Source organism: Populus alba, chromosome 10 (assembly GCF_005239225.2).
Source record: "Populus alba chromosome 10, ASM523922v2, whole genome shotgun sequence".
NCBI lineage: Eukaryota > Viridiplantae > Streptophyta > Magnoliopsida > Malpighiales > Salicaceae > Populus > Populus alba.
The window spans coordinates 18,181,073-18,233,986 of NC_133293.1; the positions used below are offsets into that span (position 1 = coordinate 18,181,073).

General features: G+C 35.8%; 8 protein-coding genes across 10 annotated transcripts; 2 read left to right on the forward strand and 6 right to left on the reverse strand.

Moving 5' to 3' along the window:
- The first annotated feature begins 2,309 nt into the window (after positions 1-2,309).
- LOC118059627 (coronatine-insensitive protein 1) lies at positions 2,310-6,737 on the forward strand. Its single transcript, XM_035072534.2, has 3 exons — positions 2,310-3,560; positions 4,381-4,861; positions 5,589-6,737. Exons 1-3 carry the CDS (start codon positions 3,046-3,048, stop codon positions 6,408-6,410), a joined length of 1,818 nt encoding a protein of 605 aa, XP_034928425.1. The 5' UTR covers positions 2,310-3,045; the 3' UTR covers positions 6,411-6,737.
- Positions 6,738-20,147: 13,410 nt separating this feature from the next.
- Positions 20,148-22,504, reverse strand: LOC118059628 (transcription factor DIVARICATA). The gene is made up of 2 exons (XM_035072535.2): positions 21,319-22,504; positions 20,148-20,787 (listed from the first exon to the last, which is right to left on the reverse strand). Exons 1-2 carry the CDS (start codon positions 21,699-21,701, stop codon positions 20,289-20,291), a joined length of 882 nt encoding a protein of 293 aa, XP_034928426.1. The 5' UTR covers positions 21,702-22,504; the 3' UTR covers positions 20,148-20,288.
- A 1,484-nt stretch (positions 22,505-23,988) lies between these two features.
- Positions 23,989-27,682, reverse strand: LOC118059629 (laccase-4). The gene is made up of 6 exons (XM_035072536.2): positions 27,524-27,682; positions 26,653-26,804; positions 26,322-26,566; positions 26,049-26,177; positions 24,963-25,883; positions 23,989-24,502 (listed from the first exon to the last, which is right to left on the reverse strand). The coding sequence occupies exons 1-6, from the start codon at positions 27,611-27,613 to the stop codon at positions 24,372-24,374; spliced, it is 1,668 nt and encodes a 555-aa protein (XP_034928427.1). The 5' UTR covers positions 27,614-27,682; the 3' UTR covers positions 23,989-24,371.
- Positions 27,683-29,873: 2,191 nt separating this feature from the next.
- Positions 29,874-30,245, reverse strand: LOC118059632 (lachrymatory-factor synthase). The gene has a single exon (XM_035072539.2). It carries the CDS (start codon positions 30,243-30,245, stop codon positions 29,874-29,876), a length of 372 nt encoding a protein of 123 aa, XP_034928430.2.
- Positions 30,246-30,943: 698 nt separating this feature from the next.
- On the reverse strand, positions 30,944-34,461 carry LOC118059631 (sedoheptulose-1,7-bisphosphatase, chloroplastic). Its single transcript, XM_035072538.2, has 8 exons — positions 33,370-34,461; positions 33,062-33,181; positions 32,784-32,969; positions 32,352-32,433; positions 32,011-32,232; positions 31,696-31,796; positions 31,510-31,581; positions 30,944-31,411 (listed from the first exon to the last, which is right to left on the reverse strand). The coding sequence occupies exons 1-8, from the start codon at positions 33,478-33,480 to the stop codon at positions 31,127-31,129; spliced, it is 1,179 nt and encodes a 392-aa protein (XP_034928429.1). The 5' UTR covers positions 33,481-34,461; the 3' UTR covers positions 30,944-31,126.
- A 114-nt stretch (positions 34,462-34,575) lies between these two features.
- On the reverse strand, positions 34,576-38,468 carry LOC118059630 (uncharacterized). The gene is made up of 10 exons (XM_035072537.2): positions 38,116-38,468; positions 37,865-38,008; positions 37,524-37,739; positions 37,242-37,424; positions 36,858-37,079; positions 36,141-36,257; positions 35,907-36,050; positions 35,461-35,562; positions 35,161-35,229; positions 34,576-34,963 (listed from the first exon to the last, which is right to left on the reverse strand). Exons 1-10 carry the CDS (start codon positions 38,332-38,334, stop codon positions 34,730-34,732), a joined length of 1,650 nt encoding a protein of 549 aa, XP_034928428.1. The 5' UTR covers positions 38,335-38,468; the 3' UTR covers positions 34,576-34,729.
- Positions 38,469-43,159: 4,691 nt separating this feature from the next.
- On the forward strand, positions 43,160-47,211 carry LOC118059634 (uncharacterized protein At2g39920). Of its 3 annotated transcripts, none has more exons than XM_035072540.2 (5): positions 43,160-43,451; positions 44,132-44,288; positions 45,246-45,693; positions 45,997-46,197; positions 46,823-47,211. In XM_035072540.2, exons 2-5 carry the CDS (start codon positions 44,219-44,221, stop codon positions 47,031-47,033), a joined length of 930 nt encoding a protein of 309 aa, XP_034928431.1. In that variant the 5' UTR covers positions 43,160-43,451; positions 44,132-44,218; the 3' UTR covers positions 47,034-47,211. The 3 variants fall into 3 exon arrangements, with proteins under 3 accessions (XP_034928431.1, XP_034928432.1, XP_034928433.1); XM_035072541.2 differs by lacking the exon at positions 43,160-43,451 and adding an exon at positions 43,459-44,004; XM_035072542.2 differs by lacking the exon at positions 43,160-43,451 and adding an exon at positions 43,459-43,713.
- A 2,569-nt stretch (positions 47,212-49,780) lies between these two features.
- LOC118059635 (glucan endo-1,3-beta-glucosidase) lies at positions 49,781-51,368 on the reverse strand. The gene has a single exon (XM_035072543.2). It carries the CDS (start codon positions 51,184-51,186, stop codon positions 50,011-50,013), a length of 1,176 nt encoding a protein of 391 aa, XP_034928434.1. The 5' UTR covers positions 51,187-51,368; the 3' UTR covers positions 49,781-50,010.
- Between the last annotated feature and the right edge of the window lie 1,546 nt (positions 51,369-52,914).

Below are 52,914 nucleotides of genomic sequence, written 5' to 3' on the forward strand. Positions count from 1 at the left end.
ATAAAAAAAATCTAATAATCAAAGAAATCAAGTTAACTTTTAAATTATATGATTTTACAAGTTAATATATATTTAACATATAAAAATTACATTAAAAATTCAAGAACAAGCAAGATTAGACTCAATTCATGTAGAATTGATAAAATCGGTCAATATATGCAAAATCATGATTTTTTTACTAATTTAACGATTTTAATTGAATCATAAATATTCCCCTAGTCAACTCATTTTTCTCCCAAATTAAAACAAAAAAACCCTAGCCCACTGCTCTCTCTCTCACATCACCCAGCACTACAATATCTCTCTCTCAAAACACCTTTTTAATTATTTACTTTACTTTCTCTCCTTCACGTTCCTCCTTGTTTCTTGCTTATTGGAATATATAGTTGTTAAATTGCACTTCCAAGTGAATCAACAATCACAACATCACAACGAAACTAACTCTCAGCCACAAGTAATTACCCTTTTTCCCCTCCTGAATACTGGTTGCAACCCGCCCTCTCCTGACCAGCTCAAGGGAGTGGAAAGAAAGGTACATGATATGAATAATTGTGCACCTAATTTATTTTTCTTTATTATAATTAGTCACTTTATTATTCGATAATTCACATATTTGAAAACCCATGTATGGGTACTAATTTCATTATATACATATACATATACATATACATATATAGTACTAGTTATCATGTAATTTTTTAAAAGTCACTAATAATTCATAATGATTCTAATTATTCTCAATTATTGTCATGTTGCTTTCCTTTCCTTTCCCTTTTGTTCCTGTTTCTTTCCCTTTTTGTTCTTGTTTCTATCATATCAATATTTTCGTGTTGATCAATAACAATCATGAACGAAGCTAGTAGTATTTGATAGAAAAAATGAAAATTAATATAACAAGATATATTATTAAAAACTTTATTTATGTAAAATAAAAATATCATATTATTTTATATTTAAATATTAAAAATAAAATAAAATATTTTGCAGGGACTCAAGGCCCTGCCTGCCTCCCTTGGTCCCGCCCCTAATAGCAATGATATAAAATAGTCCCCAATTGGTGTAGCGTAATGGTAAAGGGCTTAAAATTTAAATAGCAGGTCTCGAGTTCGAGTCAGGACATGCATCTCTTGTAAGAGCCTCGAACAATCGAGGTTTTACTTGCTCATTTAGGCTTGTAAAGTGCACTTTTCAAGAGGCGAGATTTCTTCGAATAAAAAACAATAAAATGATATAGAATAATATTTGCTAAAGTTTGACAGTATATGATTGCTTAATTTCATTGTAATGTCTGTGTGTGTCCATCAACTGAACACTAAATAGAAAACATAAATTATATTTTACTTATAATTCTACAATTCAAGTTTATATTATATTCTTTCTCTCTCACGCGCGCGCGCGCGCACATATATATATTTCAACAACCATGATCACCACCATAACCCATAGTCTTCACAAGTCTAACTTAACACCTCCACAGCCACTGCTCACAATTCCAAGACCAACCTTGCTAAAATCACTAGCTATCGCCAAAAATCATGAACAAGGTCATCCTCAATTTTTATTTTAACCAAAATAAGATAAAAGAACCCATAAACTTCAAAGAAAAATCTAAAATAAAAAAAGTCACTACTGAAGATGGAATTAAATTAACCCTTGGATCACCATCTAACTATCAATTTAAGGATTCTAATTGAGTATGATTTATATTTATAAGGGTATAATTGGTTAATCTCGTGTGAAGCGAGGATGCAACCTTTAATAAATAGGAATTTGTTATATAAATGCTCTACCGTTCAAAATACACGGGATAATTTTAATAATCTATCAAAAAAAAAATTACTACCACTATGTCTTCGCCTTCCTCTTTCCATAGTTTCTCAATGGAGTAAATTAAATAATAATCACCATTCTTTCCCTAATCACTGCCACCATGTTTTTTTCATTTTTTGATATTTAAACCTCTCTGAAAATATAGTTATAATTATTTTTTTAAAATATTTTTTATTCTAAAATATATTAAAATAATATTTTTTTTTAATTTTTAAAAATCAATTCTATCATCAATATATCAAAATAATTTAAAAATATATATAAAAAATTAATTTGAAAAACTAAAATAAAAAGACTATCTGATTGCTTATAACACCACTGCAGCAGTATTTGTTTTGTCTTCTCCTCTTTAATCTTTTCCATCCATCCCTCCATCCATCCATCCATCCCTTTCACTCTATTACACGCATGCATGCGCACCCTTTCTCCTTTTGTTTGTTTTTTCGAGAGGCGTACAATCCTAATAATCAATACCAATAGACATAGAAGCACAGAGCCCCTTAATAAGCTGTATCTGATCTATAAACGCACAGATTTCAGTTTTTCCATTAAAAAACCGTCTCAACTGTCGCCGTGTGATTTCCTCTCTCTGTCGATCACCACCGTCTATTCTTTCCTCGATCTCTTTTTCTCCTTTTTAGCTTTCGTTCCCCTTTTCTTTGCTCTTGCTACCTCTAACTCCACCTCACTCACTTACCATCAGTCTCGGTGCTCTATCGATCTGACGCAACTGTCATGATCCGATTGGCTCGATTCCCGTCCCAAAATCGCTTAAATCACCAGCTACTTTGCTCTGCATCCCGCTAATATCACCGCCGATCGATTTTAGTAACTTTGTCCTCCATGTCTCTCTGTTTTTTTTTTTTTTTAAAGTTAAGTGAGCTCAGCGGTTTTGATTTTTATGTAAGGTTTCAGTCATGCTTAGTTCTTCTTTCTTGAGTTCAAAATTGCAGGATTTGAATTATTTTTTTTTGGTTTTAGATCGGATAGTAAAAGTGTTAATCAATGAGTTTTAATAGAAAATTCTCAAATCTATGCGGTACTCTATAGTAACTTCAGATTTGTTTTCTTAATACCATTTTTGATTACTCAGTTTATTTTATATAGTATAAGCTTAAAATCTGTAAATTACGAATTCCCTTTAACAAATCAAGTCTCCTATCTTTTTGGCGTTCTGTTTTTTTCTTCTTTCTTCTTCTTCTTTTTTTAATTTCAATGGAAGAAATTCAGAACAGAAAAATGAATAACTTGAATTGTAGCGGAGGCGGGGTTGGAGGAGGGATGTCCGACGTCGTACTAGAGTGCGTGATGCCATACATACACGACCCGCGGGACCGTGACGCCGTTTCGTTAGTTTGCCGGAGATGGTACGAGCTAGATGCGCTAACACGAAAGCACGTGACAATAGCTTTATGTTACAGTACAAGTCCAGATCGATTACAACGTCGTTTTAAGCACCTCGAATCATTAAAGATGAAAGGGAAGCCACGGGCTGCTATGTTTTTTAATCTGATACCGGACGATTGGGGAGGGTTTGTGACTCCATGGGTTAATGAAATAGCGGAGAGTTTTAATTGCTTGAAATCGCTTCATTTTAGGAGGATGATTGTTAAAGATTCGGATCTAGAGCTGCTTGCTAGTTCTAGAGGGAAAGTTTTGCAGGTTTTGAAGCTTGACAAGTGCTCTGGGTTTTCCACTGATGGCCTTTCGCACATCGGTCGCTCTTGCAGGTAATTCTATTTTGGGCCTTTTCAGTATCGGGTTCATTAATTATTGATGGTATTAAGATTTTATGTGCGCCTAATACTGCAATTATATTTAATGTTACTGTTAATGAACAAGCTGTGACTGTTTTTCAAGAGTTGTGGTTTTTTTGCCCTTTGGTTTGGTTGGAACATTGAACAGCTATGCTCTGTTTAACAAACCATGAATGCGTGATTTTAAGGAAATTTATAAAATGCTTATATGAATTGGTTATTTGCGTGATGTGGAGAATTGAAGGTTTATATAACGAAATTCATCATGCTTGTAAACATGACTATCTGGGTAGTTTTGTTTTTGAACACGTTGAATGTTTACCTGATAACTGCAATCCATATAACATTGGCCAGAGTGAGTTTGTTCCAGATTCAATATCCTCATGCCCCTATTCCAACTTGCATGGCTTTGTTTTCTCAGGATTGTCAACGAAGTAGAATCAACAAGTCAATTGTTTATAATGGACTTTCTGATTTGTACAAGTTGTAATACTATGGGGTTGGCTGTGGCTATTGCCTACATTTCGTGATAAAAATAAAATAAAATACCAGAGCAATGGAGTAAGAGCTGGAGGATCTTTTAATGTTTCCTACATGGTCTGGATCCTGTTCTAGTGACACTAATGCTTTAAGTCCTCCAGGAGCATACTCTGCTTGTATTCTTGTTATTTGAGGCATTATTAATCATAATTCCAACCCGCCTCCCCCTCCCTTTTCCATTGCCTTTGGGTTCAGGGATCTTAACATATCGATTATGATGCATTTAATTTATTGTTATCACGTGTTTCTTCAGGCAATTGAGAACATTATTTTTGGAAGAGAGTGCAATAGCTTATGAGAAAGATGGTGACTGGCTCCATGAGCTCGCTACAAACAATACAGTTCTTGAGACCCTAAATTTTTACATGACGGATCTTACCAAAGTCAGATTGGAAGATCTTGAGCTTCTTGCCAAGAACTGTCGTTCATTAGTATCTGTGAAGATTAGTGACTGTGAAATCTTGGAACTTGTTGGTTTCTTTCGTGCTGCATCTGCTATAGAAGAATTTTGTGGAGGTTCCTTCAATGAGCCAGATCAACCAGGGAAGTACTCTGCTGTCGTATTCCCTCCAAAATTATGCCGTCTGGGTCTCAGCTATATGGAGAAGAATGTAATGTCAATAGTGTTCCCTTTTGCATCCCTGCTCAAAAAGTTGGATCTCCTCTATGTGTTGCTTGGCACGGAAGATCATTGTGTTTTAGTCCAAAGGTGCCCCAACCTAGAAGTTCTTGAGGTACAGTCATAGATGTGTTTCAACTCTTTGTTACCTTTAATTGCTGTCTTCATTCATAATTTGTCTGGAATCGTGTCTTCATTTTACCATCCCCTTTCTGCAATGGCTTTGTCCCTTAGAAAACAGCTTTCTCAATTAGCCTTCTGTTTCCTGTTGTTTGTATTCTTGATCCTCCAGAATCTGTTGTTTCTTATTTATTCATCAAATAAATGTGTGGATTAGGCTGGTCGCATTCTAGAAATAACATGACCACCTTATCTTAGTCTAATCAAACTACCACTCTTCAATTCATAAGTACGAGGAGAAAATAACTTAAGGAATTTTGATTTGTTTAGCAATATTATATCATAATTGCCCATGATAAAATTGTAGGTTGAAAGAAGCTAACTTGACATGTCATGTTATCTGTAACATAAAGTAGATCTTAACTCGATTCTATATTTTCTTATTGACATTTTTAATGTGGATTTTTTTTTTCCTGAAGAACATCTAATGCCAGAATTTTCCCTTTGTGCTTCTTGCATAATTTTGAACTTCTCTTTGGTTTGAAGGAATCCTGTGTTAATTGTGCAAGAAAGAGATTTGAAGTTCTTTTGAATGATGAGAATATACTAGATTTATTACTGAAAAAAGGGGATTCGTATACTCTGTTCCATGCTGAACTTTATTTGGGATTTGTGCATGTATTTTAAGTTTATACACTTAACCTTGCGTTTTAAATTGGCAGACAAGAAATGTTATTGGAGATAGAGGGCTGGAAGCTCTTGCCCGGAGTTGTAAGCGACTAAAGAGGCTTAGAATAGAGCGTGGTGCTGATGAGCAGGAAATGGAGGATGTGGATGGCCGGGTATCACAAAGAGGACTAATCGCCTTAGCTCAGGGCTGCCTAGAACTTGAGTACATAGCTGTTTATGTTTCTGATATTAGCAATGCAGCTCTGGAACATGTGGGTGCATACTCAAAGAACCTCAATGATTTTCGCCTGGTCTTACTTGAGCAAGAAGATAGGATTACAGATCTGCCACTTGACAATGGAGTCCGAGCTCTATTGAGGGGCTGTGAAAAGCTCCAAAGGTTCGGTCTGTATCTCCGATCAGGGGGTTTGACTGATGTAGGTCTTGGATATATTGGACAGTACAGCAGACATGTGAGATGGATGATTCTGGGTAGCGTTGGGGAATCTGATGAGGGGCTTTTGGCATTTTCTATGGGCTGTCCTAGTCTGCAAAAACTTGAAATGAGGGCATGTTGCTTCACCGAGCGTGCACTGGCTAGAGCTGCCTTGCAACTGACTTCTCTGAGGTACTTGTGGGTGCAAGGTTATAGAGAAACCCCTAATGGTCATCGTGATCTTTTAACAATGGTTCGCCCATTTTGGAACATTGAATTGATTCCTTCTAGAAGGGTCGCGACGGTTAATAACGCAGGAGAAAATATTGTGTCTGAGAATCCAGCCCACATACTTGCATATTACTCCCTTGCTGGACCAAGAACAGACTTTCCAGATACTGTGATACCACTGGATCCAGCGAGGGTAGGTTCTGCGTAGAGCTGTATATGAAGTCGATCTCCTTGTCATTTTACTGCCACGTGCTGTTCATAGATTTATCCTTCCGTTTGCCATTTGGGTAAAGAGTGTTCGAGTTTAATTTTAAATTTCTATTTTATCCGGACCCTTGTCCTGTAATAAGTTGCTTTCCCATCTGTAATTTAGCACTTCCACTCGTCTTTTTTCTGCCGCCTGGGGCAATTAGCTCAAGGTTTTACCTTTTGGTGACTTTGTATTTCACCTGCTTCAATGTTGGAAATATTGCTGTTACCGGGTAGAATTTTGGGATGTTTTCTGTTGACAAATACACGGAGATTTTCACTTGTATTATTGTTTCAAATTTCTGCTTGGCGTGCTTTGAGAAATGCTCTCCTTGAGCTAATCCCTGTAAAAGAATCACCACACCCACACAGGTTTGTCAGGTGTGTTGTATAAAAGAAGAATGAGTGGGCATTTGCTGTTCGTTCGTGACCATGCACGGGCAACATGGTTAGCTGGTGCTTTGGGATGTGTACTCCACAAATTTTGGCAGCTTCAAAGATTGGTGGCTTGAGATGGGGTATCTCAGACAGCAATGATACACTGGCAAATACGGAAGCTAGACGCCTGTGTGACAGAATGAACTCAAATTAATCCAAAACGAACAGTTGTCTTCTCTTTCCAGAAGAGTCGGAATCTATAGCGAGTGGCAGGGAGCGGAGCTAGATACGTCTCCGGGAAACAGCAGGTCACACCTTCAACAAATTTTAGGGCTTCTAACACAGATTAATAAATTTTTTGAGAAAATAACAGTTATTTAACTCAAAATTAATATAAAGATTCAATTACAACAAGATGTAATTTAAGATTTAATAACATGATTGAGAAGTTGATGTGGTATGAATGAGGAAGAGAGAAGAAAAAACAAAAAAGTCACCAGCAACATATCGTGACTTTGTTTTCATCACACTTAATATTATTATTCTTGATAAGACAATTATAACCATATATTAAAAGATCATCAAAAAAAATTATAATTGATTAAGGGTTTCGTTCAAGTTAATTTAGGGTTAATTACAACATTGTTTGATAGTCTTTCAATATATAGTTGGTTAAAATCTTATCAACAATAATAATTGTATCAAAAAGGAATCCTCGGTATGCCTCAGCGACCTATTCTTTCAATTTTTTTTCTTTTTCTTTTTCTATTTCTCTTTTATGTGTCACATTTTTTTTCTTGGATTTTAAATCTAATCTTTTAAACATTAAATATTTATAAAAAATTTTACAAAAAACATTCAATTAAAACATGATTTAACGACCGTTATTCCAAAATAGTCCAGCTGTCTGGACAGCCCTTGTGTCTCCAACCCTGAAGATCAACACGGATGCAGCCTGCAAAAATCGCATGACAAATGCTGGTATCGGGGCTATCTTCAGAGATGAGAGACTCGTCTATTGAAATGCAGATGCAATATGAATATAGTGTTCTCCAAGGTGAAACTTTGGCCTTTGGTTTTTTTGGTTGTTGAGTAAGCTTTGGCGTCAAGGGAAGCCGTGAGGTTAGCAATAGCCGGAAAGCGGGACAGGCCGTTGAGTCTACACCATGGATATATACAAAGTTATCAAATCTGGAGGTCTGCCAATGCGGTAGCTGATTGACTAGCCAAGGCTTCTTGTCATACAACTTGTGCTTTTATGCTGTGCGATGTGCTTAAACAAATTTATCGTTATTGATCTGATTAGGTGTTTTGTTTTCTACCCCTAAGGCTTAAGGATTTCCTTGCACGACGGAGGGGAATCTCCGCTCTCTAAGTCTCTTTCACCGTGCCAACACCCATCGGAAGTCTATTTATATATTTCCTCGTGCCACGCATCTGCCGTGACACAATAACACCCTCTTCCGACTAGCAACCGTTAAAATATTATTATGCTTTTTATCCGGTAATTTCACTTTCGTTCTTGGACTAGATACCATAACACAGATGAGTCCGTAAATCTCTCAGTTTCTCAATGTAATCCAAAAATCAAACCTAGAAATTAATTATCATAAAACCAATAATTTCCCTCGGGTCTAATTAAATTTCTCTGTGTCGTTGAAGATGATGCCGCGTGTTTATAATTAAACTTTCAAGACTTTTTCATACAAGTGCTCTCTCGTCAATAACTCTTTATAATTATTTTCTTGCTTAGCTTTATCTAGTTCTTTCTGTTAGGTGTGTTGCCATTTAATGTGCCTAACATTGACTTTAATCAGCAACCTTTGTTGAAGAAGATGGCAGCCACCTACTCCCATGTGCAGCTGCTGGAAAATGAAGAAGAGAAGCCACCATTCCTGCTATAAATAGGCACTAAGTGTAGAGAGCAAAATGAGAGAGTTGAGAGAAAGAAAGATGTGAGAAATGTAGGAGAGAGTGGGCAGCTGCCATTGCAGCACTGAGAAGAGAGAAATAGAGTGAGGTTGAGAGTTGCCAAAGAGGGGATGATTCCTCCTACTCTATTGTTGTAAATCTTGTTCTTTCCCTATATAATCAAATGACTTCTCCCGTGGATGTAGGCGATTTCCCGAACCACGTTAAATATTGTGTCAGTGTGCTTGCCCTCCGATGAGCAATTATCAGTACATCACCGATTGGAATTCCCTACAATTGGTATCAGAGCTAATGGTTTAAGTGGTGTTTGATTTTTTGCTCAAAAATGAAAGTTGTCAAAATTATGTTTTGACCATACCACTGTGTAGAGGAGGTCGAGACAAAGCCACTGGTGAAAACGGTGTCAAAATCGGACGTCGGACATGGCCGCACTCTCCATCACTCTCCGGTGAGGTGGCGGGCCACGCGCGCAGACGCGCCCCACGCGTCTTCTTCACCCAGATGAGTTGACCCGACCCATGTGAACAGTAGACATGAACAGTGACGGTATCATGAACAGTGCCATGCAAAGAATGACATCAACATACACAGTCAGCAAGCGATTGAATAGTCAACATCCATGTCAGCATATGAGGGACCCACCTGCCACGTCATCAGCTGCGAGCCGAGCCACGTCGAACCGAGTTGAGTTGGAGCTGAGCCGAGCCGTGAGCCGAGGGATAGGATCCAGTGTAGCTGATCCTACGTGCAACCGGATCTAAGATTGAATCTGAGCCGTTAATTAGGCCAGAATTGTTTTGATCAAATCGTAGTCGTCGGATGTGCGATTTGGACGATTCAAGACATGTTTCCAGCTAATTTGATCATTCCGGATGCAATGGTATGGTCCGATCGTTGAGATTTGAGACCAAAATGGCGGTGATGAATTATTAAAGAGAGATTGCCCGATTAGGAGGCATCTGAAGGTCATCATTGTGGTCAATGGAGATGAAGAAGAAGAAGGTACACACATTTGCCCAATTATGTGTGCTGAACTATTAAGTGGGAAAATTTAATTGCCTTGATGGAAGGCAAAATTGGGACACTCTGGACACCTGGTTATGTGGACAATTAGAGGTGGAGAGTGAAAACTGATGAAGACCAATCTTGACGAATCTAAGCACTGGTAGTCTCGCCAGATGTTGAGAAATCAGGTATAAAACTAGGATACCCCAGATCACTTGTAAAGGAAAGCCGCAACAAAGCTAGCAAATGGTTGTATATACAAAAAGGCAGTACGGTGGATATATACGTTCTAAGAAGTTCTGTCTAGGAGATTGGGTTTTAAGCGGGACCAGTGTGACCCCTCCAAATCTTTCCTGGGAACTTGCTTAGTTGAAGGATCATCCACACAGTACTATTTTTGTATATGTGACAGTTTGTTATGAAACTGTTGAAGACTAGCAGGATGACGGCACAAGGGGAACAATTGGGTTCCGTATGATCAAGGATCTGATGGAGTGGTGATTTCTCCAAAGAAGTTAGATTTGGTGACTGTGATTTCTTGAAGGGAGAATTGATTAAGACCCTGATAATGGAAGAGAAATACAGCAAGGGGATAAAGATTGACACCCTATTTTGACTTGGACAGATGTTGTGACGGGATGAGCTGCTGTCAAACATAAAAGCAAAGAATAGAGAGAAATCTGGAGAACTGAAATTGCACGAGAGCACACGGAGATTGTGCAGAAGTACCCGGAGGATCCAACGAGGTACTGTTATGAGACAATAGGTGCAAGGAGAAGAAGAGTTCCCAGATGAAGCTCAGAGTAGAGACTATGAGAAAAAGTTGTACAACAGGAAGTCTCTTGTGCTCTTGATAAAGGCAACAAGTGAGGACCTTTCCAATGCATGCAAGGATGAAAAGATGAGTTGTTGCAAAGGCACCTAATTGAGGGGGTGCAAACGCCTGTGACAAAAGGCGACCGCCTGTGATGAAAGGCGAAGACACCAAAGAGAGTTGGTGTGGGTGGAGCTATCAAACAAAAAGGCATAGAAGCTCCAAACATAGAAAATGAGATGGAAGATTGCGTAGAGTGCACCGCAACTCTCTCTTTCTATGTGATCAGTGGTAGTGATCTCTCCCAAGTCCACATGGTGGTAGAGAATCTTGGAGCCACTAGAGTCATCCCAGATGAAGGAGGATGAGACCGCTCCACGACGAGCGGAGACACCTCAGACGGAAGGTGTGAGGACCATGTTATGAGTCCATATTCAGACCGTCTCATGACGACAGACGAAGACACCTCAGACAGAAGGTGTGAGGACCATGATATGAGTCCATATTCAGACCGTCTCATGACGACAGACAAAGACACCTCAGACGGAAGGTGTGAGGACCATGTTATGAGTCCATATTCAGACCGTCTCATGACGACAGATGGAGACACCTCAGACAGAAGGTGCGAGGACCATGATATGAGTCCATATTCAGACCGTCTCATGACGACAGACGGAGACACCTCAGACAAAAGGTGTGAGGACCATGATATGAGTCCAAGATTAGGCCGTCTCATGACGACAGGCGGAGACACCTCAGACAAGAGGTGTGAGGACCTTGATATGAGTCCATGTTCAGGTCGTCTCATGATGACAGGCGGAGACACCTCAGACGGAAGGTGTGAGGACCATGATATGAGTCCAAGATCAGGCCATCTCATGACGACAGGTGGAGACACCTCAGATAGAAGGTGTGAGGACCATGATATGTGTCCATTTCAGACTGCCGCATGATGACGAGCAGAAACACCTCGGATAGAAGGTGTGAGGGCCGTGATAGGAGCCCCATTTCAGACCGCCGCATGACAACGGGCGAAGACACCTCAGAGGAAGGTGTGGGCCACTATGTGAGCCCAAATTCAAACCGCCGCATGACGACGAGCGGAGACACCTCAGAAGAAGGTGTGATGGCCATGATAGGAGCCCAAATTTAGACTGTTGCATGACGACGAGCGGAGACACCTCAGGAGAAGGTGTGAGGGCCGCAATATGAGCCCCAATTCAGAACGCCCCAGAGCCGATGTGATGGCTAGATATGAGTGGACAAATGTATAGCCAATGAAGTGGCTATGATGAGTATGAAGACAAATGCAAGATTGACTTTCATGGATATTGCCCTCATGCTAAAGATCAATGAGCTAGAAGACATTTGCCTTGAACAATAAGTGGGTGACTTGTGGAGCATTAAGACGCGACTGCTATGAATGAGCAGAGGGCATGCACAGGTTCCAGAAACAAGTTGACTCTTGTCAAGGTGGTGAGCTCGGAGATGACATTGTAATACTCAGAGTATGAAGATTGATATGGATCAACCTGTAATGGGCTGCCCCCATAAGTAAAGGTGGATAACTACCCGAACTCTTGAGACTAAGAGTGAGAGACTCATGGAGAAGTAAGGCGTGGTTCCTAAGGTGAAACAGAGGGCAGACGCAACTCCTGGATGAGTAGACTCTTGGAAGAGTGGGGAGCTCGTGATCACATTAAAATACTCAATGACTGTCGCACTTGGGAATATCAGTTTGAAGGGATGTTGTAAGCCTTAATGTAAGGCTTGATAAATCATTCCGAGCCAAGCATGGTTGATATGCTTGAAGGGGAATGTTGTTCCAGAGATAAGTGTTAAACACTCTTCAGATGAGATGTAACAAACCATCTGGTTGAAGTGATCCTTTGGAGTGAGCAAAGGGGTGCTTGGTTGACTCTGATGATTGAAAGGTTTGGCGAGTACCTGTAAACTTGGTCACGGACGCTCTCGGAATGGTAAGCTTGGAAGAGCTGCAGGATGCAAGATTGTGCTGAAGAAGCAAGAGGACAATTGGCCATATAAATGTCAAAGGGGGTGATTGTTAAGTGTGTTGCCATTTAATGTGCCTAACATTGACTCTAATCAGCAGCCTTTGTTGAAGAAGATGGCAACCACCTACTCCCATATGCAGCTGCTGGAAAATGAAGAAGAGAAGCCACCATTCCTGCTATAAATAGGCACTAAGTGTAGAGAGCAAAATGAGAGAGTTGAGAGAAAGAAAGATGTGAGAAATGTAGGAGAGAGTGGGCAGCTGCCATTGCAGCACTGAGAAGAGAGAAATAGAGTGAGGTTGAGAGTTGCCAAAGAGGGGATGATTCCTCCTACTCTATTGTTGTAAATCTTGTTCTTTCCCTATATAATCAAATGACTTCTCCCGTGGATGTAGGCAATTTGCCGAACCACGTTAAATATTGTGTCAGTGTGCTTGCCCTCCGATGAGCAATTATCAGTACATCACCGATCGGAATTCCCTACACTTTCGCCGTGAAATTCCAAGCTGTTTTTTTTAATTGATAACCTTTCCAACCTTCTTTCTTTCTTTAAGGGTATCAACCTATATAAATTTGTTGTTCGTATAAAATAAATATATACACAAAATACCCTAAAAATATTGAATCAAGTTATAATAGCCACCCATCTTGCCTTGTCTGCTGTGGTTTTTATCCAAGTGATCAATGAGTGGACAAATGATCCATTTCATCTTATTTGAGAAATTCATTTTTAAATATAAAATTATTAAGGATAACGATCTTTATTCTCACTATAGTAATAAGATTATTTTTCTCTCAATCTGCTACTATTTTCCTCCTAATGAAACCATCAAAAGATTTCCTGGTTTCTCTAATTGCAGATTTCGAGTTTTCCACTCCTTTTGCTTTCTTTTGTTAAAAAAGATTTTTAAATCTTTATATTTTGATCTAAGAATTTGGTTCTTGTTGTTTTATCCATTGGGCTTATCTTTTTTTTTTTTCGTCAGATTAATTAATTTTTTTAATGTCTATGAAAAGATGAACAACGAAATTATACATGCATTCATGAGCTTCATGTGGATAATTTTTAGATTCACTAACGCAACATGTGACATCTTTCATATTTTAAAGCTCGAAGGGCAAAATGGTAATAAAGGGCGAGTTTATTTTTGGTTGATTTGGGATCTAATCACACAATCATTAAATCTTGGGGATCAAGATCTAACCCACCCGGCTCAAGTGTGTAATTACTATGGAGCGGTGAAGGGCAAAATGGTAATAAAGGGCTGTAGCGGTCCACTTTGCTAATTACTATGGAGTTAATTCAAACTTAAAAGGTTGTAGTAACTAGAACCAAGGCTTATGGTTGGAGACTTGGAGGGTGTTTTTGTTTTTGTGTTTTGGGGGAAATTGCTGGGCCAATTTGGCAATGTTCCTTTTGGGCAAAAATATGAGACATGATGGGCCGAAACGAATAATTTCGGAGTAACAAAAGCTCCTCCATTAGGATTTGGATCCTTTTATGACAAATAAGATTATAGGATGTAGTAAGATTATCTATCTGTCCATCCATCGTGGTTTTAGGGGAGATGCTTCTCCAATCTCTCCCAATCAATCAGTGAACCCTCTTCTCATTTTCAATATGATGGGCTCGGGATTTATACCCCAGATCAGCTGGCCCATCTCACTGAACACAAGCCAATGTTCATGATAGATACAAGTTCAGAATCCTAATAGGTCGACAAGCTTTTCTGATCATCCAGGATCCAAGTACAAATCACCTTTTTTCTGGCACTGTTCATATTAAGTGGCTTCTTTTTGGATATGAGAAGGACGGCCCATTTCTCTAAAAACCCTAGTTAACCTAACGATTTGTTTTTAGACAGTGCTTAGAGCTTTCACACACGCTGTATAACATGAGTATATAGCTTAATTGGGTAGAATTTGTTTTTAAAATTTATTAGTTTAAGTATTAGTTAAAGATTTATATGATTGTTAATTTTCAATTTTTAAAAAATTAATCACTAGCTCAAACATTTATTATTATCAGAAAAACAAAAAAGATAAAACGCTATGTATAAAACTAACCATGATTTTTGGGAAAGCTCAAGCCTAAATTGACAAACACGCCTTAACGCCTATCATTCATCCTGAATAATACCTGAACTATTCCACCTACTCTCCATATAATTGACATCGAGCATCTCACATGTTCTTAGGTTGTAACTGAGTTTATAAAACAGTGTTATGATATGTTCAGGTGAATGATCCTTGTGACATCATCATTTATACTCAACAGTAGATTACAAGCTATTAATAATTATTATCCCAAACGACGGTCTCTGAAATAAGTATTGCAGTGTTTTCTCCCCCATGTTTCCATTCAAATTGGTGTGACTCGTGCCTATATTAATGTCTATGAACCATACGTAAAAAATTCAAACTTCCTAGCCCACTTCTCTTCTCCTTCAACATTTAATCATCTTTTTCCCGACGTCTTCGCATAAACACACGTACACTACAATTTTTAAAAATCTTATCTTCCATTACAATGCTAACTTAAGCACTGAAAAGTTCTTTAAACTAAACAAATGACTTGTTTGATAGGTGTGAGATTTTTCATAAGCCCCGTCACAATACCTTTACCTTTATGTTCTGTCTTGGCCCTTTCGAATGTGATATTTTGGAAGATTTAATGATGGAACCGTGTGTGCTATCTGGAAAAATAATGAGAAGCCATGTGCTGGTATTTTAACTAGAAAGTTCAATGAGTTCCAGAAACACCGAAAGATCATTATTGGACTCGAGCACTGTGGACTCTGGTCCAAGGCAAGGCCGAACTGTAGTTAGGAGAAAGGGACTGCTCATAATCAAAGAGATCATTGTGCGGTTAATATTGCAGGAAAAATAAAGGCGAAAAATTAACGAAGAAGACGAAGTGACAAGTGTTGACATTCAAGGAGCAACTGTTGGAAACCTTTGTCAATCACGAAGAAGATTGGTTTTAGAAGAGATCCAAGACAAGTCATGTGTGAAACTACAAGTGTTGCTATAACTAGTGAAATGAGTTACTATAACTAAAGTAACGGCATATCATCATTGGACTTTCCTTTTCCATGGAAAGTTGAAGTTACACTAGTGGGTGACTTTCATGGAGATGAAGTCAGAATTGATCAACACCAACAAAACTTGTCGGGTCACTTCAGTCTTCATACCATACTTCCATTTATTTTATCTCTTGTGCTGATCCCATCAAATGACCAACTCCACGATATGAGCTCAACCGGAGAGGAAAAAAAAATATTGCCCTCTGTGTTTACAGCTTGTACTGACCAGTAACATTATCTTTACCCTTGTTTATCCCGTTTGGAAGATCTTAGACCAAGGTTTTTAGAGAGAATCACCATTAAAATATTTCAGGCCAATATTGTGGTGGAACCTAAACCATGCCTTTTGCTAGATGCATGTCACGACAAACTGAATACAAACATGACCTATGCGTAGCTATTTCAAAATTTATTCGAAGAAAGAGTGACCGACAAATTATTAAAATTGTTTCTATCTTTATTAAAAAAAAAAAGGAAAGGTGACTTGGGGATCTAAACGAAGAATAAAAAACAAAACAACAAAAAAAATTTCGGCTTTTCTCTATTCTGATTTTGTAATTTAAATGGAAGAGTTAGATGAAGAGACAAAATGATTTCCTGTCAAAGAAAATCCATTTCTACATAAAACATTAAAATTTATAATTTAAAAATTCTTTCTTTCATCAATTAAATGTTTCCCAGTATATAGCTTTACTTAAAAATATTAATATTAAATATATTAAAATAAAAGTAAATTATTTTATAAAAAAATCATATCTATATCATTCAAAAAAACCATATTAACAATTTATTAGCTTTTATAAATGGTTTTTGCCTTACGGTTTTTATTTTTAACCCTGTTGAAGATAGAATTGAGGGGCTAGAGTGCTTTCTTATGCAACTTGCAGAGAAGATTATTATGAAAGTTGATTGCTTTGTCATTTACTGAGAAAGGTTAATAGAAATGACCGTACTGCTCGTGTTGCTTTGGAGCTTTTAATACCCATGATGTGGTTAATTAAGAAATCGATAAACATACACAGGTGGGCTTGCACTAGGCTTCTCTAATGATTGTTTCAGCAGCACAATGGTAGCAGAACCCACAATGGCAACATATACAAAACAAGCACAGTGACAGAATATTATATAACCTTGGATTAGACAAGCTTTGTGGGATAATGTTTATCAAGCAGTAACCTTTTCTGAAGGACCCAGTAAGAAGCTGGGGGGAGGGAGGTGGAGCTGCAATGATATGAAAAAGATCAATGATCTGAACTCTTTTCCATATCAGACCGCTACCATTATCCATTCCATAATACTGTTTCCTTTTTCTTTGTATGTTACATAAAGAGTTCGACTTCTACACAGCCAGCTGCTGTTACAGGAACATCGCATCTTCTTTGTTCGTAATCAGGAGGACAGGCACGTCAGAACAGGCCCTTAATCATCATATATACGACCCATCTTCCTGGCTCAATCCAGGATAATTTTTTGCATTTTAAAGATTAAAAGAAACAAGCTCCTCGTATATAAAAAGCCAATTCAGCAATATATATATAACTGGATCATTGAAAGAGATGTTCTCCGGAGAAACGCTGAGGACAGCAAAGTTTTAGAGATCACAGCTCCTGATTCTGGAAGAGGAATTCCTGAAGAATATCAGGAAAAACCAATATCTTACCCCTAAAGAGTCGAGGAACAGGTTAACGTCCAACCAGCCTTATTATAATGCTAGATTCTGTATTCCCACAGAAACCCGGTTAAAACTGTGCACAAAATCTAGCTAGACCCACTCACTATTCTTTCACGCGTTGTCAAGTTAAATAAAGAATCGCAAAAAGGCACTATGCCTACACAGCCTCTGTCTTTTTTTTTTATATATAAAAAAGGACAACATGTTTATAAATACTGCTGACAGCAAGACGTGGCAAGCCAATAAGAATTCAACCTGAGGAGACGGTGCAAACCACGCGTTACTGGGGAAATAAAGGTGGGGGGGTATGATTCTGACAAGGCTTACTTAAATCCAAAGGCTTATATTTAAAGTCTATATCCATCCCTTCACTTTTGATTTGACCTAATTTGAACCTCTTACTTGTTTTTGTATTAAAACCAACACTTTACTCCCATTTCTGTCATGAGTTCGTCCCTGCATCCATCCAACACACGGTAAAAGAAAACATAGGCTCTCAATCTTTTCCTGAGCCCTAGCTCAAACCAGTCTATTAATATTATAATCAAACTATCAAAATAATTAAAATAGAAAGGGTATAATTTAGATAATTTAAATTTTTATAATTTCACAATACCTTGACATGTAATTTACCATGATCTATTATGTCAAATAGACAAATATATATATTTTTTAAGAGGGGGAGGGGGAGGGGGAAATTTCTCCATAAATTAACTCCATGATGTTGATTGTGTATTGTCCTGGGATAAAAATAATTTATTAGTTTATTCTTCGAATATAGAGCAAATGAATTCAGTTGATATTTTTTAAGTTTCAGATAATTTATTAGTGGCTAAGAAGCCATCTGAACTAACTTTAAAGCTTATTTTGTAAATAAATAAATAGAGCTTGAGCTTGGATTAGCTCAACTAATTTAGGTTGATGAATTGACTCAGTGAGGCTAATGATTTAGCTTTCGAAATAATTTAAGTGTTTGCTTTATTACATGTACTTTCAAATTCTCTCACGCGCTTAATTGAATCGGCAAGAAGAGCACACGAGTGTTTGTTTTAGTTTATATAATTAAGGTTGTGGTTAAATATAATTTAATTATGCATAAAACTTAACTATAAAATTATTTTTTTTATTATTTTTTATAGTTTTTTTTAATGGGTTTCACATCCAAACTCAAACTTCACCTCTCATACAAACACACACTTCAAATTATCCTGCTAAGAGTTCGTTTATTTGCGTGGTTGCTTTCTGCGTTTGAAGCAACACATCAAACATAACGTTTGGTTAAGTTAGAAACGCAATTTAATTTCGGTAGGGTACCATATAAATTCATGTTCTGCAAGCGAATTTCACGCAGCAGTTCCTAGCTGTTTTTTGAAATTTAACATTTGCGTGCACAGTGCAATTCACTTGCACTGTTCGCACTGTTCACGTGAACAGTGCAATTCACTTGCACTGTTCGTGTGAACAGTTTTGTTTTTTTTTGTTTTTATTTTTTTATTTTTTGTATATATATTTTTATATATAAAAAAAAACTAGTTTAGAGTGAATTAAATTTACTCGCATTGTCGTAAACAATATTTTTTTTTCTCAAAAAACTAGTGTAGAGTGAATTAAATTCACTTGCTATGTAATATCAAATCAATTTTATTCCTGATAATATTTTATCTAATTTTTTTATATAAAATATTATTTATTTCATGAAGTAATAGCAATAGTTAAATCTACAACATTTAAATTAAAAACCATTAATATTAATATATATATTTCAAAAACATTCTTAACCAAACACATTAAATTACTTTTTATTCAACCTCAATTTCAACCACAGTTTTTTAACCCAAACACTTATTTTTTTCAAACCAACCTCAATTAAAAATACTTTTTATAAATTAAACAACCACAACAGCTACCGCAATGTCAAACACACTTTAAGTCAGCAAGTAGATGCTGTCAACCAACCACTGCAGTAAAAGAAGAAGTATGCTGATGAAACAGTGCTGCCACCATCGGCAATTGGGTTGGCGGAAAGACAAATATCATAGAAAAAGCATCTATATATATATATATATATATATAGGTTGAATAAAAGATGCTTAAACAAAATGTAAAAACTGTAGATCGGCATTCTTGCGTGGATCGTTCCATATTCTACGATAGATTGAAGCATGTGATGCTCAGCTAAGTGGAATGCAAACTCAGCTGCGACTAAAGTGATCATGGTGATCAAGCTTAGGTCAACTTGGCCATATTGGATCGCATAAAGCTAAGAATTGCTCAAAGGTTCTTTTGCGACGAGAAATAAATAAATAAATAAATAAAGAAAATAAAGCATGCAATCAGACACCGCGGAATTCCAAAAAAGAGTGCCTAGTGAGTCAGCTATAGCTTCGCCAAATCACCGAGTGACATGGCGGATCGTATGTCATAGTTACAAAAAATTGCAATGCATAAAGTGCTTTCACATCACCCTTTGAAAGCACGACAAAATTTTGTACCTAATTGATAGATTACTATACTGCTGATCTTGAGTTCAGCACATCGCCAACATAAATCCAAGTACGGATTTTACAATCATCGAGATTTAGTCTGCACTGAAGGGGAGACTTGGGAAGAAGGTTTCCATTGCTAGAAGAAAGCCCCCTGAATCTAGCTTTCCCTTCTTGAGCCCTGCCTTTCATTTTCACCAGCTAGAAGTTGGGATTTCAGGCATTATATAGAGTCCATTTTTCTTTTATGTTCAAGAACAAATTACCACAACTGTTCAGGGAAGAAAAAGGAAAAGAAACAAAGCAAGAAATTAAAGAAAATGTACTGGAACAGTCACTGATTAAACCGATCACACACATGACTAGGGCAGAAGGAAGCACTGCCATCCAGATTCGATTGAACCTAAACCAAATTCGCTTTTCCATCCGCCTATACAACAAAGAAAGGTGCCCTAATATTGAATTTGAAATCTTGGGGGTGGCAATTTAAAAACCATGTTATGGGGGTTGATACGAGCCCCGTGATGAGCACCGACACACAGATTTTGCCCCTGAAATTTTAGACCGTTCGAAGGTATCTCATATGGAGATGACTTAAACAAGTCTTCATGAGTTGAATCAAAGACCATAATCGATCCATCCTTTGCTTCGTCCCAGTCAATCAACACTTTCTGCATCCCTGCTGGCTTTTGCTGCGATGAAAGCAAATCAGATTGATCTAGCGAGGAGGGCTCGTCACCATCTGACGGAGTAGTAGCATCTGCGAGATTGACAGTTGTAATGTCATGGATGCTAGGTCTTCTCTTATCCTTCACTCCGGAAAGCTGCTGCCGTATGAAGTACTTCTGTGCATGGCTCGCCACTTGAGTTGGAGTCTTTGAAACTACAAAATTGCGAGAGATGTTCCTCCAGTCCCCTTTTCCATGCTTTAGAAGCCCCATAAGGAACCGCCTATTGATCATCATCAAAAGCAAGAACAAGTTCAAGGAGAAATAAACACAACTCGTAAGGAAATTGTTTCTGTCACCTTCATTGCAAAACAGAAAAAAGAATAAGAAGAAAAGCAGCCCCTGACAACTATAAAAAGAGTTCCAATCTTGACATTTCCAACTTCTAATCTCTCAGCTAGATAATCTTAGGCCTATTTCCAAAAATTTACAATGACAAGAGAAATGGATTTAAAATATAAAAGTTCCAATCCTGTAAATAACAAGTAACGAATTTGAACCATGGCTTGAGAGAAAATGTTCCATCATCTGAAAACCCATTTCTGCTGATAAATTAACCAGTTGAATTGAAAAGTGCATGATCAATGAAATAACAACTCTACTGAATCCCTTACAAATCATTTCACTGTGTTTAATTAATGATTTATTTTTGTTGTAAACTAATGACTAGATGCCTTGTCACTTCAAAATCTACTGTTTTACATAAGAAATCTTACAAGAGGGAAGTCATAACAAAAAATGGAAGGGGATTCACCTGTGCTCATCTTCTGTCCATGGCACGCCTTTCTTTCTCTGCTGATCAGCACTCTTGGCAGTCAAAGACCTCTTCCTATACGCATCAAAATTGCTATTGCCAACCAACTGGAAAGTGAAAGACGAGCTAAGGTAACCCGGAACCGGAACCCTCCCTGCTTCTATATCACTAACATCGTCTTCCAGCTCCTTGTATTGCTTGATCACATCATAAACTGTCTTTCCGGGTATCATAGCTGCCACCTTTAGCCACCTATCAGGCTCATGCTCATCAAATATCGCCAAAGCTATCTCAAACTCCTTGTTCTCCTCTCTAGTCCACTCTGTGGTTTGGGTAAACCAATTCGAATTCGACATGTATGAAGATGGATTCAGAGTTTCCATACCTATCAGCACTTAATATGCAGCGATTGCTTACAGTTTCATATTGAATTGAAAAGTGAAAATGATTGAAATCAAGAAATAAACAGCAGGGAAGAGAAGAAGAAGGAAACAGATAGTATATGGAAGATTAAGGGTTTTAAGCAAGTCTAGAAAGCATTTACAAAGAATCATATAGAGGGAATCAGGAATCTGCTTTCCTTAACAGCATACACTGAAGAATCTAAAAAAGACCCATCTTTCAAGAATCGAAGAGAATCCTGAAAAGACGAAAAAAACTTAAATCTTTTACCCAGGTATTGGCCCCTAGAGAGAAAAGCAAAAGCCCCGATGGAAAATTGAATTTGAAACAGAGAAGTTGACAGAAATTTTGAAGAAGTGAATCTCAAAAGATTGATTTCATACCACACGTATTGCTATTATTAGCACATAATTAAAGTGAAAGAAACGTTGAGACCAAAAAGGAAGAATCTAAGTGAACGATTATCGAATAAGTAAAGGTAAGAAAATGATGATCAAGTCGACCGAGTAAGCAAGAGAGTAAGAAAGAAGCCAAGGAATCTGCAAGAGAGAAAAAGCGGGAAAATTATTTTCTTTCTAAATTTCCTTGAAGAGAAGAAAAGGAAAGGGAAAGTTTATGTATGTATTTATAGTAAGAGTAGATTGCACAAAGGCGGCTGGTTGAGCAAGAGATAATCATAAGTGAGGAATCAAATTATCAAAACAAATTTCAGATATTTTTGCCTGATTGTTGATGCGAGAAGGAGACATGGAAAGTGGCAGTCCGGTATTGGAGTGTGGCATTTGGACCAGTGACAGCAGTTCCTCTTAATAATTATATACAGGGAAGATGATAAAAGATTTCGGCTTTTTTTTGGGCAAAATTAGAGCTCTAGTATGATCTCCAAGGGTGTCTAGCTTATGAAAATAAAACTTTTTCGTTGTAAATTGAAAGATTTTGGATACTCGTTTTTTTTTTCTTTTTCTAATTATGATTTTTGGTGCTGCAATTATAGGGTTTTTTTTTTTTTTTTTTGGACAAAAGGATAACCTTGATGCTATTATACTTCTCCTTTATGGATTTTTTTTTATATACTATTAGTATTAGAATGTGAAAAAGAAAAGCACCCACACACTTTATCATATCGAGTATTTTTTTCATTGCAATTCTTTTTATATAACATTATTCATTTAAATAGTATTTTTTTTAGTCTATGTTATTTTTTTTTAATTTCAAATTCATACTTTAATATTAGGTTTGTTAGGGATTATAATTTATAATTTTTTAATTAATTTTTTATGAAATTATCTCATACTCATGACCTCGACCATGAGTTTAAGTTTTTCTTTTATATTTAATTTTTTTTTTAATTTTATCTTTCAATATTAGATTAATTTAAAATTAAGTTTCATGATTTGTTTTGATCTGCTTTTTATAAGGTTATTTTTATCTCATAACCTAAGTCACAGGTTTGGTGTGTTAACCCTAATCAACTCGAGTTATTTTTTTGTGTTTTTTTTTTTAATTTATCTTTCAATACTTGGTTGATTGAAAATTGAGTTTTATAATTTATTTTAATTTAGTTTTTATTGGGTTATCTTGATTTCATGATTCAGGTCATGAGTTTAAAAATATTAACCTGAGTTAACTCGAGTTATTTTTTTTTTGTATTTTTTTAATTGATTTTTTTCTAGTTTCATCTTTTAACATTAATGAGTTTATTGGAAAATGATTTTCATAATATTATTTTGATTTTTTTTTATATGATTATCATGATCTCATGACTTGGTATGCAAATTGACAGGTAAACCTGAGTTGACCTGAGTTAATTCAATATGTTGTTGTCTCGGTGTTTATTAAATAAAGTTCATCTTAAATATTTGTTTTGACTCAAATTATATTTTTAATACTTATTTAAATTGTCTTTAAATTTTTTAAGATGATTAAGTCAATATAAAAAATAATTCTTACACAATTTCTTTTTTTATTTGAAAAAACATTAGCAACATCTATATATATTTTTTATATTAAAAATATTGATGATAATTGCAGCATTCGCATATACAATTATATATTTCTTTCTGCTCATTTTAAGGTGACGATTTTGAGTTCCAAAAGCTCATTTAGGTTATTGTACTTGTGAAATCCATTTGATTTACCCAACATGTCTTTCTCTCTTACATATCCATGGCCAAAAAAAAGAAAGAAAAAAGAAGACTTCTCTTTTCCGAGTAAAAGCTAATTATTAATGATATGACAATCTTTACAAAGAAAATATACAAATTAAAGTTTAAATTAACACCCCCAAGTTGGGATTGCCCGCTTTGAATTCTCTCCCAATTGTTAAAACAGCCACAAGCATTCATACAACTTCAAGTGGAATCAAAGTGTGTTTAACAAATTCCACCTGAGAATCAGAATAAAAATGATAAACATGACTAACTTTTACAGCTTTATTCACTCTTTCCGAGCAACTTCATTTTGCTACATATATGCAAAAAATAAAACGCAACCCATTTCTCTCCTGTTTATTAGCTTTTGTGATCAAATCTCTTTTTCCTTTTTTCTTTTTTTCCTGAGCACTTCACCCCCCAATTGTGAACTATACAATACTCCTCCCTCCCGCATCCCTAGTCTCAAATATGTGGTTTCAAAGCATCCTCATCAAGTTTCTAGCACGTTGGAAGGTCACTAGGAGGGGGTAGTATTGACTCGTTTGGGCCCTTACCATTGTCCACCACAAATGCCATCTTGAGTCCCCATGTCGTGTGTACTTCCAAATGGCAATGCAAAAACCAAACACCTGCATGACACCACCAGCTTATCAGAAAAATGGAACACACTTCGTCAATCAAATCAAGCATGAAACTGTGGTCACAAACAATTCGAAGAGATAACCATTCCCATCAGATGATTTATGCTTTATATGTAGTCCATTCCTTTTTCTGCCTCACAAAACTGAAAAGAAATTTAAAAGGAGAAGGAAGAAGCCATTCAAAGTTCAAATAGTAAGTACTGTTTAGGGAAGGATCTTCCCACTTTTATTTTCAAAGGAGAGAGAGAATTAATCTTGTCAAATACTATAACTTCATGCCAAGGCAACATGGACAGATTGAGGTACAAAATCATTGTCGGGAAAGTTACTACCATGACAAAAATCTCACATCCGCATTTTAGACAGCTACCTTTAACCTGATTAATTTGAAAAGTACTACGACAGAAAAAGAAGAAGAAAAAAGAAAAAGGATTCTAGATTTAATTACCTGGATTATCTGCCTTGAATCTGATTGCAATCCATCCGGCAGTAGGTACACTGACTGTGTTCCTTTCAACAGGATCGGCCAGATTAAATTTCTTTGGATCATTATCTGGATCAAAATTTCCCAGTCCCTTGCCAACAACAAAGAAATTAAATCCATGAAGATGGAATGGATGACTCTCAGGTGCTATTATAGTGGTTCCTTGCAACACCACTTGAACTGCTGAATTAAAAGCCAGCCTATAAGCTTTAGTCCCATTTGTGGTCTTTAGATTCATTGCCGTATTATTTCCCGTATAATTAAAAGCAATCGGTGGTTTTGCTGGGAAATCATCTGTGAAGACCCCGCTTATGTTATAGTAGTGTGCTTGAAGTAAAGCTGTAGTTGGCATTATAAAAGAAACATTATTTATATCTGCCACAGCCTTGCTACCATTAGTACATGTTGCACAAGGGTCAATCCCGACACCGATCGTGAAGTATAGATCATGGTCTACTGTTAATGGGACATTGGCTGGGTACTTCTTTGAATTCAGGCTTCGAAGTTTGTCCATGAAAGTTGAAGTTGCCGGAGTTGCGTTTATAGCAGGAGTGGTGGTTAGGACAGGTGGGGAGAATGCAAGGGTTCCCTTATAGCGCAAGAAAGCGATTGCAGTCACATTATCAACAGCAACTACAGTATCCATGAAGGGAGAGACAGCTATTAAATACTTGCCAATGCTTTTATCTGCAGTAAGCAGGGCATTTGTGGTTTGGCCTGGACCGATAAATATCGTGTCGGTGCTAAAGGGCTTAGTGTAAGTAGCATCCACCTCAACAACGGTAATATTATGCCCTGCAATCTTGAAGAAGAGTTCATCATTTAATGCTGCATTGATAATGCGTAGCAAATAGGTCTTGCCACTTTCAACATGTAACGTGAAACCTGCGCACAAAATAGAATGTCAAGGATCTATGTCAGTCATAAATTTTCATTAAAGTGGCAATAAAAGAATTTAGTAAGTAAAAGAGACTTTATTTTTTGCTTTAAAGTTGAAAATCCATTCACAATATGAATTTGTTATCAGAATCATTAAAAAGGGGTCATTACCCGGAGAAATGCAGCCAGGAACTGCCCCCGTCTGGCCATTAACGGTGTGCGCATCTGATATATTTGGAGGCAAGCCAGTCATTGTTGCTTGGTTGATCACAGCTTCAACATCAGCTTTCCACCATTCACCTACATAATTAACAAAACCAATCACCACCACTAGCTTAATCATCGATCTATGGGCTTTATAGGACAACCACAGAATGAGCCAATAAAATCATTATAATTGCAGTGAAATTGAAAGGAAAAAAAAAAACTCAGATCGGGACTCACTCAATATGATGATCTTTTCCTTGTCAGGTTTTGGAAATGGGTAAGGAACGCCTTTCTTAGGAAAGATGACAATGGCACCGTGTATCGTTGCCCTTAACCATGAAATATGTGCATGCCAGAGAAGAGTGCCTCTCTGGCCTGTAAGAGTGAAATTGTAGAGATAACTTTGCCCAGGCAGTATTGGACACTGTGTAATGTATGCTGGCCCATCGGCCCAGCCCGTACGCAACTGCCTCACTCCATGCCTGCCAAAACAAAAACAAGCTCCATAAATCAACAAGAACCTATTGTTTTCAAAAAACAGGCTTAAGATGCACTTAATGATTCTCACCAGTGGACGGTAACATTGTATTGGACCTGGTTAGTGAGCCTTATATTGACATTATCACCTTCCCTTGCATAAATGGTGGGTCCCGGAAACTTTCCATTGATGGTGGGGATGGACTTAGTTGAACAAAGCTTTGTTGTGTTCGTCAGGACTACCTGCTCGATCGCCGAGCAGCCAATATAATTAAACAGTGGTTTTCACAGTCAAGTTCTCGATTTCCTGTTCTAAGGAAGTTTGCAAACTTTTCATTGAAGGGGATAGAAGAGACAAGGAAAGGGGCATACTACCCTAAGAACTTGTATTTCGACCATGTCAAAATTACTTGCTAGAGAATGATTTTTAAATTTAGATTGGTGTGTGCATGTGTGAAAAATTCCTACATTGATTTAATTCGTATATATGAACCAAACTAATCACATTACAAGAATTCGTTTTAACAACCAATAATAATGTATGCGAAAGCTTATTACACCAATCAATAGAAAGTTTTCTTCTGCGTACGTAAATCTAATTTATTTAATATTTTTTTATGATTGCATAATGACACCAACAGGTAGAGATAAACTTGTGTCGGGCCGCAAGAGTCTCCTTTGATTAAATTTCATACATAAATTCTCACATTTGATCATGCATGCTGGTATATAGCAAAGTTTGTTTTGTTCGGGTTAATGCTTGATTTTTCTGAGGCACTTGGCCCTTTTGCATAAAAACAATTAAAAAAAAACAAAATTATCTTTTAATTTGTCGTCACAGCTAATGAAACATTAAGCATGACCCTCTCTTTTAATTTTAACAATCAAAATAAGAAATGGCAGCCCTCGCCCATCGCTAGAGGTGAACTCCTGCAAAAATGTAGCAGAGAAAGGAAACTTACCCTGAAATTATAAAGACGGACCTTGCACTCGACCAATGCCGGAAAAATGAAAATCACTAGCAGCATTGTCCGAGCCTGATAGTACTCCATCCTCTCTCACTCACTCTCTTTCTATCTTGTCTATGAATTGTGACTTGTTTTGAAACGCTAAGGTACGACTGACCACCTTAAGTTTTATAACAAGTGAACAAATCTTTGATGCAATGTCTTTCTACCTTAGTTAGGTGAATGAAAAAAGCCCGTCTGAATTTTTTCAGGTTTTCTTGCATGTTACACAATGCTGGCCCACACATTTGGAAGTAAGCTAGCAAGACCTTGTTGCCATTGATGTCAAGTGACTGAAACCCTATGTGTTTTGAAACATATAGCTCAACTGAACTATCTCTCTCGGGAAGATATACCTTGCATGTAAAGCCATTAATGTAGGCGTCCTCCCTTGTCAAATACATTGAAACCAAGAGATGTTTAATTATGACAAGTAATTAGTGATGCTTGTACCAATTGCGGGAGCTCTTTCACCTGCTTGCACTACGTACTCTTCCAGAAGAGTATAAAAGCACAGGAGACGACAATTGTGGTGGTGGGTAATGGTCCATGGAAAGAATGAAGATGTTAATAAAAATACATATTTTATAGCTGAGAAATGGCTTTCAAGAATCAAAATGTTTAAAGTACGCTTTAGATATGGGGTTTACAGTTCAACCTGCCTATCAATTTCCAAATCCCGCATCTGTTTCGCCTTTTAAAGCCACATTCTTTTTCTGTCATTTAATCAGGCCACCTCTTCATTTCCTTTTCACTTCTCGACTAGTTTTTTTACTTTGCAAGGAATATCTTAAAGCTCAAAAAAGGTAGAGATCGGACATCCAAATTACGAGCAAACCAGAAACTAGATAACTATGATGTGAAAATTTGTTGGTGTTAAGCCTTTCAGTTCACTTACTCCTCGTCATCACTAAAGTTAAAAATGGACCAAAAAACAGTAGCTTTTACATACATAGCTGCCACGTTTTCATTGACTTAAACATTTCTACAGTGATTGTAATTTTCCGAAGATTAGCATCAATGAACACTAACTCAATGATTATACTGTGATTATGACACGTTAACTGTGGTATTTCCTTTCGTTTATACGTTATTGAGTTTTGTCTTTGGAGCTTGAAGGTTGGTTAGCTTCACAGGCTGCCAAAGATTAGCCGAAACTGCATATAAGGCCCCGAGCCCTGATTTTGTGATTTCAGAGCGTAGCCCAGCGAGAAAGCTTATCGAAGTGTGCATTTAAACTTAATGACACCGGTCATCTTTCGTAAATTTTATGTATTTTCTTCGAAAATAATAAATAAATATAGGCCCCGTTTCTACCAATGTTCGGAGCAGCACGACGCTATTTAAGAAAAAGAAAAGGAAAAGAAAAAGAAAAAGAAAAGGAAGTGGCTGGAAAGTTGAGGATCAGAAAAACAATGGTCATTATATGTTCGGTTGAATTTAGCAACGATCATTCAAGAATTTATTTGGGGGCAACCACCACCGAATCACAGTTAGTCAAACGTCTATAAACGCTCCAAAATTGCACTCTTCCTAAGCAAAACTATGTACATCTGGAACCCATCCTTGTCAAGTATTATTGTGTGTGATTAGTAGAACGTAGGAGATGGGGAGTTCGTCATGGTATTGGCAGGTAAATTTTGAAGTTGAGAAATTGTTTTCAATAAGCACCCAAATCACTTTCTAAAATTTATATATATATATATATATATATATATATATATATATATATATATATATATATATATTTATTTACTAAAAACTTGTTAAATAAAAAAATTTATTTTATTACCTTGGTTTCTGAAATAGTGATTTTTTTTATTTTAAGCAAAATACACTTTTTAAAAGTTGATTAATTAAATAAATTTGAGGTTTAATTATTTAATTACTATATATTTTATTTTAATTTTTTTTATCTATTAGATTTGGTCTTCATGTTTTTTTATTACTATTTATTTTATTTAAAATAATTTATAAAATTTAATTTCAAATATTATTTTTCAACTCAATTTTTATGGTATAACCAAATACTAAAAAATATTTTTCAACTTATTTCTCATAACACGGCCAAACATAAAAAATAATTTATTTTTCATAAACTTACTTTTTATAAAAACTATTTTCTAAATGAAAACTACCTTGCAGCAGACTACTATTTTCTAAAAAAATTCTGGCTAACCAATGCTGCACTTTGTTGGATTAGCCTGACAGAAAACCTAAAATATTAATCAAACTCCTGTTGATGAAGCTCCTAGAGCACCTTCAATCCTATTAATGCCAGATTTGTACAGAAATCCAAGATAATCTATATTATGCTATCCTCAGATGACCAGTTAACTAGTGTGGAATCATCCCCGTAATCAACAAGTTTTAATGTATTTATTGATCCATCTAAACCAACATTGCTGGCCTCCATTTTGTAAAAAATGTCTAGGTGATGTAGAACAATAGCAGCCAGCCTCTCCTTGATCCATGACCTGTCACCATCTTGTTGAGGGAACATGAATCCTGATACTAACCGAACATAACCTGGAACGCCTTCTTCTCCAGCCAAGTCAGTGCATCTTTCAACCATTGGCATCCATTCTGCTAGTTTCTTGGTTTGAGAAACCATGGTCCAGACTCTGTCTATAAGCGCCTCACCTATGCCTCCTGCCGATCCACGCCGTTTCACCATTCCTGCTTCGTCCTCCTATATGAAAGGTAACTGCTATGATTAGACTAGAATGAAGTTCAAAGCACAAACAACGATACATAAACAAAAAGAACTTGTGCATCCCAATGTTAGGTGTTGGTTTTAGTTTCAAGATCGTAGATTGTAAAGAGCTACATACCATGTGTATCAGTATCTAGTGTGGTCTAAGGTTCTGTCTCGAATTGTGCCAGCAAAATCCTTCACCTTGCAAACAATCAAACTTTTAGGTTCGCCCTTGATAGAGTGGGTAAACTTGATATGGATCTTCTTATGATTATGATCACCTTGAGCTGGCAGATAGAATATGCCCACCGGAAGATTGCAGCGATAGTATCTTGAGAAGAACCTAAGAAGTAAGATCTAAAGTAAAGATTGGCATGGTCTGAGAATCAAGACAAGGGAATAGGGATAATTCCAGGGCCAGCCATCTTTATTGCCGCTCATTGAGATAACAGACTCAAAAATCTTGCCAGTGAAGTTCACGAAATTCCTAGCAGGCTTCTAATAAATATTACTCGTAGATCTGAAACCATGAATGTAACTTCCCCCTAGCAGCAGCAGAAACTTCAACAAAACCCAGTACAAATTTATGATCGTCTAACTTTAAAACATATTTATAGACAGTTCCCTTGAAGGTCAGTTCCATATATAGTCAATCACACAAATCAGAGAAGAAAACATGCCAAGGAAAGAATAGTCATCATTCCTGCTTGATTTTCATGCTCGCGCAAATCTAATCTTTTAATTGTAGAAGTCTCCAATATTTGAATGTTCCATGCACTATCGCACAATTCTGTGTACCAGATAGCTTAAATTTGGATCAAAACAAAGATAAGAAAGGCATGAGAAGCTAGCATTTTTGCTTAAGCAGCAGCTCCTACAGGAACACCCTCAGACTTAAGTCTTGATTTCCCGTATAGAGTTTCTTCAAACCGGATAATCTCATTCTTGGAGCCATATGCAACTTGAGTTCTATCATCAAGATTTATGATTTCCTTGTCTAGTACAGACTGATATCCATCACTACTGTAACCCCCAGCCTTTTCAACCAAGAACCCCAAAGGCGCAACCTCAAATAACAATCTCAGCTTGGCTTTGGAAGATGGTGAGATAACATTTGTGAAGATACCCTTCTCTTTAACAATGATCTGCGGATAATGGATAATAAACTCCTTTAGACATCTCTGAAACCAGCCAATGAATAGAAAATATGGGAGTAACATTTGATGGGAAAAGTCATAACAACCTGGTTTACATCTGGCACCATTCCTCCTGTGTATCTCAAGGTGTACTTCTCTTTAACGTAGTAGTTGATCAGCTGTTGAGTGAGAAATGAAGACATTTGATAAGAGACAGAACCGCTTGTGGTATAGAAATATTGATAATTAGCGGACGTCTCAATCAATAAAATAGGAAAAAATAAAATGAAAACCTTGTCATAGTCAACGTTGTCAAATGTGGCTCTCAAATTTCCAGGGGAGAAAAGTTTCCCTTCACCGATCTCTGTTGTCTCTTTGACATGTTGCCATTTTCCTGAGAAAAGACACAAACAGATTCTTTTCAGAGAGAAAGTGTAGATTTAGGCACCCAACAACTCTGGTGAAACCTGATTTCTATGCTGTATAGAGTAGAACAATTGAAGGGAAGAGGTCACAACAACTGCTGGACTGAATATGAGACGATCATAACAGTGATAAGAATTGCCCCTCGACTAGATTGAATATTTGATCATAGTATTAAGCCACACCTTCATCAAGAAGAAGAAACTCGTGGGTTCCAGGGTAGTCTTTAAGAGCAAGAACGTATGTAGTTCGAGGACCGTAGACCCCCATGGCTGCAGCAACTTGATCTCTCCCTGTTACCCCAGTTAATTTGTCTCCAGGCCACACTCCAAAGATGGTGCCCACAGAGAAGTTTGTGTCGACAATACTGGAACCATCAAGTGGATCAAAAGCAACACTGAATCCACCTGTCCATACCATCATTATCATATAAGGCTACTTTACTTCCTAAAGAGAGTAAAAAGTTAAAGGGTGTTGATATCTGGTCAAAATGTGATTGTTTTAGACAAGTTGTGAATATGCAGACCTTCGGTTGGGCCACCCATGTCTTGTAATTCAGGGACTTCTTCAGAGCAAGCATATTTGCAGAAGTGGGAGTAAGTCAAAGCCTACGCATCAAAACCAGCAGTCGTTACTTATAAATAAAAGAACTATGTCCAAAAGGTGATGACCAAATTAATATCAGAATGTAACAGCTAGACCTAGTATATCAATTTAAGCCACTCAAAATCACGCGACAAATGACCTCTCAATGATAAAGGTTTTGCTCATGGATACAGCATGGAGACCCTATTATAGAAAAACATTAGTTTCTCACTCGTTTCTCTCTTGAAAAAAAAAAGAAGAAGAAGAAGAAGAAAAGGTTCTGGCAAGGTAAATAAGCTATCTAGCAAAAATCTAGTAAATAGTCTATCAAGCAAACTTAAAATAGTGATAAATTAAATGTTTCAAATCAAACCTCAAAAAGAAGATTGTTGGCAAGCATGTCCACAGCAAGCTGCTCGTCTCCAAAGGAGTTCACACAAGCTGTTCCTCCACAGGAAGCAGTCCTGACTTTGAAGGCAATGGTCCTTAATGCCTCTCCCATGCACATCAGCACCCTTATGAGTCCCTTATCTGAAGTTGCCTTTGCGAGGAATTCTTCCTAAAGTCGGGAGGAAGGAAGAAAAACTTTAGCAATTAAGATCATAACTAAAACTGTATGCACCAAAATTACAAAAATACTATGTTGCTTACCAGGCTATCACCAATCTCACATCTGGTCACAAGGGAAGAGTTCTTTGCTTTCGAAACCTTCAGTGATGATCTTGGAACGAAGCGCAACGTCTCCCCAAATAGTGAGCTTGATTTCAGACTCTGTGATCCATTTTAGACTTAATTTCATTTATAACTTATTTTTTGTCCATAAACGTTCTTATGCATGTAAATAGACTTCTTCATGTCAAATTCTCATTTCTGCATCTCAAGTCTTACCAGGCAACACTGAAACATGCATAGTATTTCTATAAAAGTAACATATAGGGTGTTATTTATTAGATACATACCCTGGAACTGCAGGATGGAGAAATGGACTGTGGAGACACTGGAGCTTTTGAATGCTTAGAAACACCAGGTAAGTAAGCCCCACGAGCACAACATGCTATGCCAGTCTCCATTTTAGCTGGATGACCAAATTTCCAGGAAAAAAAGTAAAGGAGTGCAACAGCGTTGCTTTTCTTGAAAAGCTAGAAGCTCTTGCTAGCAGAATATTTCAGTTTTGGCCTTGGAACCTTGGAATGGAGTGTGATAATAGATAAGCAGCTAACAGTGTAATGCCACGTGGATGGTGATGAGTAGATACGATGATCGAGTGGCATTTGGGTCAGGTTAATTACCATCTCCCAAATATGTGTGGCTCTGCTCTTGTTAAGGAGATATGGTCTTGCAAGCCCAACATTTTTGTTGTCTTATCATCCTTTGACGACCCACGGTCTGCGCTCCGTCTTGCCGAAAGGTCGGAAAACAAAAACCTCCATGCTCTGTTACAATCGGTGCCACTCAAATTTCACTTCAGTAGCCATTCGCCAGCTTCGTATTGTTTTTCTACACAGAACAGATAGTAATCAACCATGGTTAATGTGCATCTGATAGATGATATTAGTTATCATAAGGTACGCAAATTCACTTCGATAATCACTGATTCCAAACCAAAGCATGTTACTTTTGCCGAATTCCTGTCATACCCTCAAAAGGTAACCAAGAAACCTTGCTCGGAAAAAAAAAAATCCTAGGTCTCCACTGATATTATTGCTTCATTCACCGATTCGTCTTTGGATGCGGTATGCGTCGCCAGATTAGGTTCCACTCCAAAAATTGTCCGCTTCAAGATCTATTATTTCCCAAAGCACCACTAGTTTCCGCGATTAAAGAAGAGGAATCTCTAAAATTAAGCCCGAGAGCTGATCATAAGGTTAATAAGATAAAGAATGGCTACAAAATTTCCACCCTCGAGTTTTCTTAGTAAGCTTACATAACATGATCATTTTCAATAGCAATGTTACAATATTCTAGCAAGAAATCTATTATCTCTCTCTTCCCCTATCAGAATGAATCATATTCAACCTTGTACAAACTGAAGCACGACTACGCATAGGACTACTTTTTGCATGTTTGCATAATTCTGCAGCATAAACAACGTTTTCCAAAAAATTGAAAAAGTTTTCTCTAAATTATTATTTTTTTTTTAGATTTTTTAATGTATTTATATAAAAAAAATTAAAAATTATTTTAATACATTTTCAAGAGAAAAATAATTTGAAAAATAACCACTACCACAAATATCAAATAAACACTCATATCTGATTATGTGGTACAAAAATATGATGGATGGTGATCCCTGTCCTTGAACGACTTTCCACAATCCACTTACAAAGTTGTCACCCCATTTACCAAACTGATAACAATATCCAAAGTCTTACTCAATTCAATAGCTGCTCCAACATAGGTATGGGGTGTCAACTCCAAAAGATAATCCTTTGCTTCTTTGGGTATTTCCAAGCCTTCAATGAACTCCTTTATGCTATCTTTGGTAACAGCTCTTCCCCTGGTTAGCTCTTTCAGCTTTTCATATGGCTCTGGAACACTATATCGGCGCATCACCTGTACATGATAGGGATGAGGGGCGTTTTAAGAATGTAATGGAGGACTTGAAGCAAATAAACAGTATTGGAAGTGGAAAACAAGTTGAGGTAGAAAAGACTCGAGATGCATCGATCTAAAGAATCATTGAGTAATGATGTCTTGATTACAAAGGAAACAGGAAAATTAAAGATTAAATAAAAAGGAAAGGCACGTACAGTCTGTATTGGTTCAGCAAGCACCTCCCATGATTGGTTCAAGTCTTCACTCAAGCGCGTTTCATTGACCTAAATAAAACATTCAGTTCAGTTAGAAAGAAAAAAAAAAAGCTAAATGTAGCAGCAGTTAAAGCATTCTCCAGCAATCATGATTGCTGCTTATTCAGTCAAACGTCAATTGAGGTTTCATTATCCAGGAAAAAAAAATCAATTCTACCACGAAAATGGAGCACAAAATTAACTGCCTTGCATGCACCTCATAGGAGAGAAGGTGCATTACATATATGTTGTATCCCATACCTGAAGCTTTGCTATTCCTTGCAACGCACTTTTGTAGGCAAGAAGAGAATGTCCTAAGCCTTCACCCATATTCCTCAGAACAGTTGAATCAGTCAAGTCACGCTGCAAATAGAATACATTGCAAGAAAACAATTAAAGCCAAAAACAAAAAGATCACCACTTTCAATAACTACCCAAATAACTGTGCCTATATAAAGATGCATAAAATTAGAGCAGCTACCTAAGTACATAACTACTACTTCTGTAGGAATATAACAAAATTATGGAATTTAAAAGCAAAAGGCACTGTCACTTCTAGGTCTATGCTGTTGTGCAGGAATGACTTCAGAAGCTTCATTTAGGTAGGATCTCAACACAATTCTTCAATATGCCATAGAAACTAGAAGCAAAAGCTTAATTCCATAGACAAGTAGCTGAATAATGAAAGGGAAATGGGCTGGCCTTACCTGCCAGCGTGAAATTGGCAACTTCTCACTAAGATGAGATAAATTTCCATTGGCTTTCCCAAGATTGCCTTCACTATTTTCAAAATCAATAGGATTTACTTTGTGAGGCATAGTCGAGGACCCGATCTCACCAGCCTTGGTTGTCTGTTTCAAGATTTGAGAAAATTAACTACTCTACTATGAGGATAACTACTTCACAATTCAGAGGTGTCAATCCAACACCAGAATATTCACCTGCTTAAAGTATGCCAATGATATATAGCCCCATATATCTCTATCAAAATCAATCAATATAGAGTTAAAAACAATAATTGCATGAAAAAGTCTTGCCATGTAGTCATGTGGCTCAATCTGCAAAGCAAGCACAAAGGCATATAGTCAGCGGGAGGACCAGATGCATTGCTATAAACATGGGACAAAATATCAAGAAAGAAAGGAAAGAAAGAAAATCTAAAGGAAGAGAAGAAAAGATGCTAGCAGGAACTTTTTAATATATCCCTTCAATACAGATTTCCTATGTAACTAATCCCAAATTTTATAGGATAATTGAGATAATTTTTTTACTAGAATTCTTTACTAAGTGGCATGGCATCATGCAATTGGTGTTTTATTAATCACTCAATTCTGTAATTAAAATTATCCCAGTAAATGTGATAAGATCTACATTCCATGATTTGAAATTCTTTCCTTGTAATAGATGCCAAGTCACTTTGTAAAAATATTTACCCCTAGCATTTCCCAATTTTATATTGACAATCAATGAAAAAAAATCACCCTCCAAGTTCCTTTATTTAAGCACTAATGTGGGCAGTGAAGCAATTGAGTTAGTTACAAATGATGCTTCGAATGAATTTAGAAAGTAATTAAGAACTAGTTGGCTAGCTCTTAATGGGGAATCAGAGCAGGACTAAGAAGATCTTACAAGGAAGAGTATAAGCACAAAAATTATACCTGAGTAACATAGGGGTTAAAACACAATCCAAGAGATTCCACAAACTCTTTTGCAATTAGAGGCCAATTAACACTGGGATATGCTGAAAAATGGGCATTGTAGTTTCCAACAGCACCAGCAAACTTCCCCTTTATCTTAACTTGAGAAATTTCATGCCTTTGTTCGCTTAGCCTGGCTGCAAAAACTGCCATTTCCTTCCCCAGAGTTGTTGGTGAAGCTGGCTACAGACAATGAAAATAACAAAATCATCACGATCATAAACAAACAGCAATTTTTTGAAAGCAGGGATATGAAACAAAATTGATAAACAAGATGCGATGGACTCTATAAAGTAGTTTTGTAAATCAAAACATACGATTACATGCTAGAGATAGCTATATCACCTGTCCATGAGTGCGAGAAAGCATCGGAGTGGAAGCATTATCTTCAGCCAATTTACAAATGGCTTTGATCAATTTATCCATGACAGGAAATACAACCCCATTCATTGCTTCTTTCAGCATCAATGCATGGGCAAGATTATTGATGTCCTCGGATGTGCAAGCAAAATGGAAAAACTCAAGCACCTGAGGTGAGTTATCAAGAGAAAAGGACATTTTTATGTACTTGCAAAAATTCCAACAAGATAGCAAGCTATCTCTGGCAAGTTAGGTAAGATTTGTAACCTTGGCAATCTCCGGATGCGATTGGCATTTCTTTTTCAAGAAATACTCGACTGCTTTTACATCATGGTTAGTCACTTTCTCAATGTTCTTAACTTCCAAGGCATCATCCATGCTAAATCCATCAATTAACCCTTCCAAATAAGTCTCAGCTTCTTCACTAAAGTTCGGGACCTCGGTAATTTCAGGAATTTGTGAAAGTTTCAACAACCATTTAATCTGAGAAAGAATACTTAAATTAAAACTAAATCCTTTTTAAAAATTACAATTTCTATAAAAAAATCAATAAAAAAAATTTGAAAATAAAACGTTTATGTAAAAGATTGAGGGGAAACAAAAGGTACCTCAACAAGAACACGATAATAAATGAGACCGTATTCACTCATATAAGGAGACAAGTCCTTGACTTTATTCCAGTAACGACCGTCCAAAGGGGATAACGCCGTCAAATTTGATAGCTCAAAATCATGAACGCCGTTTTCAGCCATCTTCAATAACAACAAATAGCAAACCAAAACATTTTTACATGAATTTCGGAAATTTTTCCCAGGAAATATCTAAAATTGAATTAAATTTATGGGAGGGATGTTGCTACCTTGGGTGTGGCGATTCTGGTGGTGGTGGTGTCTCTGAGGGTGGATTTGCAGGACAAGTCCCTAGGAGAAAACGATGTCGTTGAGAAGCGAATAAAAAAAGCATTTAAAGATGGATTGAAGAGGCTGCTGGGTTTTTGGCTTGGTGGTGGAGTTGATAAGAGTGAGAATTGGTGGGTTCTATTAAAAACCCTGGAAGAAGAAGAAGAAGCAAACTCCATTAACAAACGATACACAGTCACTGTGAGTTCGAGCTCAAGCCAAGCGTGTGTGGTTTTGCGCTTCGCGGTCTTTTTTCCTTTCTCTGGCGTCGGCTTGCAGCTGCTATTATTAACTTAACCCTACTCCTGAATTTTTTGTTTTGTCTATTTCTTGAATTTGAGGTGGCTGGATCCGGGCTTTGGTTCGAGTTTATAATTGGGCCGCCAGTTTGGCAGGAAGGGAAATCTTCGGAATTAGGAGTAACAAAATTTTTATTGTATTGTATTCGATAATCGATAGTATTGCTTTCGAAATCGTTACTTTTTACAATGAGAGATCGAAGTTGTATTTCCTTACTTCATATAAATTATGAAAATACTTTCATTTATTAGAATGATATATTTTATAATATTTTAAAAAAAATGAATAACATTCTATTAGTTATTTTTATAAATTTTTATGAATCATAAATTTTATTTTATCTTTTTTTTTGTGTTTATTTTTCTCTTTAAGGTGATTCAGGAAATAAAAAACAAAAAATAACTTTTTTTAAATGAAAATAATATCTAATAATAATAACAATTATTCCATGCATTTAAGGTTAATAGATAGGCATTTTTATTTGTAAGGAAAATTAGTTTTTAATTTTTAGTTGAAACAAAATGATTTTGATGAAAAATATGTATCATAGAAAAAACATTTTTTAAACAATTAATGTATATCTGCTTGTTAAAAAAACAATTAATGGCTTAAAATGATAATTCTTGTTTTTATCCTCTCTCTTTCTTCTTTCTCTCTCTCTCTCTGCAAAAACAATAAATAAATAAATTGGGGTTTTATTATTTGTTGACAGTTTTAGTTACAGTTTATACCTCGCTTTCTATCCAATTTAAGCCTCCAAACTCGCCCCCTTCGTATTTCTCCCTAACGGCAACAAAAGCAAGCAAGCCCAGAACTGGAAACGCCTTTTTATCTTTGTTTTTTATATATATATACGAGAAACAGCCAAAACGGAAGGCAAAATCATTGCAGCTTCACTTATTATTTTTTTATTCATCACTCCTAAGAAAATTACTTATCTCTGAATTAAGGTTATTTTTATCTTTTCAAGCCATAAATTAGTCATTGTAGGTTTGTCTTTGTGATTATTTTAGATCAATATTGTTAAAAAAAAATATTAGTTTGCTTGATTGATGTTGTTGTGCTTTGTGTTTGATGACATGCGATGTAATTGACGCTCATGCTGCTCTGGAAGAATTGAAGCTATTTACAAACTTTGATGAGAGGTTAGCGCTAACTATAGAGATTTCTTGGTTGTTTTTTTTTAAAAACAAACTCTAAATATTTAGATGAACTTCCACATATTTTAACTAATTTTTTAAAATTTTAAAATTGATAATTATATAAGTTTTCAATAACTCTTAAAATTATGACACTTGAGTTGATAAACTCTAAAAAATAAACTCAAAATATAACTAATTAAATTATATATTCTAGAGTTCTTTGTAATATTTTATTTAATTAGGTTAGTGTCTTAGAAAATATAATTTTGCTTCTCGGAGCTGAGTGATTTGAGAGTGTAGTGTGAAGAATTTTTTTTAATTTTTTAAATTTTATAATTATTTGAAAATATTAAAAAAAAAAAAACAAACAAATAGGCTTTCCCAACTAGAATTTAGTTTTTCGATTCCTGAGTTTTTTTATGGCGGTGTTTAGTTCATGACTGCGGGGCTACACATTTTGTTTATTTGATTTCATGCGTCCTTAATAAGACGGGGTATTTTCCATTAGCCACTTTCTCGATTTTTCTTGGTTCTGTTACAGTTCTTTTGATGGCTATGTTCTAATTTTGCTAGCGGACAGCCAATTAAGTTACATTTATGTTGTCGTTTTTTTAAGGGAATTATGTGCTGTTTGTTTTTGTATTTTAAAGATATTTTTAAAAAAATTTAAATTTTTTTATTTTTTTATTAATTTTAAATTAATATATTTTTAATATTTTCAGCCAATTTTAAAATATAAAAACAATACAGCCGAGAAATCCAAATTCAGAAGCCCGATTGAGAGAAGGAGATCCGCGGGGGAAGAGTTGCCGCTGCTACTCATGTCGCCAACACACAAATCCACGACCAGACAGGCAAGATAAATGAACCACGTGTTCCTGATGGTGGAGCTGGTGGCGTCAATTCTGTCGTCATTCCACCATTCTGCGTCCTGTGGTTTTGGAGGAGTCAGATTGAATTTTTGGCATGGATATGAGCTATATATATACATTACTTTTATCTTTTTATTCATTATGTTTATTTAGAAGGGAGTGACAAAGACAGGGCATTCGAGTAGGGTAACTTGATTTGCTATATGGTCTCTTTATCAGTTGAATATTGACTAATTACCGGCAGAAGGCCTAAAATCACAAGTGCACACTTGTTGATTGGAGGCAAGTGCCGATGTATGGTGATTGGCACTTTCACTCCAAGTAGGCAACGCCCCCTCTTACAAATCAAGTCGGCAATGATTACAGGCATGTTCCAATAGATAGATCAGAGAAAAGAAAATTCTGCACGTATTAGAAATAATATATATAAAAAAATATTCTGTGTTTTTTAAATTAATTTTCATGTATATAAGACAAAAAAAAAAAAAATCATGTCCATTAATGAATCAAAATAATATCTTTAAAAATAAATTTCAAATCAGATAATTAAAAAATAACTTCATCCAAAAAAGGTTTCCACAACTTATGTTCTAGATCGCGAGACCATAATAAATCAATATAAAAAAAAATGAAGATGGTCATATAACCATTTTTTCTAAGAAAAATAATAAAATTTAAAAAAAATAAGCTAAAAAAAATATATAAACCTGCATTAACTTTCTAAATATATGATTTGAGTCATTAGACTAAAAGCGTCATAGTAGAAAAATCACAAAGTCTAATCATCGACAAATCAAACGCTGGAGGGTAAAACGAGGAAAAAAAACTAATTATACAAAAAGATCTAAAACAAAAAATTACAATCAAGATAATGGGGATGAAAATTGAAATAAAAAAGTAAATAAAAGGGTAACAAAAAAAATTCAATTGGAGGATTAAATTGAAAATAAAAATTGCCTTGGCAAAAGGAAAAACAAATCAAAAAAATAAGAGCCAATTTAGAAAAAATAATATACCATAACCTTTGATTGAATGATTAAATTAAAAACTAACAAAACTTTACCAAAAGGGTCAGAAAAAAATTATAAATCAAGAGAATAAGGATCAAGTTGAAAAAACAATACATAACAAATTGTCATTGAATAACTAAATTGAAAACAAACAAAAATTTTACGAAACGATCAAGAAAAAAAAAACAAGGACTTAAATTAAAAAGACAAAAAAACATAAAAGGAACATGATGCACACGGCAGATTATGATTAAAATAATAGATTAAAAACAAACAAAACTTCTCTAGAAGTATCGAGAAAAAAAATAAAGATTGAAATTAAAACACCAGAAATAAAAAGGGTTGATGTGTGCCTTTTAGAGTACAAGAGATAAAATAAGGAATAAAAATGATCATCGATGAAAAACCACTCGTCAAATGTTATCACAAGCCACACCAGATGAAAAAGGGAGAGGCGGTGCTTCCAACTCCACAGCTGAATAACAAATTTGACCTTTAAAATGTGCCGCACCTATAATTTGAAAGGCACGAGCACCTCTTATGTGATATCCATGTTCCTGCAGCTTTTTAATTATAAATTTAATTATCAAGAACAAAAGTCCAAAATGCCCTTATAATTAGGTATTAATAATAAAAAAAACTAATGAAAAAAATGAAATCACCCAAGATGCTTTTATTTTTTTATGAACTTAAGGGCATTTCTATTTTTGTTATTATAGAAGTAAATTGGTAATTTTAGTGCTCACAAAAAGTTGAAAAAATAAAAATAATTCTTGAAAATTTAAATTAATGACTAATTAACATTTGAAAAAGTCGAAATCACTCTCAAAATCAAGGTACCCTAATTTTTCTTCAACTGAAAAAATTGTAATTTAATTGCCGCCGTGAATAGTCCCCCCCCCCCCCCCCCCCCATTTCCACGGCATCAAGCCACCGCCCTGTATTGTTTTTGTTAATATATATGTATTATTTCAATGAAAGAGGACCGAAAGACGAAGGTCAGTACATTTTATAAGCAGATGGGCTATAAGCCCGAAACAAAGGTTACAAGCTCTCCAAAAACAATCACAGATCAAACAGCAAATTTTAAGAACAAAATCAAGACAAATAACCAGTTGCTAACTCCCCGGTGATAAAAGGAAAATGGAAGCACAGCAGCAATGGATTTCCCCATAAAAAAATCTCAATACAATGATAAAGGGTGGGGCCCCTTTACTACTTTCATGATTATCATTTCATCATGATGATTTATTTCATGAACATCATTACAACGGTATATTTCTATTTATTAGCAATAACTTACCATTGTCACGTGAATCTTGTTTCATAATTTTTTATTTATTTTAAAAATATTATAATGTTAAAAATTATTTTTTTATTAAAAAATTATCATATTATATTTTCAAATAAAAATTATTTTAAAAAAATTCATTTTTACAGTATCCAATGTTACTTTATTTATATATTTGTAAGACAACTTCCTCTGTTGTTTTTATTTGTATCCTGTAAGAATTGTTTATTTTTTTAGTTTTAAAAATTGTTTTGATTGTTGATGTTAAAATAAATTTAAAAAATAAAAAATTATTTTAATATATTTATAAACAATTATTTTTTTAAAAAATAATCACTATAAAAAACTCAATGATGCTTAGTGATTATTATTGTTGTTGTTATTTTGCTATTGCCAAACTCGATTCCCAAACACCAAAATTTGCCTTCGATCTTATCCAAAAGACATATCAATCCCTTCACACTTCACAGTGTAAACCAAAAAGAAACTTCGTCACGAGAACGACAGCGAGTGATGATGGAGCAGCATCTTTTCTGTCCCGGGGCTTTCATTCATTCGTTTTCGCATCCTCTTGCCCAGTTCCAAAAACCCACCAGCTTTTTAATGTCTTCCTCAGCTTCTCGCCCGCTTTCTGGTTTTGTAATCATGATATAAAGAACGAATATTAATTTAACTGCAAAGGTGATTTTTTATTTCTGGTTAAACACCGTGTTCTGATTCTCTTTCTCTCTATCTACGAGTTGTTGTCGCTGGCTGGTTTTTTGTTTTCCTTTTTATCCATTCATGCTGATGTTGTGAGATGATTGGGAAATGGGAACTCATAAGTCAAATCCTCACATCAGCTGATCAATAGGACCATTGGAATGATTGATAGAATATTTATAGAACCTTTCGCTTGTGCCCGTGTTTGTGTTTTGGCGCAGAACTGGCTGATCAGCTGTTGGTTAGTGAAATTTGATCTAGTATTTTTATTTGATTGACACTGGATTTAGATCGATCGGCCGAAATAAGACACGACCTTTATTAATTTTTCAGCTTTACAAAGTTGATATTTTTTCTTCAAAAAATAGAAGCTTTGGATATTTGCTGAATGATCATTTGAATATATTGTTGTGGTTACTAGATTTAGATTTGCAATTTTCTCTTTTTTGGTGGTTGTTGGAATTATAATGGCTGGAAAACTAGTTATGGGATGCGGTGCTGGTAGTTTTTGGCATGGTTGATGATTCTATTTGTAAGTTTTGATCTCATTTGGAAGTTATGTTTCAATATAGTAGTTTTTTTCTTTTTCGGTGATTGATGATATGGCGAAATTGAGTGTCTCATATTGCAAAATTTTGATTCTTTTCTTTTCTTTTCAGGAGACCCTTATATCATCCAGGAGGGAACGGTGGATTTTTTTGAGACATATTACTTGAGCTGCAAATGGTTGATTAGAATACAGAACAATGTCAGCTTACGCCCATCAAATGGAGAGGGAGTTCTCAGCTCAGAGTCTCTCCAGTAGAGGAGTTTCTGGTAAGTGCCCCCATTTCTTAATTTATCTGTTGATTGGTATCTGTGATTGATTTTTGCAAGCATCCACACAAACAGCTCTGCATCACTGAAAATACCTTAATGATAGATCATGATAGACCTAATTGTCATATTTTCTGAACCGAGGTTGCAACCTTGAAGTGTCTTAATTAAATTCAGTGACTGTGTGGTTATCATGCTAAATCCAAACACCAGACTCATTGCATGAAAAAAAAAAAGAGATATATGACAGAGACTATCTTCTTCATAAGGAGGTACCAGAGAGAAGAGAATGCATGTGATGGAGACTGAGGAAAGTCATTTTGTGGATTTTGGAGAAGAAACCAATCATAGTGTATGAAATACTGTTTATTGGTGCAAATATTCTTGGGAATGACACGAATAAAATTGAAATTCCTATTAGGCTGGCTTATTCTAAGGATCTTTCATGAGTCCTTGACTTTTGACATTGCTCATGGATGAATGGAAAGGCATAATCACAATGATATCTCATGATTTGACACACAGGCTATTGATGTTTTTACCCAGAAGGGTAAGCTGATTCAAGAAGAAGAGATTCAGACCAGCAATGAATGTAGCTAAAACTTATAAAAGTTGTTTTGGCATCAGAGAAAGTTTGGATCCATGTAAAGTAGGATTCAGAAAAAATATTCATGTGCCCAACTCTTAAGTAATTTGGGAGGCAGCTGGGATGTAGTGAAGAGCCTTTATGGTAATCGGTTGATTTATATGAAACTTGGCTCTCTGGATGGTGTACCCATCCTTTTCCTCTTTATACACTTACCACACGAAATAACATTTAATTGGTTGATGGATCTTCTTACAGATTTTTATTGGTTGACCTGTAATAAGTCTTAAATTAGTACTAGCTTCCCTCTTCATTTGTTTTTCTCTTTTCATTTTGCTTGAGCATTTATACCTCTATCTTCTTTGACACAGAGATGGGAAGCCATTATGTGGCGGAATCAGGGTTCTACATGACATCCTTTGCAGCAACAATCTTCATTGCTTCCCTTGTAACTGTTGGAGTTTTATTGACCACCTTGCTGGTTTCTCAAGCCGTTATGTTACAATCCTGCCAGGATAGGAGTAAAGGAGTTATTGAGATCCAAAAATTAAGTCATGATTACAATTACTGCAAGATGTTTGCTTTGCATGCAGAACTCAACAGCTTGGGACCAGATGACTTCCCTTCAATGTGCACAAGTCTTGCCGTTCAGCACAATAAAGGAGGAGCATATGAGAGAGATTTAAATGCTAGTCTGCTCATGATTGAGAGATACTTTGACAGTCTTCTGCCTTTACATGACGGTCTAGATGTGGTATTGATGGACATTAACGAAATATTTCCTTCAAATATTCGTTATACTTCTCTATTGATGAACAGGTAATTTCATTGGAGCCTTCCCCTGCGTGAACATTTCCTGGTGATCTGTTGCAAAAACACAAAAGGTGCTCTTGGGGGTTCATATATTGGCTCACTAACTCAGATAGCATTCCTTCTTCAAATAAGTTGGTCCTCCATAAGTGCCTGTTCAAGCTGTGATGTTTTCATTGTGCCCTCTACCCATTCCTTTCTGATTCGAAGATATCGATTTCTGTAGTGATGGATACTTCCATGACTTCTCTTGGACACTATCATAGCATTGTGATTATCATTTGAATTTCCATTTGAATTTTTATGGTGCAGAGTCCGTGATAATGGCTGTATTGATTGTTTTCAAGAGGAAAAGCATCTGAAGCAAATACTGTGTCTCAGTTTATACACAAAACTTCAAGCTAGTGGGTGGTCGTTGATTTTGTTGTCAAGAAAGCTAGAGAAACAAAGGAATGCTACCATACAGCACCTAATTTCTGCAGGATACAGGGGTTGGTCCTCAATGATAATGAGGTACTATTTGTGTCTTCTCTGAATAAAATTAATTAATTCACTAACTAACAACCATTTAAAATGGAATGATTTAGCTACAATATTAAGCTCTTGTTTTTTGGATTTGTACCGCATCATCGATGATTTGGTAGTATAGTACTCATTGGAGATGCTGAAATGTGTCCATATATATGTATTGTGAGCCAGAAGATGACAGGAGTGGGTTTCGTGTCCTAATCATGGTTTCTGTTTGCTTAGTTTCCAGGTGGGACGACCACTTGTTTGAAAACTTATGAAGACAAACAATTACTTCATCAAGCCATTTTTGTTGAACATTATCCATTTGTGGAATGCCTCTTTTTTGTTTAGGAATATTTCTGTGTGTTTAATCTCATTTCGCAAGTTTCCTCTAGATTTAGATTCTTTTCAACTTAGTTTGCAGTTCAATCCAATTTGACGTGGTTTACAATTTGAGTCCGAATTTGGTTTCCATGTATACAATTTGCTCAGAGAAGGCTTCCTACTGTCACTTCATCAAATTCTGAAAGACAGCCCGTGACTAATGACTGATTAAGCAGACCGTGTACGGTGGTTTGTACTCGTACTTTTACATTTGACTAACCATATCACTTCATCACTCTTGCAGGTCAGATAATGAAATAGAGATCGATAGCCGTGAATATTTCTCAAGGCGAATGGTGGCAATGCAGAAAGCAGGCTTCCGTATCTCAGGTGTAATTAGCAGCCAGATGGATGCTTTAACGAGTGCGTCTTTAGGACACCGTGTTTTTAAGCTTCCAAATCCGGTATATTACAATTTTGAGCATCACACAGGGAACTCCCGTGTGCTGGAATAGATCATGGTCCGGGGTTGTATCATTTTACGTGCTATTATGTTTTGAAGGTTTGCCATTCTTTCATTGTAAAGTCAGGTGTCAGCCATATCGGGACTATTTGGTTCTGCTTCAGTGTTGTTGAATACAGATTTTTATATCGTCTATTTATAGAACAAATTTCGTCCTTTTTTTTTCTTTACGCTTTTTTTCGTGTAACTGATGAATTGCCGAGCATTGGTTTCAGCTAAAACTGCCAGGATAAGCTGTTCTTGGCTAAAAGAAGATTGCTGAAATTTTTTTGCAGTTTCTGGGTTTGTTGATGCATCATTCATGTATGGGTAGAGCAGAAATTAAATGGGAACGGACCTGCTGCACCTTTCTCTGAGGGCTGGAAGAGTAATATTGAATAAATCTATTTTTTTATTGAAAAAATGTGTTCAGCCACGAGGCATAGTCTAATTGTTCAACTTATGATCTATTTCATTAAACCAGCACAATGATTCCCGTCGAAAAACAAATAATGGATGAATAATTCGAAAATAATATATGATTGTTTTGTATAAAAAATAAAAAAAGGAAAGAAAGATATTTCTTTGAATACAAAGGCAAGGGGTGCATTTCAACAAAATAAGGGGTGGAATTTAGCGAGAACTAGAATAGTTGGTTTACGCTTCGATTCGGTTTGCATTAATTTAAAATATATATATATATATAATAATTATGCATGCGTTACTAATGTATTTTTTATTTGTAAATAAAATTTTAATTATAAAATAAAATTTTAATATATGTAAAGTATATTTTTAAACAATGAGAAATATCTTTCATCAACTTGAGTTTACTTTAGCAAACATGTTTAACCAACTTCTTGAATTATAAATCTAATTAGATTTAATAACATTGATTTTTTAAAATAAATTTAATTTAATTATATAATAATAAAAATATACATTGCTAAGAAAACAACCAAAATTTTTTTTAAATAAAATAATGATGGGCTTTAAAAAAAAAAACTTGCTGATATTATAAAAAACATGTTATACTCTTATTTAAAAACAAAGTAAAAAAGTTAATGACATTTAAAATAATATCTAAAATATATTCTTAATTAATTTAAGAATTTGATAAACTAATATATTATTAATATTTTTAATTAATTAATTTTAAAAAATATAATTTTAAACTAATGAAAAATAAAAAAGGATAAGGCTGAATTAAAAAAATCATGCATGCCTAGATGTTCTATTTTATAACTTGTTTACTTAATTTTTAGTTGTTTGTTGGTGTCTAAAATCCAACAATCATTGTGATGTCAAGAAAATCAGAGGGGGGATTTTGTGGTCTAAAATTCTATTTTTTAAGTATTTTTCATAAAAAAAAAAAACTATATAAAATAATAGTAACTACTCAACAACTTCAAAACACTTGAAAAAAAAAAATTTAATTGAGTTTCAAAAATCACAACCAAAACTGATATATCATTCTCACCATATTTAGAGGAAAAAAAACACTATAATTAAACTTTTCTTGTGGAATAGAACTCTTTGATACCAGATTTAATTATTTTAATTATTAGAATTGTGATAATTTTTTTTTTCCATCGTTTCTAGTAACTTTTTATCTCATCTCTAAAATATAAGAACTAAAACATAAACTTGTACATCAAACTAAAAAAATAAATTTTTACACTAAAATAAAAATTATAATGAATTTAGAATGAATCATATATTTTCCTTGTGTTTTACTTTTCATTCATTTAACTTTTAATTTGGTAATTTTTTCCCAAGCCTAATTTTATCTAATTACACTACAAAAAAAAAAAATCAATTGCAAGAGGGAAAAAAGTTTGAAAAAGAAAAAAAAGAGAGTAAATTATATCAGTTAATTCTACCATTTGAATCATGAATCTGCATTAAGATGTCCAAGAGCTTAGATCGATGCAAAACATTAATACAATTCCAGTCAGCTAGAATTTACTCATTATTATTTACATGAACTAAAAGAAAACCGTAATGATACTAAACTGCTCAAATTCATAGTTAAAGGAATCCACAAAATGCCAGTAAGAGAGAATATTGCGATGCAATTACTCAACAAATCACCAGATAGTGAAAAGCCTTACCCAAATCCCATAAAACGTATAACATTTCAACTCCTTTTAAGGTTTTTGGATGTGCTTTTGGAAAGTCGAAGATGATGTGCCTTTGTGTATTGCATCATCTAAACAAACAATCTCACGCTGTGCAGATAATATGGCTGGCAGGCATCTGTGCCCTTGGTTGGTGCTTTAAGGCTCTAATTCAAGGTACTGATTAAACAAGCTCTATCAATTTAATCAACCTAATGAACAAAAATTTCCCATCACATAAATCATCAGGCATTCTTTCTCTGTTAGTAGTAACAATAATTTGAATTCCTTCTGTCATGTATCTGATGCAGAAGATCAAATGCTTATGGATTTCGGCACGATGATGCTTATGAACAATCAATCAACCATTCTTTCTCGCGCAGTAACAAAAAAAGTGCCATAGATCAACCATTGCATGAAACTCAACACCACTTTGCACTACAGCTTTCTAAACAACAAATGTGTAGAAACAGAGTATGGAATTCCAAATTTCCAGTCACTACAAATTTGAGATGTAGAACATTAAAGGCCTTCAAAGAAATCTTATCTAATCGAATCTACTATACGTTGTGACTTCCCCTTCTAAAACAGAAACTAAATCTCATGAAAAACCCAACAATTGTCAAAATCAAATGGGCTATTTGAAGAAATCTAAACTTCTTAGAATCAACTCCTACTTACTATTATCTCAACAACAGTAAACAAAAAACGTGTGCAGTACTAATTAACCCTATCCATCCAACAGAAAGCAGAAACCAGGAACAAATTAACCCTAATTTCCATTTAGCTCTCCAACAGCAGTACTAAACAAAGCTGTTTACTCAAATCCCAGTAAACAAACCAGGAGAAATTCCCAATCACCCAAATCCACTAAACAAGAAAGAAACCAACCAATAACCACCATAGCAAGCAAACACGCATCGAAAGCACCCTTCCCACACCAATTCCACCACAACCAGAGAACTCAACATGATACTTCTTACTCGTATTCGCATACAAAATCCCCCAATTTCTAGTCCCTTTTTTCACATTATCCTTGTCAATCAACTCGAATATATAAGCCTGTGAAACCCCTTCTTTCTTTAACGGGGTGCCCACCCCAGACCTTAAATGCCCGACCAAACCCCTAATATACATCTCGGCATACTCTAGCTTCGCATCAACCTCAGTTTGATCTCCACCGGTACTCGGCCACCCAGTCTCCGCCACTATCACCGGAAGGTTCTCATGTCCGGCCACCGCAAGTGCACTTACAACCGCATCCACCATCATATCGAAAAGATTCCAGTATCTAACTCCAGTAATCAAATCATCTCTAAAATTGAATGGATGCTCTTGAAACAAAGCAAACCCTAATGGAATCTCAGAGTTGATCCTATACAAGTTATACGGATAAAGATTCACCAAGAACGATGAATTTGTATCTTTCAAGAACTGAAGCAATGGCTTTATCAATAATTCCCCAAGCGGTTCCTGGAAAGTACCAGAAGAAGGTGGAAACGGCGTCGTAATAACGTTCACGAAAGAGAAAGTAGTGGAGACTGAGATTTTTTTAATCCCGAGGTCACGGAGTGCCAGGTACACGTTCCTGATTGCAGGAAGTAAAAAGGGAGACAATTGCGAGACGGCATCGTCTCCAACTGAAATGAGAGAAATCTTCGAGCGAGGGTAGAAAGGGAGGACGTGACCGTAAAGCCAGCGGGCAGCGAGTGAGCGGTTGGCGGCGAGAGGAGGGAGGAGGGAATTAGGGATGGAGAGGAAAAGAGAGGTGTTGGTGAAAGCGAAAGAGCGGATTAGGTTAGGATCGGGATTTGGGAGGCGGACAGAGTGGATGTTAAGGGAAGAGAGAGTGGAGAGGAGGCGATCCGCTGGGAGGGAGGGTGTAGAGGAAGGGGAAGGCGGTGGCGGCGAGGTGTAGGTGACGCCCAGTGTGGTGGTGGTAGTGATGGAGACGGATGGGGAGGGAGGGAGGGAGATGGTGGTGATGGAAGGGAAGAGTGTGAGGGAAAAGAAACAGAAAGAGAGGAAGGAAACGAGAGGATTCATGGTTTCCAGAGAGAATTTTTTCAGGGAGAGATAAAGATTGTTGAGGAATGGAACGGGTGTTTGTTATGTGAATAAAGGCGGGATATTTAGTTGGGACTCTCGGGGTGCGCAACGCGCACCGATGTGGGGGTAATGTAGCGGGAAAGTTTGAAAGGTGAGGTGAGGGTAGAGGATGCCACGTAGGGGGAGTCTGGAGAAGCACCAGGCGAAACTTAGTTAGGTTTGTTGTTTGTTCCGGTTAAACTGGGCGGGTCAATTCATACTCTCTCAGTTGCAGATGCCAGATATTAGCAGGAGTTTAGATTGATGAAATCTGATTTGTACACGTGGTCGTTTTAACAGAGTGTATGGCTGCTTATCACGGAGTTTCTTTTTGGGCGGAAAAAAAATTGATCATTTGATTTCATGGAGCCCACGAGGCTCGTGGAGGAAGAAACTTAAGTCCATATATTACAGGGACTTAAAAACATAAGTGTAATTTAAATTTTATATGTATGTATGTATGTAATCAAATTAATCAATAACTATGTGTGTTAATAAAAAAAAAATATTAATAATATTTAAAAATAAAACTAAAAAAAAATACGTGTAAATCAAAATATTTAATCTAATAAGATAGGATATTTGATTGGTTGTGTTTATTCAATTTGTTTAAATTGATTTGATATTAAAACTAGATATATATGTTAAATTGATTAAATAAAAAAATGAAAAAAATCATGCAATAATGTGCATGCTATAAATATAATTTAAAAATAAATATTTTTTATTTTAAAAAGTAAGGTTCTTGTATACAAAAGATGGAAAAATAATTATAAATGATCTAGAATAATCTTTTCAAAAATAAATTACACACAACACTGTAAAAAAAATCTTTATTTGTAAAAGGTTAAACAAGAAAAATAAAAAATCACGAATGATGGATATTAGAGCTCCGGTGTTGTTACTTAATTTGTCAAACCTGTAACTCGGAGCATAAACTCAAATGGGTTCAATATTTTTTTCTTTTAAATTTATACTCAACTTTGAAAAAAAAAAAAGCAAAAAAGAGCTTGAACTCATGAGCCTATAACCCAACGCCTAGCTCACTACAACAAAGAGCTTAAGAGTGTCGGTGGACTTTCAAGCCTAGGCTTGATTTTAATTTTTTTTTTTAAGGTTTGGTAGAGTAACACATCACCCTATGAGTAAGATATTATCCGCTTTGGCCCATAGGCCTCACTGATTTATTATTGGTAGCCACACATGACCCCAAGACGCGTTTTACTAGTCAAGATGAGCATGCTCATACAAGTCCCTTCTCTAAGTCTTTACCCGTCGATGTGGAATATTATAATCCATCCCCTTTAAGGAGTTCGACGACCTCGTTGGCACCATCAGACAACCAGTGAGCTAGTCTTTGATACCAAATGTAACACCTCACCCCATTAGCAGGATATTGTTTATTTTACATGTCTCACAAATTTGTTCTTAGTAGCCACACATAGCACTAAAACACTTCTTACTAGTCAAGGTGAGTATGCTCATATAAAGTCCTCCAAGTTCTCATTCGCTGACGTGGGATGTTACAGTTAGCCCTTATGTGTTTTTTGAAATGTGATATGTTGTTTTCAGGTTCAAATTTTAATCATTATAATGATGCCCATAAAATCAAGACCACAACAATTTTGGGCAAAAATATCCTAAAATTTAAGTTATTTCAATCCAAAAACACTTTATTAACACCCT

Excerpts from the sequence above, each read along its gene's own strand:
- LOC118059627 (XM_035072534.2), top strand. The coding sequence starts at position 3,046 with ATGGAAGAAATTCAGAACAGAAAAATGAATAACTTGAATTGTAGCGGA. Across the intron at positions 3,561-4,380 it reads CACATCGGTCGCTCTTGCAG|GCAATTGAGAACATTATTTT; the intron begins GTAATTCTATTT and ends GTGTTTCTTCAG. Across the intron at positions 4,862-5,588 it reads CCAACCTAGAAGTTCTTGAG|ACAAGAAATGTTATTGGAGA; the intron begins GTACAGTCATAG and ends TTAAATTGGCAG.
- LOC118059628 (XM_035072535.2), bottom strand. The coding sequence starts at position 21,701 with ATGGAAACTCTGAATCCATCTTCATACATGTCGAATTCGAATTGGTTT. Across the intron at positions 20,788-21,318 it reads TGGACAGAAGATGAGCACAG|GCGGTTCCTTATGGGGCTTC; the intron begins GTGAATCCCCTT and ends GATGATCAATAG.
- LOC118059629 (XM_035072536.2), bottom strand. The coding sequence starts at position 27,613 with ATGGAGTACTATCAGGCTCGGACAATGCTGCTAGTGATTTTCATTTTT. Across the intron at positions 26,805-27,523 it reads TCCGTCTTTATAATTTCAGG|GTAGTCCTGACGAACACAAC; the intron begins GTAAGTTTCCTT and ends GCGATCGAGCAG. Across the intron at positions 24,503-24,962 it reads ATTCAAGGCAGATAATCCAG|GTGTTTGGTTTTTGCATTGC; the intron begins GTAATTAAATCT and ends GGTGTCATGCAG.
- LOC118059632 (XM_035072539.2), bottom strand. The coding sequence starts at position 30,245 with ATGGTGAAACGGCGTGGATCGGCAGGAGGCATAGGTGAGGCGCTTATA.
- LOC118059631 (XM_035072538.2), bottom strand. The coding sequence starts at position 33,480 with ATGGAGACTGGCATAGCATGTTGTGCTCGTGGGGCTTACTTACCTGGT. Across the intron at positions 32,970-33,061 it reads GTGAGATTGGTGATAGCCTG|GAAGAATTCCTCGCAAAGGC; the intron begins GTAAGCAACATA and ends TCCCGACTTTAG. Across the intron at positions 31,412-31,509 it reads TGGTGCCAGATGTAAACCAG|ATCATTGTTAAAGAGAAGGG; the intron begins GTTGTTATGACT and ends CATTATCCGCAG.
- LOC118059630 (XM_035072537.2), bottom strand. The coding sequence starts at position 38,334 with ATGGAGTTTGCTTCTTCTTCTTCTTCCAGGGTTTTTAATAGAACCCAC. Across the intron at positions 37,080-37,241 it reads TTTCTCGCACTCATGGACAG|CCAGCTTCACCAACAACTCT; the intron begins GTGATATAGCTA and ends CATTGTCTGTAG. Across the intron at positions 35,563-35,906 it reads TGCCAATTTCACGCTGGCAG|CGTGACTTGACTGATTCAAC; the intron begins GTAAGGCCAGCC and ends TTCTATTTGCAG.
- LOC118059634 (XM_035072540.2), top strand. The coding sequence starts at position 44,219 with ATGTCAGCTTACGCCCATCAAATGGAGAGGGAGTTCTCAGCTCAGAGT. Across the intron at positions 44,289-45,245 it reads CTCCAGTAGAGGAGTTTCTG|AGATGGGAAGCCATTATGTG; the intron begins GTAAGTGCCCCC and ends TCTTTGACACAG. Across the intron at positions 45,694-45,996 it reads ACTTCTCTATTGATGAACAG|AGTCCGTGATAATGGCTGTA; the intron begins GTAATTTCATTG and ends TTTATGGTGCAG.
- LOC118059635 (XM_035072543.2), bottom strand. The coding sequence starts at position 51,186 with ATGAATCCTCTCGTTTCCTTCCTCTCTTTCTGTTTCTTTTCCCTCACA.